The 72,089-nt window shown below is 32.6% G+C and overlaps 5 protein-coding genes and 1 pseudogene across 9 annotated transcripts; 3 read left to right on the top strand and 3 right to left on the bottom strand.

Annotated features, from left to right (window-relative positions):
- Positions 1-10,015: 10,015 nt before the first annotated feature.
- Positions 10,016-11,806, bottom strand: LOC125814814 (5-OH-xanthotoxin synthase-like; annotated as a pseudogene).
- A 7,323-nt stretch (positions 11,807-19,129) lies between these two features.
- On the top strand, positions 19,130-32,364 carry LOC125814787 (protein PHOSPHATE STARVATION RESPONSE 1-like). 5 transcript variants are annotated; one of them, XM_049494230.1, is made up of 8 exons: positions 19,130-19,234; positions 23,470-24,171; positions 24,533-24,743; positions 24,859-24,935; positions 25,032-25,071; positions 28,403-28,463; positions 30,850-30,919; positions 31,661-32,364. In XM_049494230.1, exons 2-8 carry the CDS (start codon positions 23,560-23,562, stop codon positions 31,940-31,942), a joined length of 1,353 nt encoding a protein of 450 aa, XP_049350187.1. In that variant the 5' UTR covers positions 19,130-19,234; positions 23,470-23,559; the 3' UTR covers positions 31,943-32,364. The 5 variants fall into 5 exon arrangements, with proteins under 5 accessions (XP_049350187.1, XP_049350189.1, XP_049350185.1 ...); XM_049494232.1 differs by having other exon boundaries at positions 19,155-19,346; positions 24,545-24,743; XM_049494228.1 differs by having other exon boundaries at positions 19,156-19,346.
- A 914-nt stretch (positions 32,365-33,278) lies between these two features.
- On the top strand, positions 33,279-39,930 carry LOC125814785 (cellulose synthase A catalytic subunit 4 [UDP-forming]). Its single transcript, XM_049494223.1, has 11 exons — positions 33,279-33,351; positions 33,505-33,721; positions 34,110-34,213; positions 35,425-35,491; positions 35,608-35,758; positions 36,573-37,185; positions 37,444-37,707; positions 37,804-38,016; positions 38,101-38,619; positions 38,713-39,063; positions 39,147-39,930. Exons 1-11 carry the CDS (start codon positions 33,292-33,294, stop codon positions 39,726-39,728), a joined length of 3,141 nt encoding a protein of 1,046 aa, XP_049350180.1. The 5' UTR covers positions 33,279-33,291; the 3' UTR covers positions 39,729-39,930.
- LOC125814784 (MDIS1-interacting receptor like kinase 2-like) lies at positions 39,864-43,835 on the bottom strand. Its single transcript, XM_049494222.1, has 2 exons — positions 40,532-43,835; positions 39,864-40,427 (listed from the first exon to the last, which is right to left on the bottom strand). The coding sequence occupies exons 1-2, from the start codon at positions 43,824-43,826 to the stop codon at positions 40,063-40,065; spliced, it is 3,660 nt and encodes a 1,219-aa protein (XP_049350179.1). The 5' UTR covers positions 43,827-43,835; the 3' UTR covers positions 39,864-40,062.
- Positions 43,836-54,314: 10,479 nt separating this feature from the next.
- LOC125814788 (protein JASON-like) lies at positions 54,315-57,531 on the bottom strand. Its single transcript, XM_049494233.1, has 4 exons — positions 57,289-57,531; positions 55,824-55,915; positions 54,694-55,744; positions 54,315-54,607 (listed from the first exon to the last, which is right to left on the bottom strand). The coding sequence occupies exons 1-4, from the start codon at positions 57,370-57,372 to the stop codon at positions 54,518-54,520; spliced, it is 1,317 nt and encodes a 438-aa protein (XP_049350190.1). The 5' UTR covers positions 57,373-57,531; the 3' UTR covers positions 54,315-54,517.
- Positions 57,532-63,239: 5,708 nt separating this feature from the next.
- LOC125814789 (heterogeneous nuclear ribonucleoprotein 1-like) lies at positions 63,240-66,669 on the top strand. Its single transcript, XM_049494234.1, has 2 exons — positions 63,240-63,698; positions 65,303-66,669. Exons 1-2 carry the CDS (start codon positions 63,477-63,479, stop codon positions 66,272-66,274), a joined length of 1,194 nt encoding a protein of 397 aa, XP_049350191.1. The 5' UTR covers positions 63,240-63,476; the 3' UTR covers positions 66,275-66,669.
- The last annotated feature ends 5,420 nt before the right edge of the window (positions 66,670-72,089 follow it).

Here is a 72,089-nt window from a genome sequence, read left to right as displayed (position 1 = left end):
ACAAATGAGAATGCTTAAATAATGCACAAATATAAAATCCAAGAAAAAAGTTGAGTTATCAACCTCAAACTTACTTTTACAAATGTGTGAATTTAAAATGATAGATAGCCCATCTAAAGTAATCTGAAGTATTTTCGCCTCTTGTCTTCTTCTTCAAATATGGCCAACAAAATTTGATACTTCATCATTGCTTTTTAAATGTATTGGATCTTGTTGAAGCTATTGACACTGTCATATGATTTTGCTTTGCCAGTCGCATCGGCAGTTGCCTTGGAACAAACTCTCCTGTCACTTTACCATCCCAACTGTGTTGTCTTCCATGTGTCTTCTTTTTTGTTTTTGTTGCTTCCACTTCTTTGATGCCTAGGTGAGATATCCCCATCTCTAGCCACTTTATCAAAGCATATGTCCAACATATCCTCATCCTCATCCTCGTTCTCACCCTCGTCAAAAGAATCATTGCCCAAATCACTAGCATAAGCATTAATTGGACTAAATCCTGATGCTAAGGCCTCTTGTTCATTCTTCTTGCAATTGTACTTTTAGGTACAAATTCTAGAGCTTGTGGACTCAATTTTCTATTCAAAAGAGGAAGTGGAACATTCTCTTCTTCATCAACCAAATCAGCCCACCTAGGAGTACTCATCTCCCCTTGTTGTTTTTCTTTCGAAATTAACAAATCATTTGTAAAATTAGCTTGAGAGAGTGGTGACATACCTTTCACCAAAATTTTATCATTCCCTATGGATGATAAGAGCTGTCCAAATTCACCTTGATGTTCATCAGGTGAATCCAAATTTTGGGAAGTGACCTCATGAGATAAGATGCTCAATGTGACCATGGGTGGCCTGATCGCTGAATTGGGTTTGAGTAACATGGCAGCCTGACTTTCTTGAATAGCCTTAGCTACTGTAGGACTCATAACATTACCATATTTGTCGGTCCACATGATACATACTCCAATTGATGTGCTAACTGATTGTATATTATTATCAGGATCAGCTCGAACCAAAGTTTTCTCCTTCGAGGGATTAGAATCAATTAACTCTAATTCCTTCTCCACCCCGAGTGCTTCAAACAGATTTGTACAAACAATGTCCTTTGATCCATTAGATTGCACTACTAGATTAGTAGTTACCTGTTGCTTATTTTCAAGACATGGAGATTTACTTCGACTTGCCGAGGAACCAATACACATAGAAATTGATTTTTTTTGTGCAATTGTGTTCCAATTCCCAATTGCATTCTCATCACAACTAGAAATTTCAACTTGCAAATCGATAGCTTCCAAAGGTTTCAAATTACCACGCTCAGATTCTGCAATTTTTTCCTTTCCATCAATTGCCAAATTCTCAAGTGGCACATCAGATTTTATCGCCTGTGAAACGACCCCAAAAAATGCCCGAAAATGTGCTTCGGAAACACCTATAATTGTAATTTCCATATATCTCAAAATCCGTTTCGTTTTTCGAAAATCCGACTTCATATTCTTGTTTAGGGGGTCAAATTGAGTGGGAAATGGGTCTAACCCAAATTTTAGAGCAACTGTATCAAAATCCAAAATTTCCAAGTGAAGCCTTTTTCGAGGGTCTACTTTGGAGGGTCATATCTCCTAGCACACAAATTATTTGGTGGCCAATAATATATCCATGGAAAGCCCTTTGAGTTAGCTATCTAACGCACTTCGTTTCACCTTATTCGGAGTTCGGACGAAGAAGTTATGCCCATTTTCGTAAAGTCTGTCCGGCAGAAAATCCAAATTCCAGTAGCTGATTTTACTGTTCATCTACTGTTCACCCGCCTGTTTTTTTCTCTAAGTGTTGGACCCTTTTTTTCAAAGGACTTATATTAATTCCTAGATACCATAATCCAATTCCCATCCCAAAAAAAAACATTTCCCTCTCTACAATCCTCCATTTAAGAAGAAGAAGAAGTGGGAGCTAGGGCTTTGGATTCAAGGCTTTCTTCATCAATTTTCGTGGGAGATCATAGCAAAGGTATGGGGGTCTTGATCCTTGTCTAATTTTCCATACAAGGAGCCAAATCCAAAGTTACTTCAAAATATGAAAAATCTAGGTTTTCACTCAATCTCATGGGTTCTTCCATCAAATGGTTTTAAAAGGTTTCTAATGGCACTTTATGGTTATATTGTTGTTGTATTGACGATTTAAGATGAAAATACTCCATGAACCCATGATTTCTCTCTATTCCTAGTTTATGCCTTTATGAAGTGGTTGCTAGATAATGAATGTATATGAATCAAACTTGTTTAAAGGTCTTTAGATTGTTGAAGTATGTCATTACCCATGCTTATTTTATGGTGTATTGTTGGTGTATTGGTATGTGAGGCTTATGGCCTTAAAGGCATAGTATGAGAAATTGGAGTGTTATCATGACATTATATGAATGAGAATCCAATGAAGATAATGTGATCATGTTATGAATGTAAAGGTGTTGTTGTAGGTTGTTCACTGTTTTGGTTGCATAATTACTACCCTAATTTCCATGCTCTTTGATTTCATTACATGCCTTCAAGGTGTTTGACAAAATGTCCAACTATGGAGAATTGATAAATTGATGTTTTAAAGCTTGAGTTATGAGATGTATGGAACTTCAAAGATGTGTTGATGACAAACTAAGCTTGTGTATATGTTCATTCCATACGTGAGATTGCATTAGAGCCTAATGAGAATTTCCTATATAAAGTGTTGCATGACCATGCCCGGTCCGGGGGAAAAGAACCGGACAACCATGTGAGAGGTTTATATCTCACCACCTAGGATGTTTGGGGTGTGACCAACATCAACCATGTGAGAGGTTTATATCTCACCACCTAGGATGCTTGGGGTGTGACCAACATCAACCATGTGAGGGGTTTATACCTTGCCACCAGGGTGTCCGGGTGTGAACGGCATCCCCCATCCTAAGTTGGGGTTATAGATTGGTTGGATCATGCATACACATATGATATCTACTATTAGTATAGATTTACTTAAACATGTTTTGACTTCACTTTGATCATGCATCCTCATATTGTTATTCATAATGCCTATGAAACTATTTCTTGTATTTCGATTGTGTCCTTGTTTATTGTTGTGTTGCACCCCGCATACTTAGTACATTCCAAGTACTAACGCATATTTTGCCTACATGATGTCACCATGTAGGGACCGGAGCTACTCTTGATCCTTCTCTCCATTCACGTGGCTAGTACGACGCTTATCCGAGTTTGTTGGTGAGTCCTCAATAATTCGAGGGCTATGTTATGTTTCTTACTCCTATGTTTTGAGACTTTAGCTTGCAATTGTATTTTAACTATGAGGGGAGCCGGTAATATGTCATGGCCCCCGTCCTATCTATGTATGTAGAGGTGTGAGTTGGACAAGTATTTTGTAAACGAGCTTGACTCTTATTCTATGATGTCATTTTGAAATGGTTTGCCTTAGTCCCTATTTCCCGTTAATTAATGTTGAATGTACTTCCGCGATCGATGAAGTGTGATGACAAGTTTGAGAGGCTTGTTTGGGGTTCCTTCGGGTTCCTCATTCGCCATGTCACGTCTAGGCCCTAGGCTTGGGTCGTGACAGCCTGTATAGCATCATGAAGTTCCCCAGGAGTGTGCTTATCACTTTGCCTAATACTTGAATTTTCAGCAACAATTTCACTATCTTTTACCTCATTAATTTTTGTGCAAATTGTGTATCTTTGGATTTGTTATTTTGCTGATTTGAATGCACAACGAGTTGCTCTTCAACTCCAACAGGATCAACTGAATTACAACTTTGCCGTGAAGACTCACCAGTTTGAAGAATTAAGGATAACATTTGATTCCCTGAAGAATAGTCGTCCAACATTGCTTTGCTTAGGTGCTGGCCAGAATTTTGGCGCATCAAATTTTGATCTTGAACACCACTCTTTTCAGCCCCTATATCTAAATCTTTAACAGTTTCATCCGTTTCACCAATTTCCAGCCTATTTAAATCAGTTTTTTAGCATTGAGATGATCACGAAGATCTCCTTGAAATTTTTCTCCTTCAATATGATTTTCACTGACCATGACATCAACTTGACCATCGGTGAGAGTTCGACCATCAGCTTCTCTATGCCCCTGATGCTTACATCTCTTACAATAATATGGTACATAATCATACCTGATTTTTTGCCATACGTTTGTAATTTCACCAGTGACTAAATCATTGAATTGAACTCTAATTCTTTTTGGAAGAATCCTTAAAAGATTCACCTCGACTTTTACCCTTGCAGTACTAGGTCGTGTTTTATCATAGGTCGCTCGATCCACATCAAGAGGTTGTCCAACTGCCGAAGCCATTGAAAACAGAGCATTACGAGCAAAATATTGACAGGGTAAACTTGGGAAATAAATCCATGCCATTGCAATGGAGGTTTCTTCCCTAGGACTAAAAGAGGGAGTCCACTTTTGGATTCTGAATGGTATAATTGCCCTATAACTAGATTAATTTTCAATCTACAATTAGATTAATTCTTTTCATTTTCGAAGAGTAGGAATTGTCGATTTTAAAATTACTCTACCTACATCCTGTAACGCGGATCTAGTAGTCCAATTGTATGCAGGTTCAATCGAGCTTAATAGATTTGCTCAAATTAACAGATATGTACAAATATTAAATTTAAAACTCAGTTATTATCACTTAAAATCGTCATTATAAAATTCAAAACTCATAAAATTGAAATCATAATTTCGTCTCTGCCTATAATGATATGCTTTCCTAACCAAACAAAAAATAATTTCATTTTCAACTTAAGTTATAACTAATATATATAGATAATGTAAATATTCTTTATATTATTAGTATAACTTAAACTATTATAACATTTTCGTTACCATCTCAATCATATGGTAATGTTAATTATAAAGATTTACCTATAATATAATTACCATGAAAATCGAGCCAAAGATATGGAAGAGGAACAAAAGGAAACAAATATATATATTTTCTTATTCTAAAGCCACAATATATGGAAAAAATTTCTTAGTAGACGAAAATAATATAATTAAGATCTTCTATTAATTAGAGCCGCCTTATTAGGCTTTTATAACACTTTGCTCAAACAAAATAATTAATCTCAGTTAGAAGGTAATTATTCTCTAAATCTATGATCTCGTTTTAGTCAATGTTAATTTGCTTACATCTTTACATTTCTACAAGTTAGTGTTCTACAAAATTATTTCTTCTGAGTTAGACTATCTATCTCAAAGGTAGGGATATATGATCTGCGTACATTTTGTCCTTTTCAAATCTCACTTATGAGATTTCATCGAGTATGTTATTGTTGTTCTATATAATATAGTGCAAAAATATGCTATTTTCGTCGATTTATATTCTTCTTTATTGTTATTGTTTCTAATTGGTAAATTCTTCATTTGATGATATTCAATCAAATATTATGGTGTTTTTAGCTTGGGCAGATCTCTTAAAAACTTATATTACTTTATATTACTTTCTAGGAATGAACCTTTTCTTTGAGAAGTGTGTGCAACTTAAATAAAACCACTTACTTTGAAATGGAGGAATACTAGTTATTATAGGTAGCTTCATATGTAACTTTATTTAAATATTAAAATTTTATTTCTACAAAATTGAAAAATCTACCTTTTCGATTTCATTTGCTTGAATGATTGTTACCTATCATTTTATAACGTACTGTTGTATTGTATTGTATTATATTATTTTATCGAATGAAGATTGAAAAACGCATACAAACTTTGCAGCTTCAACAATTGAATATGGAAGAGTACCCTTCATTCATGGTAAACTTTGTACCTTAATTTTCTCATAAATATCGTATTATATTGTGTTATATGAAATTCACATATGATTGATTTATCTCTTTTGCGCAGACATGTATTTTAAGGATTAATATTAACGCTGATAGATGGCAAAGGACTATTGCCAAGGTGTTAAAAAACGTCGACGGTATTTCTTTAGTCCTTTTTGAGTATTTTTTCTTAATCGTCGTTGTATATAAGTTAAACTAGTCTAAATTGCGTTTTTTTTTTCAACAGTGACAAATTTTAGAATGAACACAGATGGGACAATGGAGTTATCGGGAACTGTGTATCCAAATAAATTCTTGAAAATACTAAAAAAAGCAAGGAATAAAGCAGAGTTATGCCATTTGCAATTTGGAGAGTGTTCAACTAACTTGTTTTTTACCTTCAAGGCCAATTGATTATAGCATTGGTAATAAATTTGGAGTACCAAATAACATGTTGATTTCTAGTTTTGTTGGACAAATGGAAGATAATCAGCCAGGTTATTATGGAGGAAGAGATGGTAGATTTTTGCATTATGGTGATAAGCCTTCACAACCAAAAAAGTCAAAAAGTGAAAAGTCTGACCACGATCATGACCATGACCACAAACACAATCATAATCACATCCACGGACGTGATCATAATCATAACCATAACCACGTTCACGGACATGACCACAACCACAACCACAACCATAACCACGGGAAATTAGAGCATGGTGCAGGATGTATCAATGCTACAACTCCAAGGCCAAAAGTGCAACTTGATTATGAGAAAGGGAAAGCAGAGACACTAAAGAGTCAAGTACTCAATTGTTGCTGTTTGATGTGATGTGCATATATGGATATGCATTTAGGCAATTTAATTATTTACTATAAGTTCTAGGTTTAGTATTTTTGCGGTACTCATTTAGGATTTCATTTTGGAACAAGTCAAACATATGTTGGAGTTACAATTATTAATTAATTCTACCTTTATTTAAAGTACTACAAATTAATAATGACTTCATGTTTTGCTCTTAAACTTTTGATGAAACATTTCTCTATTAGTACCCTTGTTGGTGTTCTTATTATTACATCTAGAGTTTATATAGGAGTTGCGTAATATATAGCAAGCTGATTTATTTGAGTTAGAAATGGTAGACTTCGATGTAATCATGGGAAATAGACTGGCTTTCCGCTTGCTATGCAACCGAGGATTGTTAATTCAAGTTAGTCAGGTTCCAATATATCTTAAGGATTCAATTTCCTTATCTTAAGGCTATCAAGATGAATTCAATGGGGATGTATATGTCTAAATATCAACTTAGTATATTATTCTCTTGCCACAATTGCAAGTCCATATAAAATTTCAACTTCAAATCAGCCTCTATCCAAATCAACAATTTCAAATTCAAGTCCAAAATGACTACTTATTTGATCAAAAAAAAAAGAGAGAGAAGAAGCTAGAGAGAAACAACTGAAATAGTACATATTTTTTTACTATCCCTCCCTAGGATTTTCCACCTTTTTGCTATACGACTCAAACTCACAATCAAGGATCGGAGGTATAAGGAGTGCTTACTGCGTACCATCCAAGCAACTCCCTCTCGTTAAACTCAACTTGATTGTTGAAAGAAATCAGCCAACCATTTCATCAATGCCTTAGCTTAATTTCTCACAAGTTGGCTTATTCAAATGAAAAACATGCTCTTCCCCTTCTGCTTCCTTAATTTCAACTTCACCTTTCCATCCACCGGTTAAATTAAATCCATTAATTCATTTGCAGTAACCACGAAAATGGCGGGTATTTAAAGGGGACAAAAATGGATGGTATTAAGGGTGTCGAGTCCGGAGCCACAAGGGCTCGAAAATTTCAAAAGGGCAACAAAATTCAGTTAAGAACCAAAGGGTAACATTTTAACGCTCAAATTAACACCGTTGAAATTAGGTGAAATTGGGTAAGGCTCAAAATTCCATGAGTCGGCGTCATCTCTTGTAAGATGCGGCAGCGGCTGCGCCTTACAAGGCGCAGGGAATTTGAGCCTTCTCTTAAATTAAATTTTTTTTTTTTTCATTTTTTCATTTTTTGTCTTCCCTTAAATTAAAAAGTTTTTTCAGTTTTTCATATTTTACAAGTTTGCAAGTGACTTATTTTTTTTATTACTCTTGATTTTAGTCAAGTATTAAAATTATACTTGACAAAAACATTTCATCTTTTGTTTGAGATTCACTCCCATCACAAGATATATATATTGGTTATTCTATATTTTTAACTATAAAAAATTGTTTTATTTAGTGTACATCACAAATGCAGATGAACATTGTGGTCCTATACTATGTTCATTTCTTAAACGAATTTAAAAAAATCAAATAAATTAAAACGGAGAAAATATAATTAATTAGGGGGCGTGCCAATTTAGCAAGGTAAGTGATAAGTGACCATTAATAAATTTCTAATTCATTGAATACTTAGTATAAATATAACCCAATGTTGCTTCAATTTCTTCAGCCTTAGTTAATTAATATAACTAAGCTTTGAAGAAGAAAAAAAACATGATGGGTGCCAATTGAAGATTGTGCTCCTATTCATTCGTATAAGTTGCATATATGGCTAAAGAATGCCATTAAAATTACTTAAATTGCTAAACAAAAATTTGTATGTCTTTGCATGCAAGTTTGAAACAAATTTATTATTTATTTAATTTGTAAGCGATTTAATATTAAAAATATAAAATATTTTTAATTGTTTCAAGAGAAAAATTGATTTTTTATTTAAATTTAAGGGGAGGCAAAAAATGAAAACTGAAAAAAACTTTTTTTAATTCAAGGGAAGGCAAAAAAATGAAAAACTGAATTTTTTTTTTTTTATTAATTTAAGGAAAGCCAAAACGTGAAAAATTGAAAAAAGTTTTTTTTTTTTTTTAAATTTAAAGGGAAGGCTTAAATTCCTTGCGCCTTGTAAGGCGCAGCCGCCGCTGTGCCTTGCATGGCGCATGGAATTTTGAGCCTTATCCAATTTTACCTAATTTCAACGACGTTAATTTGGGCGTTGACATATTGCCCTTTTGGTTCTTAATTGAATTTTGTTGCCCTTTTGGAATTTTCAACAAATTTTCTTGCTCTTTTGGCTCTGGATTCTAAGGGTGTCTGCGGTAGAAAGGAAAATGATGTGTGAGTTTTTATTTTATTTTTCCTCTTTTGGGTGTTTGATAAGTAAGCAAAATATTATGAGAGGCGAGAGTGGGAGCAGATAGGAGGATACGGAGGGTGGAGTGAAAATGAGTGTGCGGACACAACCGATGTGGAATAAGAAATACGATAAATTTAATAATAAAATAAATTTTAAGTAACAATTAAAATAAATATGACATTTAAACTAAAAGGCGTTGCAATACTATAGAATAGGCAACACCATCAGAAGAAGCTGTATTAATCATCAAAAAGGTAATAAAGGCAATTGTAGCCTTTTGTTAGTTAACCTAACCCTAGTGGTAGCTTTAGGCAAAAAGAGAAATCTTAAAACTAGAATGGTTTGGCAGCCAAAGTTTACTTGTTCAAAATCACAATTTTTATCCTAAACTAGAATGGTTTGGCTGTGCCAAAGTTTACTTAATTTTACATGTATCAAAATCACAATTATTACCATGAATCACAATAAGTGCTCCTTACAAAAGAAAAGGGATTACTTTTAATTTGAATCTAAAGTCAAAGATAAGGGAAATTTTATTGAAACAACTACTACATTATACAAGTTTTATATATAATAAATATATATGTACTCATACTTCTTGTGCTCTTTTTTTGCTTGCTAATTTACATGGCAGGGGTCTATGTCAAATTTTCCATATATATGGATAGTGTAAAAAAAATTGAATTCCTCACTATATTATTAAGAACAAGAACATGATTACATTTGCAATTGTAATACTCAAGCTATTGAATAACAATGAAAATACTGAAAATTACAAGTAACTAGAAGATATAGATAAGAATGAAGATGGGAATTAGCTTTAGACTCGATAAAGAAGATGAGAGAAACATACCGTTTCACCACAACATGCATAATTCACTATCCCTTTTGATAGAATCGTTCTCACACCCACTATTCAACACAGATCCCAAATTAATTTGACTCTGTTGCTTGTTCACAGTCCAATAACACGTTGTGTGACATTAGTAATTACATTGGACTGAACTTGATTCATAACAGATAATAAACGAAAACATACATATTTAATTAATTTAAACATTGAAGGTTGGTTTTGTTTAAATTTCTAGGAACAAGACACAGGTTTTTTCTTATGCATAGTAAGCCCAGGCAAAACATCAGTATCAATGTCTTCTTTGTTCATTCCACGAGGCAACTCCCAATCAAAAGCGTAAAGAAGATTGGAAAGTACAAGTTCCACAGTAGCCACACCGAGTGCGATAGCCGGACACCCTCTTCTGCCTGCTCCAAATGGAAGCAATTCAAAATTTTGGCCCTTAAAATCAATACTACTATTCAAAAACCTTTCAGGTATAAATTCTTCTGGTTTTCCCCATATTTCAGGATCTCTTGCAATAGCCCAAACATTAACATAAATTATAGTTTTTGGTTTAATTTCATATCCTTCTAGTATGGAATTTCTCATAGTCTCTCTTGGTAGTAACAATGTAGTTGTGGGATACAATCTAAATGTCTCTTTTATCACTGATTTAAAATATGGAAGATTTTGGATATCTTCCTCATTCACTATGGACTTTTTCCCAACGAATTCTCGAATTTCAGCTTGAACTTTCTTCATTGCATTCGGTTTGGCTATCAAGGCTGTCATTGCCAAATTATTGTAGCTGCGCTAGTGTTCACTCCACCAACTAGCATATTCTACCAGAGAAAGTGGGAGGATAAAATTAAATGCAACATTTCATATCATAATATGATTTCGCATCCCAAATATGACCACATAAAAACCTTAGTTGTATGATATGCAAGAATATTAATATATCAAGTCAATATATATAACAATACACAAGACTTGCTTATTATGTAATAATTTTTGACATCTAGCCATGATTAACTGATATGTATTTTCACTTCAATTTGTTAATTCATTCGTAAGGTTATTTTAAAAAAAATAGACACAAATAGAGTAGTTCATTACCATGATAATAGCCTTTATGTTGTCTATAGTAAGATCGATTGAAGTTGATTTCTCTTTCTTCAATTGAAGCAAAACATCAATAATATCTCCTTCCATGGATTTTGGCCTTTTGGGATTGAGATGTTGCTCAATGAGTCCTTCATAAAATTCATCGAAATCCTTAAAATTCTTCTCAAGTCTATTTATTTTTCCCGAGAGTTTATCCATCCATCCTAAGAGAGGAAAATAATCAGAGACAAAAAAACATGCCAACATTTCTTCGGTCACTTTTAAAAGTTCATCCAATTTCCTCCTTTCATGTGTTTCTTCATCATACCTTACACCAAAAGCAATTCTACAAATAATTGTAGTTGTTAGTGAAATCACTATACTACTCAAATATGTAATTTGTGAAGTGGTTGCTTGTTGAGATATTTTTTTTTATCATTCTTGATACTTCATCTTTACGAATTGGACTAAAATATTGCACTTTCTTGAGACTAAATAAATTAATGAACACATATTTTTCGAAGTTCTCTCCAATAGTCATTGTAAGGTGACATGCCAATATCTTGACCATTGTAAGACATTTTTTGCTGGCCAAGAATAGAAGGTCTACTACAAAATGTTAAATGTGTTAGCTCTTTTGCTAGATTTGCTGAAGAAACTACAATCATAGTAGTAGAACCATGTTTCAATGAGAAGATTTTTCCATATTTCTTGGAAATTAAAGTTTTCAAAAATATATATGAGGGGTTAAACTATCAAATTGATGCAAATTTCCAATGAATGGCAACCCTAAAAGACCTGGTGGTAGAATGTTTTTTTCCATTCCTTTTGGCTTTAGGAAGAAGGAAACTGAGAATAATGATAATAAGAAGGGCTACAAAAAGTGGAAAGAACATGTATTTTTTGGAAAAGTCACTTGAAATGTCTTCTATATCCTGTATTAAGATTTTCCACAGTTTCTTTCATTTATTGTACTCCCTGGCTCGATGTGGATTACAATAGTCAAACTAATTAATGTTCAATTTGAATTTGAATATAGAGTCTTTAATTATATATAATCTAAATAAATACAGTAAGAGAAGTGTCGGTGAGGGGAGTAGGGCTGTAGGCAGTAGGAATATTGGTGGCTATGAGGTGGGGTGAAGATGATGTGTATAATTGAAGAGTGGTGGAGGACAACAATTAATGCAGATATTTCATTAATTGTTTTTCTTACTTTCACTATAAAAATTATTTTCCTCATTATTAAGGAATTTAATTTCCTAGAGAAAATATTTTTTAAAAATCTTAACTAACTGCGAACATGAAAATATTTAAAAATATTTTATGTTTAAATATAGTATATTGTTTTGCACAAAGTTATTAGTGAAAGACATATGTTTACCACCTATTAATCAAGAATGATCAAACACTTTATGCAAATACTATACTTCTCCTATTTTGTCTTGTTGTATTAATTCATACGAATCATATAACATAGTTATAAATGGGAAGTATGAATAAACTGATCAAGTGGCCAGGACAAATATAAGTGGAATAATGGTAGTAGTTATCGTCATATATATATATATATATATATATATATGTGAATTCAAAATTTAAAATTTATAAATTATTTTTATAATGATCTTAAGCTAAATTCACTTAAACTCATTAACGACACTCTAGCTAACTAGCTAGATCAAATTTTACACAACTTGTTAATTTCTCCACGAAACCTCTGAAAACCACTTTAATGTCTTTCATTTGCAAGTTGCAACAAGAAATATCCAAATAAAAATTAAGGGACTTAATTATCTTGATGTAAACTGATACCTACCTGGCATACAAGTCATGAAAATGAGTTTCGTAGCATGTGTCAGTATAGATCACAAGGATAAAAATATTTTTTAGCGATAATAAATATGTACATTAATAAAAAGTGTTAATTTTTTTATCAGCATTGATTGATTGTCATTGGATCCAAGGTCTCTATAGACTTTAGGAACATTTACAAAGAGTGTTAATTGCCTCTAAAAACATAAAGAGTATTAAAGTTTTCGATCAATTACTCGTTCGTTTATTTGACTCACGTATGAAGATTCAATTATTGATTGATAATATATATATACACATCATTTTGCATGTCATTTTCTGTCGATATCATGATTAATTATCAAGGTCGTTTGGTAGGTATATAAGAATAATGTTAAATAGAGTGTATTAATAATGTTTGTATTAATAATGTTTGCATTAGTAATGCTTGTATTAGTTATGTTTGCATTGATTATGCATAGATAAAATGTATAACTTATACTGGTATTAGTTATATATAGATTGAAAATTGCACCAAATAAGGTAACTAATACATCAAAGGTAATGCATATATTATTTCTTCTGATACATTCTATCAAATGACCCCTAAATTACTTAATCATTATAAGTTGAAATGTTTGTCAAAGGTGGTGGAGTCAGCCGGTCAAGATCAAGGCCTTAACATTTAGTGGTAGAGTCAAAAATTTTGTCAGAAGTGTTGAAATTTTAAAGGTGCATAATTTTTTTCAACTCACAATTCTTTTGAACAAAAAACAAGCAATAAAAAGTAAAAAAAAAAAAAAGAATCTAGGTGTGTTTGGTATGGAGAAATTTTTTTTGCTATTTTCATGTTAGTTGGTCAATATATTTTAGAAAATATTTTTTCTAGAAAAACAAGCTCCTTAAAAATGAGAAAAATTATTTTCCTAACGAAAGTAAAAAAAAAAACAAGCTCCAAAGTAATTAAATTATATTAACATATATAATTATAAAAATAATAATCTATCATGTAAATCACTATTGACATAAAAAAAAAAGTCAACAAAATTAACTTTAGCTAATAATTGAATTATATATAAATAATAACACATATATCAAAATAAATGTGATAAAATAATAATAATATCTTTTTTTAATCATGAAACATTAAAAAAGTTATTGATAATCTCAAAAAGAATAATAGTTGAAAGGAAAAAAAAGTGTTTTTTTCATTTTTATTGACCGAGGTAAAACTTAGAAATAAGGAGAACAATATAGACGTATTTAGTTGATGCGCATGTAGTTAACATAAGAAAATAAAAATAGAAAGATAGTAAAAGAATATGTTAATGTGTCTAAAGTTATTTAAAAGAGTAATTTGTAGTGTCTAATAAAAAACCCAAAAATAAATACTTATATAGTATGAGTAAAATATGGGGCCAACAATAAAGTGAAAAAAACAAAAGATAAGAAAATAGATGGTATTAGCCTAGCAGGGATTGAATAGCAAACCTCCAAGTTTCAACTAAACACCCTTACCACTGGACTACCACCCTCAATTTGTTAACGTGTGTTCAATTATTTAAATAACAAAAAAATACATAACATTTTATTTGTATACAAATTTTTTGACGAAAGGTGTTCAATTGATCACTCTTTGTTGGTTCCCTGTTACCATCATGTCAAAAGCTATAGCTGATAGCAAAGACACAACTTTATTTCTTAACTAAGAGCATGTTTGACATTGTTATTGGAATGCCATTAACACTTATTTTGAGAAAAAAAACAATTTTTTAAAAAAGGCATTTGGCAAATCACTAAAATTGCGTTTAAATGGAAGCAAAAACAGTTTTCCTACTGTTGAGAAGAAGCTAAAATTTTCTGTTTCTTAAAAAAAGCAGAAGTTGAAAATTACTTTTTTCAAGACCAAAATATCCCTTCCGTATTTACATATTTACCACTATATGCATTATTAATTAATTAGCATATCTCATAAGTTTGGTTAAGTTTCATTTAGAATTTTATTTTTATATAATAATTTTTTAATTTTATTTTACATTCATCACTATTATTTATATTTGATATTTTTAATTATATTTAAATCATCATGTTATTATTATATCAATATTTGATTTTTTTATATTTATCTATGCATAATATTGATTAAAAAAATTAATATGTACTTTTTAATTTAATAAAAATAAAAATTTAATTTAATTTTTTTATAATAACTATTTAAAATATTTTCTCTGTATAAAATTAAGAATATATTGATACTTGTCTTTTTTTTGAAATTTGACTCTTAAAGGCATTTTTTTAAAAAAGATTAGTCATGAGATGTCCAACGGGTTCCTGGGCCTTGACGAACATAATTTGCTTATCATAAATATTTTTCAAATGAATTAACCAAACACAATTTGCTTTTTTTCAAAAGCATTTTTTTGAAAAACTATTTTTAAAAAGTGCTTCTAGAAATAAGCAGTCTTTAGCAGCAACGTCAAACATGCTCTAAGTCCGCCCAAGCAAATGACATGTTTGATCATGACGCCGACCCGGACCACCCAACCCCTTGTGGGTCTTGCCATAGACAAGATGCTGACATTACCCAACAATCTTCATCCCCCAACATATGCCTCATGCAAAATGTTGCTCTTGTAAATTGAACTCACGATGTTGATGACTCTGATACCACTTGTTAGGATCAAGCGCTTACAGCCTTGATAGCAAAATCATAATTTTATTTCTTAACTAAGTCCATCAAGCAAGTGTCATGTTCGATCATGACTCCAACTAGGACCATCCAACCCCTCGTGGGCCTTTCCATAGACATGATTCGATGTTGGCATTATCCAACAACTTGGGAACCATGATAGGTGAAGGTCTCTCTTTGATTATTCCCAACAATATAATGTTATTAATAAGGCCAACATCGTTAAGTTACATGAAAATAACACTAACATTTGGTCTCTCCTATCTAATGGCGTGTTCTTTACCAAATCAGTGTGTCACCTTCTCGAAATTAACTAATAATGTTTCGGCATATGCCTTCCAATGGATTTGGTCTCTTAATACGCTTTAGGGATGATCACTCATGTCCTCTCTATCGTAGTGCTATAGATCAGAAACCATGCATTGAACATACCTTCCTGAAATGCTATATGGTTAGGAAATTTTGGTTTGATATGATCGAGGCTGGATATGCATCACATCAACCCATTGGCTCCAAAACATTCATGACCTTGATGTTTCCATACGTGACACAACTTTGCATTTGAAAAGATTTTTATATGACATAGATCTGGCCGCAACGAAATTAACAAAATTTTCGTAATAATACAAACTCCCCTCACAACATCTCCTCCTCTCTAATCCTTATGAGATCTAGCTACTGAATTCAAATACATGATTGATTCCCTTTCAAAAGCCTCTAGCAAAAGAGATATAAAACTATGTTGGTTCCCCCCAACTTATGTTAAATATTGATGGAACTTTCATTCAAAATAACCAGATGGATGAAATTGGTGGTGTTATCAGAGACTCACACATTGGAGCCAGGAATTTAAAGAAGTGAATAATTTTTTTTTCAGCAGACTAGGTGGACAAACCATTTTTTGCTCATGAGTACTGAGTGCACCCATATTTAAAATTAAATTACATTTCATTTATCTAAATCATATGAAAACTTAAAATTATAAAACTATAAATTGTATAAATCTAAACTAACAGAGAAAGGTCAACAAAAATAATTTTAGCTACTAGTTAAATTATACTCTCTCTATGTCATTTTATGTGAATTGTTGAAAAAAAAAATTCCTTCATATTTACCATTCCGTTAATGAGATTCTTAATTATTTTACATTTTATAGGAGAATAGTTTAAAAATAATTAAACGTATAATAATGAAAAGTAACCTTCATTTTTTGTTCTTAAATGTAATTCTCAAAGAGTGTGTCATATCATAACAGTCCACTTGATATGAACTAGAAGTATAAAGAAATAATAATTTTTCTCAAAGCATTTAATGAGTTTGGAGCATTTGAATAACTTGAATAAAGAGGTGTGAATCTTAATTATCAAGTTAATAAATACATTAATTAAATGAACTATAATCAAAAGTGTATGGCTAGAAACAGAAAAATACTGAGGGGGGGGGGGGGACTTTCTGTTTATTTCCTTTATTTTTGAAAAAAAAGTTACAAAAGATTGTGTTATTAATGGAAGCATTGAGGATCAAACTCCAGACCCCAAAGACTTAACTGAGAAAGCGTACCGCTGGTGTGTGAACACCTGTTGTGACTAAATGTGTACATTTATTAATATATGCAAATAGCAGTGAATATTTTATCTATATAAACAATCTAATTTTCCAATGAAGGGTGTTCAGCTGATTACACTTGCTTGGCTATAGCTCCACCTCGGACTCACAAGGTAATTGTTCTTAGCAGAAAAATTTATGCCTTTAGTCACGTGATGACAAAATTGCAGGCTCTTGAAACTGGACTGAAACTTGCTCTCGAAAAGCATATGATGTCAATTGAAATGGAAACTGACTCCACTGAGGTAATTGAAATCTGCCATCATACACATCCTAATTATCAGTTTAACGAGGAATCTTACATGTTACTATTGAAGAGGTTGGGGAATCCAATGGTAAACCATAACTCTCAACATGGGAATAAGTTAGCTAACTTTTTGGCAAATGAAGGAAGCAAATTAGGTACAACTAATGAAACCTCTATCCTGATAGCAACTTTAGTAGGTGTCAGACCTACTTTGCAAGCAGACAAAGACATAGTAATAATTAATAAACAAATTTCAGTATCTAAGTGTACTAAACTAGTAATGTTTGAGAATCTAAATGTTAGGAGTATTACTAATGAACTAGTAGCTATGTTAATATTATACTCCCTCCGTCCCATTTTATATGATGTACTTTGATTTGACACAAATTTTAAGAAAAATGGAAAGACTCTACAATGTTCCAAAAATACCCTTATTAATAAATTTAAATTGTTAAATAAAAAACAATACTATAACTCACTTTGAATAGAAAAGTTTATGACTTCTCTCTCATAAGTTAATGTCACATCAGTCATTAATATAAATCCAAAAAAGTCCAATATATTTATTTCTCTCTTTTCTTTCTTCTCCACTCTCCATTCTCCATTATCTCTTCCTTAATCTTTCAATGAAGAAGAAAGACTCCAAAATAATTGAGTTTTTGCCATTGCAGGTAAAAGTAGTTTTTTTTTTCATGATTTTAATTATAGTTTCAAAAAATTGAAAACATAAAAAAAATTGTGGGAAAAGATTAAAATTTTCAGTTTCTAGCGCCAATTTTTTTGTCAAATTTTAAAATATTAGCTAATGGACTCCATATAAGTAGAGATACTTCATCTTTAATTTTTCAATTCTTCCTTTTACAGTTTTTCCAATCAGTGATTTTAAAATGTGTGTTGAATTTTTAGAAGTGGTGAAAAGAAAGAATAGGTTATGACAAAGTATTGAAAAAAGTGTTAAAGTACCGTTGACTATCAGCAAAAAAAGAAAAATAGTTGTACTTTACTGGATTTCAATAACTTTTTCTTTAAATTAAAAGAGTGCAACTATTGAAATAATGAGACTCAAGAAGGGTAAAATAGGGATAATGTCATTAAATATTTACCAAATAAGAAAATGTGTCATTCTTTTTGAGACTGACCAAAAAGAAAAGTGAGTCACATAAATTGGGACAGAGGAGTAGCTAACAAAAGACACTAATATTGTAACTACTGCTTAGTTGTAATGCTCTAAGATATATAAAAATATCTCTGTTTATCAAAAAGAAAAACATTGAATTTGACTCTAATACGTTAAAGACGTCTTTGATTTTTTTTGTTGAAGAAATATAAGTCTTCAACTCACAATTATTTTATGACTCATAAACTAAAAGTTAAAAGTCATAAGTTGCTGATATTCAATTTTTAGGTTTGAACTTATTTTTGTATTTTATTTTTTTTTGCCTAAAAGCAGGAAAGGAACCAATTTGTAGTCATGGGTCACCTAAACCCTATTTAGTAGAAAATTATATTATTTATATATGACTAAAATTATTATTTTTATGTATATATAGTAGATGTCAAACTCTCTTCGTCTAGTTAATATGTTTATTTCTTTAGATTTTAAACTCTCTTTGTGAAAATCCTGTTCCCTCGAAATAAAAAGAATTCGATTATTAAAATCCAAAAAATATTTAAAAAACCACACGTGCAGCGCACGAGACACTCACCTTACAAACCAATAACATTGCTTTCTTGGTCAAATGGGACCCACCACATGATAGTCACCAACTTCTCCTCATATTCTCTCAAATCTCCTCACGCGCTCTCCATAAGCGCTAAGCGCGTGTAGTCAACCTCCATCTCTGCAAGTAGGCACTGTACTACTAGAATACAAAATTCTCAGCCAACCAAAAAAATCAACGTTCATCGTTCAAATTCTTTCGATTTCGCCGGTGATGATATGAAATCCCCCAAAATCTGCAAAAACGATTTATCTGTTTATACATACAGGTGATTTTATATATTGAAGTTTATGTGCTCTATGATTGGCCGGTTTTTCGGGTTCTAATGGAGCTGTTTTGATTCTCAACTCAAACTTTTTCTTATGTGGGTGTGTTTTTAGGTAATAGTTTCGTATACCCTTTTCGTTTCTTTCAATAATTTTGATGTTTTTGGATGAAAATGGATAATCTTTTCCCAAAAGAAGTGATTTTTGATGTTATCTTTTCTTTTTGCTGAGTTTGATTGTAGCTCTAATTGGATATCTCTTGTGTGGGATAGGGTGGGGTGGGGTGGAGTGGGGTAAGTTGTCTTAGAAGACCTGTACTTTCTCTTATTAAACCTGTTCTTAGAGTCTTAGACAAGGGTAAACAGACAAAAAGCAAAGATTTCTTATAGGCATGCATACCAACTAGTTGGTATCAACTTAGGGGGGTTCCTTTGGTAGTGCTAGTAATGAGTTAACTTATTCAAGTGTTGATTTTGTGTATGTTATACAACTTTTGGTAGCTGGTTAGGAAGTAAGTTATTCATGTATATTGATAAGATGTTTGGTTTGCAATTTAAAACCCGAATAAATAATGCGTTTATAAGTTATGAGGGAATTGGTGTATTATCTTATGTAGGGTAGAAGATGGAATAACTTATACCTGCACTACCAAATGACTCCTTAGTTGATATAAAACTTGCCCAAGGACAGGATTTTGCTCGGAGCATTGCTAATCTAGTTAGTGACTAGGACTAAGTGTGAGATTTTAGAGATCCTCTACTTTTAGAATTTAGAGAATCCCTAATTTGCCTTAAAAAGACAAATTATTCACCAATATTAGGATGGAATAAGTTCGTGATGAGCAAAATGAATATTAGAGGATTCAGAGAGCCCATTCAGATTAATTTGGGCTTGAGACATAGTTAATTGGTTACTTTTGCCGGGTTTTATTTTGATTAAGTTGGTTGAGATTGAAAATTTCAACATTGACTCTGTGTGTGGACTTCTTGCAACTTTATATTCAGTTTATCTGGTTGGGGTACTGAGATAAAAGCGGAAGCTTTAGGTTATAGCTGATGTCAGTGCTAAATTAACTTGACATGATCAATTCTATTCTGAGCAAAAGGAAAAGATGAATGTAAGAGGTTAGCCTTGTATAAACATGGTTTAACAGCAGGTGGGTTCTTCTTGCATTCTGAAATTTATTAATCTCTTATCCCGGTTTGATAGTACTACTCAACTTTTAGCCCTATCCAGTTCAGAGCTACATTAGCTTGGTAGTGTCATTCAAGTCCTATTCTCTTTTGTCATTACCAAAGTTGTTATTTAAGCTTTTTTTTGGCCAACACAAGCTATGCTCACTCTTTGTGCAAAAATTGCTCCGTTTTGGCATGTAATCTCCACTCTAATAACTTTGCTCTTGTATAGTTGAATCCTTGCTATACATGTAAGACTATGAAAGCCTTGATGTCAACCTAATACCTTTCCTTCTGAATTCACAGAAGAAGTCATTAATCTTTCTTGTTTTTTCAAATAGCCTTGGTGTCTAGACAACTTTCTTGCACCTCCACTAATTCAATGGGTCACCTGCTACCTCCACAGACACAGGTACCGGGTACTTAGAAAGAAATCACCCAGTGTTTTTGCCTTCACTAGGATTTGAACCTGAGTAATGAAATCATAAATCTTCTGGTTTGACTTCTCAAAGAAATAATCTGTTGGGATTTCTAGATAAAGCTAAAAAAATGGAAGCTTGGTGCATGAAGCATCCCCGTTCTTGTGGGGTCTTGGAAAGAGTCGCACCACAAGGGGATGTGATGTTGCCATGTAGGCAGCCACACTGACACACACATAAATGGCTAATTCTGTTGGGATTTCTAATGTGGATGTATCTGAAAAATGCATAGTATTTCCATGTGTACTACAATTGTGAGAAATATTGAAAAAGAATATTATTGAATTGTTGTTGTTGTTTACATTATTACATTGAGACCCTATTTATAGACTCTAGAATACAATCCTATACCAAGTAGGATACTATTTAGTATTCCTATTTCTATTTCTATTTCTATTCCTATTCCTATTCTAATACGATTGTATAAACCTATTCCTATTCTAATAGGATTGTATAAAGCTATTCCTATTCTAACACTCCCCCTCAAGCTAGTGCATACAATTCATGTACCTAGCTTGTTACAAATGTAATTAATACGAGGACCGATGAGAGGGGCTTGGTGAGATATCTGCAAGTTGATCACTCGACTTCACAAAATTGACAATCAATCTCAATGTGCTTGGTCTTCTCATGAAATACTGAATTTGATGCATAATGCCGATAAAACACAGAGTGATAAAATTATAGTGTTGAACTTCCCAAACCAAACTTGCAAAGACTGTTTCAGACCATAGAGTGACTCACATAATCGACATACAAAGCTACTAAACTCCACCTGAGCAACAAAGTGCTCAAAATCTAGTATAAAGTATATGGATCATGTTGGAATTAATAGATGAGTCAATATTAAACAAGAAAGTCACCGCAAAATTGGCCGGAACATGCTCATACGCTGGAGTATTAGATTTGATGGCTGAAAATGGTCACAATCTAAGAAATAAAATTATATGGGTAGGGTCAAAATGATGGACGACCCAACTAGAAAATAGAAATTATATAGGAAAGGTTGGATTGATGGCACAACCCTATTGAAAAAGAGAAATAATATGGGTAGGGTCGGAATGATGGCACGATCCTACTGAAAAAAAGAAAGTATATGGGTAGGGTCGGAATGATGGCACAACCCTACACAAATCAAATTTGAGGAGTCATCGGAAAGACGAATGAAACTATGCAAATCAAATCTGAGGAGTCACTGAAAGACACATGATGCTATGCAACTCAGATATGAGAAAGTAGTTCGGAAAAAATCCACAGTACTACACAAATTAAATATGAAAAGTAGTCCGGAGAGATGCACGGTGCTACGCAAATCAGATATACAAAAAAATAAAAATCACCGGAAGGATGGCACGGTGCTACACAAATTAAATATGAAAAAGTAGTCACCGGAAAGATGGCATGGTGCTACACAAATCAAATATGAAAAAGTAGTCACCGGAAAGATCACACGGTGCTACACAAATTGGATATGAGAAAGTAGTCACCGAAAAGATGGCACGATACTACATAAATTAAATATGAAAAAGTAGTCACCGGAAAGATGGCACGGTGCTACACAAATACCGACGGATATGGAGTTGACACAAAACAGCCCTAGAAAGTCACCGGAAATTGATGCACGGTGACCTGTTTGTCTAAGTTTCTTCCCTTGAATATGGGGATCATGCATGTATCATTAGTCTTACTTTTGTTAACATAATCATTGGCCAGACGGGCAACATATATGGGTAATAGCCACCCGCCGGCAATGGAAGCTCTTTGATTCTCTACCAAGATCGTAGGCTCTGATACCATGTGAGAAATATTGAAAAAGAATATTATTGAATTGTTGTTGTTGTTTACATTATTACATTGAGACCCTATTTATAGACTCTAGAATACAATCCTATACCAAGTAGGATACTATTTAGTATTCCTATTCTAATACGATTGTATAAACCTATTCCCATTCTAATAGGATTGTATAAACCTATTCCTATTCTAACAACAATGATGTGATTCATTTTTATTTTATTCAACATTTCTTCAACTTAAAATTGTGAATATGATGTGTATCTTTGGTTGGCAAGGTTGCAATATTAGTGATAATTTACATCGAATTACTGTGGTTACAAAAATGATTCCAGTTGTACAATGTGTTCTACTTGGCAGTGCCGGGGTCTTGCATCATCTTACTGGCAAGTCATGCTTGATTTCTTTGCTTGGTTGTAAGTTAGCTGTCACAATGACATATAACTTTCATTTGTGGGGTTTAGCATGTATCTATCATGCAGTTTCTGTGTTTGCTGAATTTCACCATTGACAGAACTATGCTTAACCATCTAAATTTTCCTATAATAAGGCAAGAAATATCTCGTATACTCCTTTTTAGTTGTAGTACGCTTGTTGTTTCTGTTCATAATAATCCATGTTGCTAAGCACTTAATTTTTAAAATGGTTATTTTTTCTTTTATATTTTTCCTTGGAATTGTGTCCAGTCATGAGTACCATGTGTGTTTAATAATCCTACATGCAAGGTATGTTATGTTTTGTCTTTGAGGTTCTTGGTGTTTTGATTTTGATGTCCTGCTGATGATGCAGGAATCAATCTTGGACACTGGTTACTAAGAAATTAGAAGATACTAATTGAGGAGAATATAGTAGTGTGCTGTACTCATCCACAAAGTTCAAATGGAAGCACGCCCTGCTGTGTCTGTTCAAAGTGTGGTTGCAAGTCAACTCAGTAATTGTGGTGCATCAGGGGGACTTTCTTCTTCCTTCTCTATGTTTCCAACAGCCCTAGGAGAAAAGTACCCTAAGTTTCCAGACTTGCAGCAGGCTTCGATGGAGAAGGAGCTCAAGCAACATCCTGGAACTGTTGTCTCTTCTTTGCCTTCCAACAGTGGGGCTGTTGGTCTTATGTTCTCATCATCATCAGGATTTTCCGCAGATCTTCAGTTCTCATCTGTTTCACCCCAGGAAAAGCATTCAGGACCTGCACCTTTCATTTCTCAGTCAACATATAGTGAGACATCGATCCAATTACCTCATTCGGGAGTTCTTCAGTCCACAGCATCAAGCCAATATTTGAATGAAAACCATGAACCCTGGTGTATAGATCCATTGCCTAATTTCCTTGATTATTCGATGAATAACCCTGTCCAGAATAGTCAGGTAGCTTGTAGCAATAAACAAAGTGATTGGCAGGAGTGGGCCGACCTTGTACTCAATGATGAAGATGCTCTGCCTTCTAATTGGAACGACATCATTGCTGATACAAGTATTGGTGACTCGGAGCTGAAGGTCAGTTTTATTCTGCACTGACTGCTGAATTTCTATTCCTCATTCATTTACTTCTTCTTCATACGCAATAGCTCAGCTGGTAAAGGCCTGGGACAAAGTCCTTCAGGTCGCCGGTTCGAGCCCCAGCAGGGCCACTGGAGGCATTACAAACCGGCCGCGTCTCCAGGGCCCCGTGGAACTAACCGTGGTGGACCCGCCTTGAAACAGCGGGACCCGGTGGGTACAGCTAGTCGGGTTCGCAAAGCGACGCCCGGAAACCACGGTAAAAAAAAAAAATAAAATAAAATAAAATAAAATACGCATCTTATTGGTGTTAAAAGAACAAAAGGAGACCCATTCTTATCTTGTTGTGTGTTCAAAGATGCAATTTCAGGAGGAAAAACAACATTTGAATTTCCCAATGCAGCAAGTCCAAGCATCACAGCAAATCCCAGCTGTGCCTGTAGAAACTTCGGCTATTGCTCCTGTATCATCCCCTGCAAGTAGTGCTGCAACAAGGCAACGCATGCGTTGGACTCCAGAACTTCATGAAGCCTTTGTTGAAGCAGTCAACAAGCTTGGTGGAAGTGAAAGTGATTACTCTCCTTGCTGTGCATCACTTTTTATAAAGCTCTCCTTGTTGTGCATCATAAACCAAGTTTTAGTATTAGACTGTTGTCTGACTCAGTGATTTTACATGAGCTGCAGGAGCTACTCCCAAAGGGGTGCTAAAAATGATGAAAGTTGAGAGTTTGACCATCTATCACGTTAAAAGCCATTTGCAGGTTTGTGCTATCTCATGTCCTCAAGTTGATTCCCTTTGGAGATGGACCTGTTGTATTTCTTTATTGATCTTTTTGAACCATTTTTCTGAAATGCAGAAATATCGAACAGCTAGATATAAACCAGAAGCATCAGAAGGTATGTAGACATTTCTCACTCTTATGTGTTTGTTTACGTGTCTATCTTTTCATTCATTTTGTTTTTTTCTCTTTTCTCAAGCAATTTTAAAGAAGTGTTTTGTTCTTATTCTTGAATTAACTTTGATTGTTGTAAAGCTGTGAAAATCTTTTGAGCCAGTAGATGTCTAATTTTTGTTAAGTACTTGAGATCTGAAAGGTTCTTCTTCACAACCGCGTGCATGCACATGTATGTGTGTTTGCATGTTTTAATTATTTATTCACCTGTCAACTTATTGTTTTTGTATTTAATCTCATGTGAATTCCTCAATCCTTATATGCATGGTAGCAGATGATGAAATTATTCTTCGACAGCTATTCATATGGTAGCTTTTTAGTGCATAATAGATGAGCTTTCTCTAATGCCCAAGAAGAAATTCTATGTTGGATCTGAAAGATATGGACAGATGAGTTATCAACTAGGTTTTGAAGCAATGAGTCTCGGATCAGATCTTTGTTGGTACTGTCTGTCTCAGGAACATGAACTTGTGCTCTGTTTGAGAACTTCATGTGATGTGGTATTCTTTTCCATGTTAGGGACATAATTGAATGAGATAATACTGTGCGGAAGCTATATAGCGTAGGAAACTTAAAAAGTTTGGGACTACTTAAGGAAAACTGTAAATTTTGTACACAATTTCCAACATCTTGTACTTTGTTTTGTAACATCACTTCTCATAGCCTAGATCACTACCTTAAGGTACTTCTTTTGTATGTTTCTCTTATTTTCTCTTATTTAAACCTCCCTTCTCTCTCTCTCCCTCCTTAGCTGAATGTGTTTGCTTAACTTACACTGCATGCAGTATTTACTTCTTAACTCCTATTTTTGTTTGATAAGACATAATTTTATTAATATAACCCCAAGATGGTACTGCACTAGTAAAAAACAGTTTGCTGGGTATGAGTCTCTTAAAACTGCAGGGATTCCAAAAACTCCAACATTACATCAATGTCATTAGCAAAAGAAGCATTACACTGAAAATTTTAAATTCCAGATACATCTATTTTAGGTTCTTACATTTCTTTTTCAAAATAACTTCTCATACCAGAAAGTGGCAGAAACTGCTCCTCCATCTCTTCTTTTCCTGCATCCAGTTGCGGATTCAGGATTTCTGTGAAGGGGGTTCGAAATATAAAGAAGTAAACATGTGAAAATTACAAGATGAAAAACTGAGCGACATAGGAGGAAACTAGTAATCTGAATCCAATAAGTTTAACTTGCCTTGTCATGCTGCGTTTGGTTTTTTTTACTTTTATCCTATTTCATCGAGCTTTTTTAAAAAATATTTCTTGTGTTTTTTTCTCTCTTTTATATTGCAGTGTTCTACTCTATTTTTTGAATTTTTTTTAAATTCAACCACTAAGATATTATAATATATATATTCATAAGATAAATAGTTGACATTGTAGATTTTTTAGTTCATTTAATTCAATTTACTAGATTCGTCATTCATGAAAAAAACAAATGATGAATAGAACAAATAAGTTTAGTTTAGTTTTCATCTTTTTAAAATCAAACTGAAAAAAATAAGAAAGAAATACTATAAAATTAGAGGGGGGGGGGGGGAATCAATTAATTATATTTTATTAAAAGATTATTCACGACTTTTAAATTTCTTCATTCGATTAACTTTAATTCAATTTATTTTATATAATATTTTTTGTAAATCAATTTCAAATTTAATAATAATTCATCGTTAGTACATGGAAAGAGACTTATGTAGAAATAAAATGAGAAGTATAAATAAGAAGAATAAAAGACAAAAGTATCTAAAATATGTCTAATAAATTTAAACAAAGATAAATTGAGAAAAGGAAAAAGCATAGAGAGAAAAATAATGATAACAAAATAATAAAGCTTTACATTGAACCAAAAACAATGAGGCATTTCATTGAGTTGGGATTTGAGCCCGAAACCAGAGCCCATTTAGCCTTCCAAAAACAATGAAATGAAGTTGGATTTGAGCCCAAAACAAGAGCCCATTCGGCCTTTTTTTTTTTTTTTTTTTGAAAAGGTAACTTGTATTATAAACACAGGAATACCCAGGACGTACTCCAGTAATACTTACAATCAGAAATACAAAAGTGTTGCTGTTTTCCTATGAACTCATTAAGGACTCTAACATACTAGGTATATCCTCATCTTCATGAGGATATTCATGTTTACACCAAAAAGAGAAAAGAGCTAAACATTTCAGCTTCATCTTCTCCATAGAGCAGCTCTTGTTCTCAAAACATCTCTGATTCCTTTCCAGCCAAATAGTCCACCAAATGCAGGCTGGGACAATCTTCCATCTCTCCCTGTGCCCCGAATGATTTCCATCCCGATTCCAACATGCCAAAGCTTCCTTTATGTTTCCTGGCATAGACCAACTGATGCCCCTTTTATTGATGAAAATATGCCCAAGTTTCACTGTCTCCTTACAGTGTAAAAAGAGATGATTTATTGTCTCTGTCTCACATTCACAAAAAAAACATCTGGAGCACAAATCGAGGCCCTTCATACGGTTATCCTGCGTGAAAACAACCTGTTTTGCTAAGAGCCAAGTAAAACAGGCCACCTTGAAGGGCACCTTAACTTTCCAGATCATTTTCCATGGCCAGTAGCTTGATTGAGTGTGTGTCCTCTGTGAGCCCATTCGGCCTTTCAAAGCTGAAAAAAAAAACAAGTGGAAAAATGTTGCAAGCGGGAATCGAACCCCAACTATCTCGGTCAACGTTGAACCCCTTTGCCGCTAAGCCATGCTTCTCTTTAGTTTTGAGGGGGTTCATTTTAATATATGTACTCATAACATCAGAAATAGACCTTATATATACAGTGTAATTTTTCGACGAGGGGGTTCGGGTGAACCCCCTGACCTCCACGTGGTACGCCCCTGCCTGCATCTGTTGCTTTTTCACTCAGTGTAAATACTAAAATAGTTTCCACGGCCCCTCCCCCCTCAATTATTCCCACTTCAATTGAAAATCTGTACATATTTTGTCTAAGGCTAATTTTGGGGATGAGAAAATCTTATCTGGAAGGGCATCTGTATGTTGAACATCCCTGACAGGAAATAGTGACAACTATTTTAGGATAGAAGAGTATTATGAACTTTATATTGTCTTGTAAAAAAATTCGAGCCTATCTTTTTCTGACCTGAATCAGATACTCTTCAACTTAATGGTTAATCAGCATAAAATATTTGATTGCTAAATATCCTGTGTTTCCAGGTTGTGACTAATTAATTTCTCCATCCATTCTTATCTTCTGATGATTTTGGTTGCTGACATTCGTTTCTTTTATCTCATAGCTGGGTGTTCAGAGAAGAAACAATCTTCACTAGATGATTTGGCATCTCTGGACTTAAAGACGTAAGTTGCTATTCCATGTCCACACCTCTATTGATATAATTATTACAAGTCACTTTATTATTCTATGCATAAGAGAACTTCCACATTATATCTTTTATGAAGTTATAACGTAAGTGTTCCCCTTCTCTCCTCCGTTTCACCTTCTATCCTGACCCTAACCCCCACCCCAAATGGAACAAAAGAATATCTCTGGTTGGCACAGTATATAGGAAGAGTGACTTCTTCTTTCCTCTCGCCAGAATTCTATCTTTACCAGAAGACCCTGGCACTGAATCTTAACTGCTTCTTTGTTTTCTAGCATAAAATTTTCTTCCACAGGCAGCATTTTCTCTCTATCCTCTAGCTACTATTGAAAAATTACCAGTTTTCTCTTCCTCACCTAAAATAACAGATTATCAAATTTGGTGCAAGGGCCAACTTGAGTTTCCAGTAATCAGGGGTTGGCCCATCGTCATTCCAGAATCTCCTCTTCATTGTCATCTTTTATTTTCTGGCTCTGCTGGATTCTTCCTTCTCAAAATTCATCTTTGAATATGTTATCCACAACCTCTGAAGAACAGAGGCTGGCATCCATGGCAGCTTTAGTGATGTCGCTGTCTTTTTTTGATGAAGTGATGTCTCTGTCTTCTGCGATGAGCCAATTCTTTGACATGCAGAATTGTTTTCTCTTGGGCTTGGGATTGGGCTATTGATTATGTAATTTGAGTCTTGGAGATATCTGTTTCTTGGTCTTGGGATATGGGCTAGTTTTGGTGATAGAAGTTTCAGTTTCTGGTTTTGTGGTCTGGGGCATTGGTTCAGATAAGGATTTTGGGATTTTAATCTTTTTTGTTTTGTGTTTGACCCCTGTCTGTATTAATGTTTTTAGATTGTGGGAGTGGCTTAACCTGTTAGATTTTGGGTGTAGGCATTGTAGGTTTTGATGTTTTTAGAGGGATGGGTGTTGTCTTTTTCTTTTTCCTGTGGTATTGTACTTTGTTATTAAACAATTCCTGGGCCAACAAAACGCTCACATAATTATCATGCACATACTTGATTTTGCCATCTTTTGGAAATATCCTTTGCCTTGTTAATTTGGATTTGCTTGTTTGTCCTCAAATTTACAAGAGAATTAACCGACTATTACCAGCTTTATCTTTCATCATTTGCAATCACAACATAAGTTTTTAGAAACAGTTTCTACTGAATTATTTAGAACAACAATAATGTGGAATGTTTGTCCACAACCCCCCCCCCCCCCCCCCTCTTTCCCCCTATCCTATCCTGCTTCGTCCTCAATGAGGCTGTTCGTGATGTGGATACCAGAAAGCAGTGTCCCGGAAATGCATTTACATAACCATAGCATGTGGTCTGTCCCCTTTTCGTTTTGCATTACATGATGCTTAGGTTCTGTTTAATTAACTTTCTGGTTTAGCTTTCATGTAGGAATGTGATTTGCAGGTAACCTATTGATATCATATACATGTTCAGTCCCAATTTAGTCTTTTTTTGTTTCACCTTTTGTAGATGAAGTTAGCAATTTTTTAAGTAAAGGGACTTGAATAAATCACTATCTATAATTAAAGTTACCTGTTTCAAAAATAAAAATCACTATCTATAACGCTAAATTTAGAGATTAGGAAACTGAAAATTCTACAAGTTTGAAAACTCTTTATTTGAAGATATTCAAATAATTACAACAGAAATAAAATAGTTAATATTGACTGTTAAAGCCAAAATCGACCATTTTTCTGGAGGGTAATACTGAGCTAATTCTCTTGCACATAAACTAATGAGAGGAATTCCTACTTCTACATTAATTGGGAGTATAATCTAATTATTACAAGTTACTGTATAATGGACTTCGTTAAGAGTACTATTTATTTACGCATATGCTTGGAGACCAAGATCATATAATAAAAGAGAACCTGAACAAAATATGGTGGGCTCAAATTATTTTCTTGGATTTCTACGCCATAAACCCTTAACTTATTTACACCTGTTATTAGGAAACATGGAATGTACTTGGTATGACATATGTTTAAGCTTCCCTCAAAAAGAATGACAAATAATAGTAAGTAGTAGTGAATGATGTTTAGCTGAAGGATCTATTTGTTCCCAATAGGAGAAAGTTGGGGGAGGGGGCAGAGAGAGAGAGAGAGAGAGAGAGGGAGAGAAAGAGGAAGAGGAGGGTGGGGTGCATGAAGGTTCTGCAATTGAGGCCAGATAGCTGGAGAATTTTGTGCATGTATTAGCTAACACAGGTCACTACTGGTGCTCCGATACAATGACTGGGTGGTAGCTTCAGGGGCTCTATTTATGTAATTTTGAGTTACCTGCTATATCTTATTGTCGTGTATACTTACACACTTGCTTCATTCAAATCTGGTGTGTTGGGCTGACACAGGGGAATTGAGATCACTGAAGCATTACGATTGCAGATGGAAGTTCAGAAGCGTCTCCATGAACAGCTTGAGGTATGGCTTCTTTCTGTTGAGCTAAAAAGTACTAACACTTTGATTGGTGATCATTGCTGGCGTCTTCAACAAAGAACTGTCTGTTATATGAGAATGTCTGCTTGTCATGTTTTAATTTTCTTATGGATAGCTTTTGGCTGCTTATGGCCTTTTAGAGTCTTCCAATCGTAACTGATAATTCTGAAGATAATGAAAAGTGCACGTTAGATTTTCTTGTTGTACATTTTCTGTTTAATTTATAATGTAAGCAATTTCTGTAGTTTTCTCTTCCTTGTCAATCTTTTTGATAAGTCAATTTTGAGTTAATCATAGTTCAGTCTTGGGGATAAAAATCTTCTCTATCATGGGTAATCAGTGGCGAATTTACAGCCAAAAAATAGGGCATCCGCATCTGTGGTCTCTTCGTAAAATTAGATATTTTATATGTATATTTTTTAAGATTTTGTATAATATTACATTCTTGCACCCGTACTACAAGAAGTCTAAATGACCCACATGGTTAAATGTTAAGCTTTTCACCTTGAGGATTAAGGATCAATTCTCACTTCAATACATTTTACTTGATGCACTCATGTTCGAAAAATCCTAGATTCGCCTCTGTGGGTAATAGAATAGCTTTCTTATGCTCATTGATATAATGAATAGCCAGCTCATCCAATCTCGTAGTTGATTGTCTCGTGGTAATCTAACTTGCAGCACTTGTGATGTTATGTGCACTTATATTGTCATGTACATGTCCAGATTCAAAGAAATCTGCAGCTTCGTATAGAAGAACAAGGGCGATACCTCCAGATGATGTTTGAGAAGCAGTGCAAGTCAATGCCTGGCGCAGACTTGGCTAAAGGCTCATCATCTTCCACAGCAGATGATGCCTTTGCACAGTTGTCACAGGTTGACACTGCTAAAGAAGTTGATCAAGAGAAACAGAAAGAGCGGGAAAGGGAAGTTCTTGGAGATCCCGAGACAAATATAACCAGCACTTCTGATTCACCACCTTTGAAGCGCTCTAAATTGGATGAATAAGCATTTGTAGGTTCAAAACACCATTGATAGACTGTAGAATAGTAATATATTGACGCTTGGAACATCAAATCCTTGAGTAGAACGGAGTTGGCTCGTGAAGGAGCTAAAAATATCATGATATTCTTTTCATAGACAATATCTCGAGGGGCCATGGCGTGTCCTCTCATTTGACATAGATCATAAAGAAATATCAAACCTTTGATGTTAGATTTGTGACATTTCAGAGTCATCTTGGAAGGAAAACGAGGAACTATTGGTCGTCCTCGTCGTGTCAAATTCCATCATCTGAAAATGTAGCTTGTCTGAACATGAATTGTTCTGTTATAGTCTTATGTATCAGGAAGGAAAATAGTTCTTATTGCTTGAATTCTCATCAGTCACATTATGTAAATATAATCTTTGGATAAGGATGCTGTTTTTTTCTTTTTATAATCATGTTCAAGTAGGCTTAGGAATTCCAGAGAAGTGATTAGTCTTCCTTGTTATCTCCCTTCATCATGTAAGTGGAAAAAGAAAAAAAAAAACATAGAAGAAAGAAAAAAAGATCAGTACAACAACAATATACCCCATATTCAACGGGTAATCTCACAAGTGGGTCTGGAGAAAAAAAATCCAGAAAAAATTATCTTACCACATTTTGGTGCGTCAAGATATATGTATCTCAGGATACATGAGGTTAAAATTAGGTGTGATTTGTTCTAAATACATGGATCTAGTGTGATTCACATGTATACATAACAAATCTCGCTTGCCTCTCTACCTATTTTAGTATATCTGATAGCAAAAATACATGTATCTTCCTCAATATATAGGATAAGAAACTCTTACTTAGTGGTAAGATACGTAATGTTTTAAAAGTATAAGTAATAATAATATATATGATAGTGAAAGTTTCTCAATAAAAATACTATACCAGATAATGTACAAACTTACTTTTTTCACAGTCAAAGAATATAATTTTAATTAGAATGAATAATCTATAATGAGTTATCATTGGCCAACCTATAAGTATGTTAGGATTCTGAGTTTGGATACCTTTGTGTCAAAGCTATCTATATACTACCTAATCACACATGATAAATGATCATACACAATATCATCTTAGTATTAAAAAATATTAGAGAACAATATAAGATTTTTTTATTTTTTTTAGTGTGTCAAGAGAATTAAATAGGTTGTGGAAGAAGCAATGTGTTCCTACCTGTCCAAGTAACGTGTCTTCTAATCAAACCAATGACATTTCAACTATCAATTAGGTGAAAAATCTCAAACTCCCACCAAAAACTACATATTCTCTTCTTAATATTAATACACTCATTTTGCCTTTGTGCCAATATCCATCTAACACCATGGCTGTTGCTGGTTCACATTCTCGGAGTGAACTTCATGTTTTTCATACAGGAGACGATGTACGTCTCTCTTATTTTACATGACACTTTCTACACGTTCTGAAGTCTTTCATTTTCTATTAAATTTCATGTTCAGTCAAACACAAACGGTATAATTTTTGCTTCTCTTAGGCTTTCTTGCTTGCTAACGATTATTTTTTTGTGTATATATAGCAACGACCTCCAACAGAAACGTCAAAAGAGTTTGTCGTTTCGTTGAAGAAGATATGCAAGATTTGTAGAGATGAGATTGAAGTTAAGGAAAATGGAGAGGTATTTGCTGCTTGTGGGGAGTGTGGATTTCCAGTTTGCAGGCCATGTTATGAGTATGAAAGGAGTGAAGGGAATCAGGCTTGTCCTCAGTGTCATACTCGATATAAACGTCATAAAGGTACATTGCCCCCTCTCACTTATAGTAATCTATCTACTCGAGAAAAAATAGAATAATAACTCGCTATAACAAGTTAAATTGTACGATAAATTGTTTATATGTTGTGTGTATGTACAATCATTTCTCCTTTGAAATACATGCTAGCTTATGTATTTCGAGATATGTTTGTAAGATGATAGATGATACGAGGAAATAAGATCTTTTTTCCTCTTACGATTTGAATAGAAGAAAATGACCTTTTCAGACTGTTAAAAATGAATCACTCTTATTAAAAAGTCATAATGTGAAGGGCTAAAAAATCATTTCTGCCGTGGTAAATATATATATATATATACATTGTTGAATTTCTTGAACTTAAAAGTGCTTGTTAATTGTGGAATATTGGCAGGGTGTCCTAGAGTTGTAGGTGATGATGAAGATGATATTCATGATGATTTTGAACAAGAATTTCAGATCAAGAATCATCATGCTTCTCCCAACCACCACCAATCGGTTAGTAATTCATTTCTATTTCCAACAACCTACTAAAAGTATTAATACTATACCAATTACCAAAAATAATCTTTAACAACAATTTTTATCGGCTATTAGCACTCTTTGTAAATGTCTCTAAAGCCTATAGCAAGATTGGATCTAGTTTCAATTAGCTAATGTCGATAAAGGCTTTAGCACTCTTTGTTAATATGTATATTCAACCGCTAAAAACTATTTTTGTTGTAGTAATGTAATTAGCTACAACATGGTGCTATCTCATAGAACTAGAGATAATTAACTTGCCTTGAATTATCACGTCTATCAAATTCTCAGAAGAAAATAAAAAAAATAACTATTATCATGCCGCATAATCTTCATTGGTACTGGCAAAATCAATTTATAAAATTGCAACTAAATCTACTTTTTTATACTAAATATATGTATACTATAATATATATATAATATACATATAATACACATAAATACTTATACACTGCATATTGAATAGAGTTATATTGATTGTGTATACTTTGTTCATGTTGGTAAACTAGACGAACAAAATGTACTTCAGAAATTGAAGATGTTCGCAGCAATTATGTAAATTTGGAATAATAGTAGTAATTATTTAGTAGAACTATCTAATTATACAAACATTACCATATTTACTAATTTTCTCTATAATTATTTAAACTAAGTTACATATTATCTCATTAATTAATAATTTCATAACACATTTCAAGTCAAATACACCTAAATACATGTGTTTTTGTGGAACTATCAAATACATTTAAAATTACAAATACATAGGGAGAGAGGTGAGCAAAATAGGAGGGAGGTGAGCAGAGAGTCGGTGTATCGCATATACATATGAAGCACACTAGATACATGTGAATCACACTATATATATATATATATGTGATACCATATAATGAAATACAGATACACAAGGAAAGAAACGAGCGAGAGAGTTGGTGTATCTTACATACATGTGAATCCGCTTAGATACAGTGTACACTGAAACAAATTTACACCTTATTTTGACCTATAAGAGATACATGTATCTCAACAAGATAGATACATGTATTTGAGGACCAAAATCTGACACGAATGGTAATTTCAAAAATATGACAAGAAATGTAATTAGCCCTAAACTACTGAGATTTGGGTTGTTTGCCGCCCAAATGCTGTCTTTCATTTGAACTGAAAGCAAGTTGTATTATGTTTGACAGGAGAATGGAGAGTATAATCACAACACCAATGGTGGTGGTGCTTTTAATCAATCAGTTGTTGGAAGCGGTACAGCTATATCGATCTCTATTACTTAATTTCCAAATGAGTAATTGTTGCACTTTATATTTATGTGTCACTCAAAGTCATGATTTTGTTTTATTTCAATGGAAAATCACTTACAGTTGCTGGGAAGGAATTGGAGGATGAGCAGAAAGAAAGTTATGGTGATGCAGAATGGAAGGAAAGAGTTGAGAAATGGAAGAATCGTCAAGAAAAGAGAGGTCTTGTTAATAATGGTGGAAATGATCAACCTGATGAAGATGATGACTTTCTGTATGTACTCTTTCTTTTCACTTAACATCTTGTTTACCCTCGGTGTAATCCTACGAGTGATGTTTGGGAGGGTAAGATATACCACACCTTAACACTACCTTTGTGGGCCGGGGTAGATTTACTGTTTCTGATAGACCCTCGGCTTAGAAGTGGAATTTAACAACTCGGTTTAGAAGGGGAATTCAACATGATATATACACCCAGTGTAATCCCACAAGTGAGGTTTTGGGTGGGTAAGATATACCACACCTTACCCCTACTAGATTTGCTTTTTAGATAGACCTTTGACTTAGAAGGGGAATTTAACATGTTATTTGACATATATTCTTAGTAGTGGAAGAAAATATTGATAAGTTTGTTTGATTATTCAAGCTAATCCCCGCCTCTCTTTGATAGTGTTGAAGTTATATCGTCGCTTATATGAGAAGATTTTATGTGAGGAATCATCGAGAAAACAACATAGAAGGAAAAGGAAAACATGCTATAGAAATACTTTAAATTTATAACAAATCAGTCAACCTGGTCTTTGGATTTGTTCATAACGATCAAATTATATCTGGTCTTGTTTCCACCTTCTCCTCATTCTCCTTACAACTTTTAAATATTGGATTTTCGGTTATATATCACTCAGTGACTGACTGGTATAGTTAAATAATTTGAACACTTCTACATATAATATTATTAAAAAAATGAATCAGATACTACAATGTTTCAACATGAAATGAGTGTGTATGAATTGAAACAGATCAAGTTTAAGCATATAAAACTTGCAGTATATTTCAATATTATAACCACTTGACTGATTTCCAAGCAGTTTGGCTGAAGCTCGGCAACCACTCTGGCGAAAAGTTCCACTTCCATCAAGTTTAATCAGTCCATATCGGATAGTCATTATCCTCAGGCTTGTAATTCTTGGATTCTTTTTCCATTTCCGGATCTTAACACCAGCCTATGATGCCTATCCATTATGGATTATCTCTGTTATATGTGAAATATGGTTTGCATTATCATGGATACTCGATCAGTTCCCCAAATGGTCACCAATAAACCGTGAAACTTATTTAGATCGATTGACATTGAGGTTTGAACGTGAAGGCGAGCCTAATCGATTAGCCCCAGTGGATGTGTTTGTGAGTACTGTTGATCCTCTTAAGGAGCCTCCTATTATCACTGCAAACACTGTTCTGTCAATCTTGGCTGTTGATTATCCTGTCGAGAAGGTTAGCTGTTATGTATCAGATGATGGTGCTTCCATGCTGTTGTTCGATTCATTAGCAGAAACAGCAGAATTTGCCAGGAGATGGGTGCCATTTTGTAAGAAATATAGTGTAGAGCCTAGAGCACCTGATTTCTACTTCAACGAAAAGATTGATTACTTGAAAGATAAAGTTCAGCCTACCTTTGTCAAGGATCGCAGGGCCATGAAGGTATGTATCTATTACTTCCTTCGTCTCATTTTATACGACTATATCAGGGGAGATGCAGTGCCTAAAATGTTGACTGAATCATATCAAGGTTTAAAAAGAAGTTGTAGAAGGAATCGTGTCGAACATTTTAGGACGTTCCCAAAGTAAAGAATGTCATATGAGTTGGGATAGAAGGAGTATCATTTATCGGAGGCTTAAGTTTCTTTGGCTTAAAATAAGATTTTTTCTGCAAATTGAAAACTCACTCTCTTGTGGCAGAGAGAATATGAAGAATTCAAAGTAAGAATTAATGCATTAGTAGCAAAAGCTCAGAAAAAACCAGAAGAAGGCTGGGTAATGCAAGATGGAACTCCGTGGCCCGGTAACAACACCAGAGACCATCCTGGTATGATTCAAGTTTATCTTGGTAGTGAAGGTGCACTTGACATTGAAGGTAAGGAGCTACCTCGCCTTGTCTATGTTTCCCGTGAGAAACGACCGGGCTATCAACACCACAAGAAAGCTGGTGCCATGAATGCTTTGGTTAGTAATTAGTATATTAGTTTCTGGTTTGCTTCCTTGACATTCTATTAAGTCCTTTTCTTAATGTTATGTAGTTTGTGCGGTTTTTCTAAATAGGTTCGAGTCGCTGCAGTCCTGACAAATGCACCATTTATGTTGAACTTGGATTGTGATCACTACCTTAACAACAGCAAGGCAGTTAGAGAAGCCATGTGCTTTTTAATGGACCCACAAATTGGAAAGAAGCTATGCTATGTCCAATTTCCCCAGAGATTTGATGGTATTGATCGCCACGATCGATATGCCAATCGTAATGTTGTCTTTTTTGATGTAAGTTGATCTATATATACAGCAATGTGTTGACAAAGGATTTATTCCCGGTATTAATATGCTTTTTTCCCTTCATGGTGGCAGATCAACATGAAAGGCCTGGATGGAATTCAAGGACCAGTTTATGTTGGAACAGGTACTGTCTTTAACAGGCAGGCGTTATACGGCTATGATCCACCTGTTTCAGAGAAGCGTCAAAAGATGACATGTGATTGCTGGCCCAGTTGCTGTTGTGGCGGTTCAAGAAAGTCCAAGTCCAAGTCCAAGAAGAAGAGCATCAAGGCCTTACTTGGACTTGGAGGACTATACAGCAAGAAAAAGAAAACAATGAATGGAAAGAACTACACTAGGAAGCCATCTGGACCTGTCTTTGATCTTGAGGAAATTGAAGAAGGCCTTGAAGGATATGATGAGCTCGAGAAGTCATCTCTCATGTCCCAAAAGAACTTTGAGAAACGATTCGGGCAGTCCCCTGTTTTCATAGCTTCCACACTTAAGGAAGATGGTGGACTTCCTGAAGGGACAAACCCAACAACACTCATAAAAGAAGCTATTCATGTTATTAGCTGTGGGTATGAAGAGAAAACTGACTGGGGCAAAGAGGTTAGCATTATATTTCATGAATAAATTATGAGTTATGGGTGTTCACTTAGCTAACTTCTAATAAATTGGTTTTCATTTTTCTTTTTTTGACAGATTGGATGGATTTATGGTTCTGTCACAGAGGACATTTTGACTGGATTCAAGATGCATTGCAGAGGATGGAGATCGGTTTATTGCTGTCCGAAGAGAGCCGCTTTTAAGGGATCAGCACCAATCAATCTATCAGATAGATTGCACCAAGTCCTGAGATGGGCTCTTGGTTCTGTCGAAATCTTCATGAGTCGTCATTGTCCCCTTTGGTATGCCTGGGGTGGAAAACTCAAGTGGTTGGAAAGGCTAGCATACATTAACACTATTGTTTACCCATTCACTTCCATTGCTCTGCTAGCTTACTGCACCCTTCCAGCTGTATGCCTTCTCACTGGAAAATTTATCGTCCCCACAGTAAGTGAACTGAAGTCATTTGGTTCAGTAATATAAAGATTTGATTTAGATTTTATAAATCAAAATCCATGTTTGTTTTGTAGCTTAACAACTTTGCAAGCATTTGGTTCATGGCTCTCTTTATCTCCATCATAGCCACAAGTGTACTCGAGCTGCGATGGAGTGGAGTAAGCATTGAGGCCTGGTGGCGTAACGAGCAATTTTGGGTCATCGGTGGTGTTTCAGCACATTTGTTTGCAGTTTTCCAAGGCCTTCTTAAAGTTCTTGCTGGTGTAGACACAAACTTCACTGTAACATCAAAAGCGGCTGATGACGCTGAATTTGGGGAGCTTTACCTTTTCAAATGGACCACACTTCTCATCCCACCAACCACTCTGATCATCCTGAATATGGTTGGTGTTGTAGCTGGTGTTTCGGATGCCATCAACAATGGTTATGGTTCATGGGGTCCCCTCTTCGGAAAGTTATTCTTCGCCTTTTGGGTTATTGTGCATCTCTATCCTTTCCTAAAGGGATTGATGGGAAGGCAGAACAGGACTCCCACCATTGTGGTCCTCTGGTCAATTCTTCTTGCTTCAATTTTCTCACTTGTTTGGGTACGAATAGACCCATTCCTACCAAAGCAGAAGGGACCTATACTCAAGCAGTGTGGAGTAGAATGCTAAGTACCATGCCTGGTATCTGTGTGATGTAATCTTTGCCAAATTTTTGTTAGATTGCTATTTTTATTGCAAATGAACACATTGTATCTTTCTGCTAGTGTTTTGCCTAGCAATAAAGTGAAAGCTAGGATAAGGGCATTGTGCAACTTTGTAACATTCATACTTGTCCAAATTAATATACCAACTTTGTAACATTCATGATTAACAGGATGATATTATTTCTTTCTTTCTAGGGAAAAGTGCATCTAAAACATACTAATTTGAATAGATCCATTACAGCACTAAAACTCTACAGCCTGTACATTTCACACCTGTGCATGAGGGCTCTATCTTCTCATTATTTCTGAAAACTTATTAGTTTGCTCATTTCTATTGTCCCCAATGGCTGTGGAAGGTAAGGCAAAGTCTGAACAGACAATTCTTGTGCTACAGAACGCATAGTTGGTCGCGATTCAGGAGTGGTACGTGTACATGCCAAGGCAATCGTGATCACAAAAACCACTGCCTCTGCCAAGTGGCCGGTGGGAGGTGGAAGTCTTTGGTCAAGAACATCCTTCAAAAGTATTTCTGGAGACAATGTTGTTGATGCTGATAATGAAGTTAAAAGCTCCCCTGGATGCCTTCCCATCATAGTCTCCATCGCTATGACTCCAAAACTATAGACATCACACTTTTCTGTAACACGCATGGTAAGTGCAAGCTCTGCACAAGAAGAAAGACACAATTTTATTGAAGTATCCTTCCAATGGATATACTACTTAATCAACAGAAATATGGATGCATTAGGTAATGAGTGTGTAACATACCTGGTGCCATATAGCCATAAGAACCAGCAACTGTGGTCCAATTTGATGAGTCTGAAGCTAACAACTTTGCTGTGCCAAAGTCAGAGAGTCGTGGCTCGAATTCTGATTCAAGCAAAATGTTATTCAATGATACATCACGGTGAACAATGGGCGGAGAGCAGTCATGATGCAAGTAAGCGAGCGCATGAGCTATTCCTTGCACAATTTTCACTCTTGTACCCCATCCAAGTTCCAATCCCATCTCATTGTCATATAGAACTTTCCCCAGGCTACCTCTTTCTATATACTCATAAACCAAGTACATGCACCCATTCTTGGAACAGTAACCAAAGAGCTTAATTATATTCCTGTGTCTCACCTCTGTCAAAGTTCTAATCTCATTCTCAAAGCTTCGACGATTAGTCAATGGAATGTCACTTGAGTCTGACATGTTGAGTCTTTTGACTGCAACAATCTGCCCAGAGGGCAAAACAGCTTTATAGACACTTCCAAAGCCTCCTCTTCCAATGCAGTTCTTTTCACTGAAATCTTCAGTAGCTTTCACTATGTCACCAAATGTAAACTTCCCTTCTCTTTCCCAAATCAGAGATTCTGTATTTTCATGTATCTGGCTAGCTTTGATCTCCTCATCATATTGCTTAGCCTTCCTTCGAGACACAAGACATGCAACAAACAGGATTGCCAAAAGTATGAGGCTGACCACTGGTACAAGTACCCCAATGAGGATCTTTTGATTATTATTTCTGGACTTGTCATTTCGGGTATCCAAATTACATGAGGATAATCCTTCTACATTTCCACACAAACCAGAGTTGCCAAGAAAAGAACTAGCGGATGCTCCTTGAAATACTCCATCGGTTGGGATTGGTCCAGAAAATTCATTGTAGGAAAAATCCATCTCCTGAAGACTGATCATCTGAGCTAATGCTGGAGGAATTCTACCTGAGAGGTTGTTATGTGAGAGGTTGAGATGCATTAATGAGGTGAGCTTGGCAAAGTTTTGTGGAATGGTTCCCGTTAGCGAATTGCTACTTAGGTCCAAAAGAATACTCAACTGCATCAAATTGCCAAGGTCAGATGGAATGCCACCTGATAAGGAATTGTTGCCAAGATTCAAGCTCAACAGGCTCTCACACTTCCCAAGATCTACTGGTATGTTACCACTTAACTTGTTTGTCGACAAATCAAGATACTGGAGCTTAGTTAAATTGCCAACAGACTGAGGGATGCCTCCAGTAAGATTGTTTTTGCTCAAGCTGAGATTGTACAGCAGGTCTAACCTCCCCAGTTCAGAAGGAATTTCACCAGTCAATTCATTTCCTTCCAAAGCTAACACGCGCAACGCTCTCAGGTTCCCTAGCTCAGCTGGGATTACACCAGAAAATTTGTTTCCATCCATTCTTAGACTTGTGAGATTTTCACATTTCCCCCAGTCAGGTGAAAGTTCACCTGAAAGTTGGTTGTCACTAAGAGAAAGGTAAACAAGATTCGGGTGCACTCCAAATGCATCAGCAAGATTACCAGATAAATTGTTGCCTTCAAGCCGTACTCGTCTTAGCAGTGTGCAGTTCTTCAAGCAATCTGGTAACTTCCCTCTGAATTTGTTCCCATTTATCGTCAACTCCTCAAGATTCGGGCTACACAATCCAGCAGGTAGTTCACCAGTGAAGCTGTTATTTGAAAAGCTGACACTTGACAATTGAGGACTGTTCTTTCCAAAGTCCTTAGGGACAATGCCTGAGAAATCATTAGTATATACAGAAAGAATCTTCAGCTCACTGAGGTCAGAAATGCTGTCCGGCAGCTCACCACTTAGTCGGTTGGTGTTGATGTCAACGGTTTCGAGGGATATCAATTTTCCAATATCAGGAGGAATGGTTCCACTGAGATTGTTGCGAAAAAGTTGCAACGTCTTTAGATTGGTCAGATTTCCAATGGTTGGAGGTATTATGCCTGAAAGCTGGTTATCAGAAAAGTCTAAATCCAACAAGTTTTGCAAGTTCCCAATCTGATAGGGAATGGAACCAGTGAAATTGTTATGATAGAGGTAAAGATATACAAGGTTTGTCAATTGACTGGTTTCGGGTGGGATTTTCCCTGTAAACATATTGTTTTGAAGCTGCAAAGATGTCAACTCAGTCCAATTGGTGATGAAATTCGAAGAGATTTCACCAGAAAGACTATTATCAGACAACCCCAAACTAGATAACTTTGTAAGAGAGGAGAATGATGGAGGCAATGACCCTTGCAGGTCATTTTCTGCTAGAGCTAAGAAAGTGAGTTTAGTACAAAAACCAAGCTCAGAAGGAATAGTTGAATTCAAATCGTTCTTTCGAAGATCCAACTGTTGAAGATTTATGAGTCTACCTATAGAAGATGGAATCTTTCCTTCAAATGAATTGTTGAAAAGTACAAGAACTTCAAGACTAGTAATCAAGCCAATTTCATCAGGAATTAAACCAGAAAACATGTTAACACCTAGCTGAAGTTCTTTTAACTTAGACAACTTAGTAAAATTTGGTGACAATGAACCTTGAAATGAATTAGATGAAAGATTAAGTCTTTCAAGGTTGATCAAGTTGGTAAATACTGTTTCAGGAATCGAACCATTGAAATGATTTATCGATAAATCAAGATATGTTAGATTATGACAACGAAGTACGAATTCAGGAAATTCTAACCTCAGTTCATTATAACCAAAGCTTAGATACGTCAACACAGGCATATTTTTCATCTTCAACCAATCAGGAGTTTCTAAGAAATTTGATCCAAGATCCAAGTGCATTACCTTCTGCAGATTGCTAATCTGATACGGAATCACACCTTCGATATTGTTGTTATAAAAACTTAGATACTCAAGTTGATTCAATTTTCCAATCTCTTCAGGTATGACACCTGACAAGATATTGTTACTCAGGTCCAAGAAAGTGAGCAATGAGGCATTGCCAATACTCGAAGGTATCGATCCACTGAAGTTATTTCCATTAAGATTGAAATTCACGAGACTCGGAAATGAAGTGAAATCAAGGTGATCAAGTGAGCCTGAGAGGTCTGCATCAGAAAGATTGATCTCAGAAATTGTTCCACCATCATTACACACAATAAATGTCCAATTGCACAAGTTTTCGAGATTCGAAATGGACCATGAGGCCAAGAAAGAAGTAGAAGGTAAATTTCTCTTCCATTTGACAAGAGATTCAGCTTCTGTTCTTGCTGAAGATGTGATACTTAATGGAAGTGAAAAAAGAAGTAGCACATACAAGATGTAAACTAAGGTAGTATGAAATGTTGTCATGTTGTGTAATATTTGGTTTTCAAGAAGAATTAATAAAACATTTTTGTGCTTTTTTAGATGAAAGGGTTGTCAATATATAAGTGGAGAACAAAAAGGGAGTATATATATTAGTAGTGGAAAAGCAAACATAAAAGTTTTAAAAAACAGAGAAGAAAAAAAGGCAAAGATGTTGTATTATACCACCAAAGGATGTGGTACATTACCCTGAGTTATGGTGTAGTGGTGAGACTGTTTCACCCTTAACTAGAGGTCTTGGGTTCAGACCCTGATTATAGAGAAAATCTTGTTGGAGCGCCACCCCAGCCTTGCAGTGTGCGATTCGGATTTTGTCAGAGCTCCAATGCAGGCTCCGAACATCAGGTAGAAAACAAAAAAAAATGTGGTTCAACGGATGGAGCAGCTCATCGCTTAATCAGAGGTTTGATATGGAAACGTCCTTGTTAGGAAGCATTTTCCCTTTGAACGGGGCCCTACACAGCATGAATTTGAAATAATTAAACTTCAATGCAAATACGGAATACCAGGTGGAAAACTAAGAAAATAAAATAAAATGTTGTAGTTTTTGTAGTTGGAATACAGAGCTTAATAGTCCAATAGGATGTGACAAAAACACGGTTTCAACTCATTAATAATCTTGAAGTTTTTTGTCAAAACTATATGTCAAGTTGACATATAATGAATAAAAGATTGAGTGGTGAACAATTTAGTAGGATAAGTATATTAAAAAAAGAAAAAACTTTGGTTCAAAACCAATATTAAAGAAAAATGAAATCAAGTCAATGATTATTTTTTTGTTTACTTCAACATATGGTAGTGTGAAAACTGACGAAAACGTTTACTGAATATTTTTATTAAATTGTTGATTCCGTGACACCAATAAACAAACCAACAAACAAAAAAAATCTTAAAATAATTGTACATCCAGAATGAGGATTTTCATTTATCAAGAGGGTTTAAAAATACGAAGAATTAAATACATAGAAAAGTCAATCGAATTTCCTCTGTCGAAAAATTGTACTACCAAATAAGTGTAAAAATGAACTTTTTAAATATATATGAACTATTGAATCTCTCTTTTTTTTAACACATAAGTGAAAGATTCTAAATTTTTAATACTAACAAAGAAAGTTAAAAAATTACTTTACATCACAAAATTTTTAAATCCTAAGTGTGAATTTTAATATTTTCTTAATTCCTCTTGCATAAAAATGACGTTACAATAAATGTTTGTTTGGATATGTAGTAGCTGGATGATTGACCTTTTATAGGTCAGTCAACAAGTTAAAATTTGAAAAATCTTTTATTGGAAAATACAGGTTTTCAAAAGGACATACATGAGCTGGTTGGGGGTCAAAATTGATGGCTATATTTAATATATACACTTAAATGTTCAACTACTCTTTATTCCTACCTTGATTTTCTCTGATGAAGTTTTTTATTATTTCAACGAGAATCTATTTTTTATCATATATTTTTTTAGTGTGTTAGTTTAATAGCAAATTATCGAGTGAAAAAATTATGTTCTATAATATCAATTTGTCATTGATTTACAGTGGGAAAACTTTGTTTCTAGTAATGAAACCACAAAGAACTATTAGGAGTCGTTTGACATGTAGAATAGATATAATAATTCTGGAAAAAAAATGGAATTAAATTTTTCTCATTTTTGGGGTAAGATATCAGTTAATTTCAAAACTATTTTATTTCATCATTTATATTATATAATAAAATTATTATTTCATGGGTGAGACAAAACAATTTCATAAAAAATTCTTATTTATCGACCCGTTACGGTCGAAAGAAAGTCACTATTGGCTGATTGATAAGGATATTGACTAACTTTATTTATACTAATTAAAAAATGAAATGGTACTAGTCTTTAACTACGTAATTATTATATGACTTAGTTAAATGGCACGATTTTGCTTTAACTAAATCATGTCTACCTTAATATTTAATACTTAGCTTGTAGAAAATGTACAATAATAAATATAAAATATTAGTTAATGTAAAATGTGTCACTTATAGTGATGTTTCCTATTTTTCTTTGACATAATTCAGTGACACAATGGATTAAAAAATACATAGTAAATATCAAGATCGAGCTTGCTTTTTTAAGAATTTTTTTTCTCACTAGATCTCATAATTAGTGGTGTCATGGAATAAACATAAAAAATAAAATGTCAAATGTTATTGATTGATTGTTGAAATCACTTTTGTGGTTAAACCATTAAAGAAATTAAGTATGAAATAAAATAATTGTTGGTTAGTTTTTGGTGCTCCCAATATCAAATCAGCTGCCATTTTTAGTGGTCAGAGTTACGCCGCGTATAATTAACCTAGATGTTATATTCACGTGAATTTAACAATTTTTTTTATGTAGAACATAAATTTATATGTAAATATTTATTGTAATTATAGTAAATTACTAAATATAAATTTATAAACTTTAAAAATATTTAATATTAAATATTTTAAGTTTGAACTTATCAAATTTAAATCTTGAATCTACCACATCTATTCTTCTTCAACCTGATTTGTTTTCATTGCCTATGATGTGATGCATCCTTTGATACTATATTTCGAACAATTGCATAAAAATGATAAATAATCGAATTGTTAAATGGACAAGTTAGGTTAAATTTGAATAAAATAAAATAGGTTAAATTAATAAGTTAATGATCTACTCAAAAATTACTTTAGCTGAATAAACTAAGAAACTATTTGGATTGACTTGCCAAAATAATTTTAAAGCACTTTTATAGTATTTCAGTAAAATTAAAAGGTGTTTGAACACTTATTTTTAAGCCTAAATAATAAAAATAAACTATAAGTTATAGTCATAAGCTATAGCATCCAATCAGGCTCTAAATAGCAGATCATAATCTAACCAGCTTAATTTTTATTAAGTTTTGATTTATTTATTGTTCTTTTCTAATTGAACTAGCTATTGTTTGCAGGTAATACTGACACCAAAATGATGCTAGCTCAATATTACTAGTAATATTTATTCGTTGCCAAAACTAAGTATTAAATTTGGTTTAGAAAATAAATATTCTTAGTGTAATCTTTTTAACTTTAGAAAAATCTTAATTGACTAGTTGACTAGATCATGAACTTTATGAAAAAAATCACGTGACAATGTATATTTAATCCAAATATTAATTCAATGTATATATATTTATACACACTAAATCAATTCTTTTCAAAACTTAGATGTATACACATACGTCATTTTCAAAAAGTAAAAACAAATTAAGTTTTCAAATCAACACCAAAGAAAATAAGTGATAATAAAGTCAAAGCATTCAAATGGAAAATATGGGCTAATTGAAAAACTAGTTCCCACATTTGAAAAATGTGTCATTGTCTCAACTCTCAATTGACGGCGAATAAAGTTATTTGAATTTAAGTCTTGACTATAAAAAGTTTTTTGGTATAAAGTGTTTTTTCTAAATTTAACCTATGCAATATGAATTTAGAATAATCGAATTTCAATGTAAATATTAGACATCGAGTGAAAAATCAAAAAACTTTTGTAAAAATAAACATATGCACTCAAAGTTGAAACTTGCATATTATTTGTCTTTGAAAGTTTTCAATCTTTAAAACAAAATATTTATCAACCTCAATCATAAAAATATATGTCTAAGCTATCCCTTAAATATTTTTGAATTCATCATTACTTAAAAGGTCAATAAATTATTGAAAATAGGTGAATGGAGTTCTTATTATTATTTTTTTAATCAGAAAAGTCACTTATAATTTTTTCACCGAAAAAATAACTTTTTTTTTCTGTTGTACCGTAAAATCATTTATCTTTCATTATTTCTAAAAAAAATTACTCAAGTCGAAAAGTGATATATTGGGTCATTTTAATGATGTGAAGCTGACGCCTATTCTTTTTTGAGTAAATTCTTGGCAATAGAATGGTATTTGAAATACGTCATAATTTTGTTTAAGTGATTATACCATCAACAATTGTAATCTATTTGTGAATCTATTGCCATTTTTGTGGCGCGTAAATAAGGTTTTCTCATTTTCCTAGTACCTAGTACTCCACTTATATTATTCAAAAAATAAATGATGTAGTGCATTTTCTGTTCCTCTTGATAAGACATCACCATAGTCCCATTTTCACAAACAAATAAATAAATAAATAATTATTCTTAGTGTAATCTTTTTAACTTTAGAAAAATCTTAATTGACTAGTTGACTAGATCATGAACTTTATGAAAAAAATCACGTGACAATGTATACTTAATCCAAATATTAATTCAATGCATATTACTATATTATAGAAGAGTCTAGGAATGACTATCAATGGTCCAATAAGATCACTACTAATGTCCAATATATTTATAAAATATATAAGTGGGCCCCATCACCTTCCACTTAAATACTACATATTATATATTATTAATTACTATACTATAAATCACTACTAATATCCAATATATTTATCAAACTATATAAGTGGGCCCCACCACCTTCCACTTAAATACTACATATTATATATTAATTACTATACTATAAATGACTTAAATACTCCATATTATCTATTACAATAATTAACAATTATTTGACACTTTAAATTCTATCAATGCCATATAAATTAGGATAAAAAACCTAACATATAATATTTAAATATATTTAAAAATAATATAAGTAATACTATACATTACAATAATTAACAACTTAATTATTTAAAACTTATATAAAAAATTTAATTGACTCTCTAAATTCTATTGGTTATTGTTTGAAATTGACGAAAAAGAAACAATATATTACAATATTTAATAAAAAAAATAGTCCACTCCAAAAAATCTATCAATTAACAACATATATTGTTTGAAATTGACGAAAAAGAAACTATAAATTACAATAATTAACAAAATAAATCTCTCGACTCCAACAAATCTATCAATTAATGCCACATAAATTGGGACATGGCAAATAACATATATTATTAAAAAATTATGTTCAAAATGTACTAAAAAATACAATACTTAAAAACTTAATATATTAAAGAGACATATAAAAAAGGGTTAATATTTGAAATTCTGTATCTGCCACATAAATTAGAACAAAGAGAGTAATAAATATTATTTTCAAAATTATGTTAAAAAAAAGTACTACAAATCACAATAGCTAACAATTTAAAATATTTTTAAAATCATATAAAAATTTCAATAACTTCTCAAATTCCATAATATGACATAAATTAAAAAAGTGTTATAAATCATAATAAATAGTACAATATTTAAACTACTTTAAAAGCATTATAAATTGTAATAAATAATACAACAATTTAAATTACTTAAAATTTAACGACTTAAATTTTTTTTTTAAATGTATTAAAATTTTGGTTAATTGTCAAAACTTTACATGTGCCACATAAATTGGGACATGGACAGTCACACATTTTTTTAAAAAAAAATTACATTAAAAGTATTCTATCAATTAACAACATATATTGTTTGAAATTGACGAAAAAGAAACTATAAATTACAATAATTAACAAAATAAATCTCTCGACTCCAACAAATCTATCAATTAATGCCACATAAATTGGGACAAGGAAAATAACATATATTATTAAAAAATTAGGTTCAAAATGTACTATAAAATACAATAATTAAGAACTTAATATATTAAAGAGACATATAAAAAATGGTTAATATTTGAAATTTTGTCTGTGCCAAATAAATTAGAACAAACAGAGTAATAAATATTATTTTCAAAATTATGTAAAAAAAAAGTACTACAAATCACAATAGCTAAAAAATTAAAATATTTTTAAAATCATATAAAAATTTCAATAACTTCTCAAATTCCATAATATAACACTTAAATACTACATATTATATATTAATTACTATACTATAATTGACTTAAATACTCCATATTATCTATTACAATAATTAACAATTATTTGACACTTTAAATTCTATCAATGCCATATAAATTAGGATAAAAAACCTAACATATAATATTTAAATATATTTAAAAATAATATAAGTAATACTATACATTACAATAATTAACAGCTTAATTATTTAAAACTTATATAAAAAATTTAATTGACTCTCTAAATTCTATTGGTACCACATAAAATAGATTATATGATAAACATATATTGTTTGAAATTGACGAAAAAGAAACAATAAATTACAATAATTAATAAAAAAAATAGTCAACGAAATTGACGAAAAACAAATTATAAATTACAATAATTAACAAAATAAATCTCTCGACTCCAACAAATCTATCAATTAATGCCACATAAATTGGGACATGTCAAATAACATATATTATTAAAAAATTAGGTTCAAAATGTACTATAAAATACAATAATTAACAACTTAATATATTAAAGAGACATATAAAAAAGGGTTAATATTTGAAATTCTGCATCTACCACATAAATTAGAACAAATAGAGTAATATATATTATTTTCAAAATTATGTTAAAAAAAAGTACTACAAATCACAATAGCTAACAATTTAAAATAATTTTAAAATCATATAAAAATTTCAATAACTTCTCAAATTCCATAATATGACATAAATTTTTTAAAAAAAGTGTTATAAATCATAATAAATAGTACAATATTTCAACTATTTTAAAAGTATTATAAATTGTAATAAATAATACAACAATTTAAATTACTTAAAATTTAACAACTTAAAAATATTTTTTTAAATGTATTAAAATTTTGGTTAATTGTCAAAACTTTACATGTGCCACATAAATTGGGACATGGAGAGTCACACATATTTTTTTTAAAAAATTACATTAAAAGTACTCTATCAATTAACAACATATATTGTTTGAAATTTACGGGAAAAAAAACTATAAATTACAATAATTAACAAAATAAATCTCTCGACTCCAACAAATCTATCAATTAATGCCACATAAATTGGGACATGGCAAATAACATATATTATTAAAAAATTAGGTTAAAAATGTACTAGAAAATACAATAATTAACAACTTAATATATTAAAGAGACATATAAAAAATGGTTAATATTTGAAATTCTGCGTGTGCCACATAAATTAGAACAAACAGAGTAATAAATATTATTTTCAAAATTATGTTAAAAAAAAGTACTACAAATCACAATAGCTAAAAAATTAAAATATTTTAAAATCATATAAAAATTTCAATAACTTCTCAAATTCCATAATATGACATAAATTAAAATAAAAAAATAAAATATATTGGGCCCCGTGCTAGCACGGGGTCCTATATCTAGTATATATATACACACTAAATCAATTCTTTTCAAAACTTAGATGTATACACATACGTCATTTTCAAAGAGTAAACACAAATTAAATTTTCAAATCAACACCAAAGAAAATACGTCATAATTTTGTTTAAGTGATTATACCATCAACAATTGTAATCTATTTGTGAATCTATTGCCAATTTTGTGGCGCGTAAATAAGGTTTTCTCATTTTCCTAGTACCTAGTACTCCACTTATATTATTCAAAAAATAAATGATGTAGTGCATTTTCTGTTCCTCTTGATAAGGCATCACCATAGTCCCATTTTCACAAATAAATAAATAAATAAATAAATATTCTTAGTGTAATCTTTTTAACTTTAGAAAAATCTTAATTGACTAGTTGACTAGATCATGAACTTTATGAAAAAAATCACGTGACAATGTATATTTAATCCAAATATTAATTCAATGTATATATATATATATATACACACTAAATCAATTCTTTTCAAAACTTAGATGTATACACATACGTCATTTTCAAAAAGTAAACACAAATTAAGTTTTCAAATCAACACCAAAGAAAATAAGTGATAATAAAGTCAAAGCATTCGAATGGAAAATATGGGCTAATTGAAAAACTAGTTCCCACATTTGAAAAATGTGTCATTGTCTCAACTCTCAATTGATGGCGAATGAAGTTATTTAAATTTGAGTCTTGACTATAATTTTTTTTTTGGTATAAAGTGCTTTTTCTAAATTTAACCTATGCAATATGAATTTAGAATAATCGAATTTCAATGTGAATATTAGACATCGAGTGAAAAATCAAAAAACTTTTGTAAAAGTAAACGTATGCAATCAAAGTTGAAACTTGCATATTATTTGTCTTTGAAAGTTTTCACTCTTTAAAACAAAAAATTTATCAACCTCAATCATAAAAATATATGTCTAAGCTATCCCTTAAATATTTTTGAATTCATCATTACTTAAAAGGTCAATAAATTATTGAAAATAGGTGAATGGGGTTCTTATTTTTTTTTTAAAATCAGAAAAGTCACTTATAATTTTTTCACCGAAAAAATAACTTTTTTTTCTGTTGTACCGTAAAATCATTTATCTTTCATTATTTCTAAAAAAAAATTACTCAAAGTCGAAAAGTGATATATTGGGTCATTTTAATGATGTGAAGCTGACGCCTATTCTTTTTTGAGTAAATTCTTGGCAATATAATGGTATTTGAAATACGTCATAATTTTGTTTAAGTGATTTTACCATCAACAATTGTAAAGTATTTGTGAATCTATTGCCATTTTTGTGGCGCATAAATAAGGTTTTCCCATTTTCCTAGTACCTAGTACTCCACTTATATTATTCAAAAAATAAATGATGTAGTGCATTTTCTGTTCCTCTTGATAAGACATCACCATAGTCCCATTTTCACAAATAAATAAATAAATCATATTAGTGAAGAAAATAATGAGTGGGACAAATCAATTGTTAATTTATCATGATTAAGTTACTTAGCTAAAATAAGTTATTCGGACCTAATCTATGCATCAAATAAGATTAATTTATCATGATTAAGTAACAAATTGCATAGCACACATGTCATGCATGTATTATTTTGATGCAGATATCAAGTTTGAATAAATATTTTTATCTTCGAGCATGTGATGTACGTAATGCTAACACTAAAATCAAGATAATGCCAACTTAGTCTTGAAACTTTCCATATTAGTAACCTTACCTAAACAGAAAATCATCATTTTCAAAAACTAATCAAATTCAAAATCAAACGTTAAATAATTACGTGCTTCCTCCTTCTTCTTATATTAGTTGTTTATATATTAAAAATAGCTATCCAAATATTTATCAATCACAAAATTAAGATAAAATCAATTAGGTTAATTTTATTTTATCCTTATAATTAATTAAGAATAAGTAAAACTATCCTTTTTGTTTTATAATTTGAACAACTAATATAAGGATGCCACGCAATAAAAAAAAAATTAAAATAGTTTCCCACTTTGGATATATGTGCCACCATCTCATGATATAAGATTTGAATTATAGACGACTAACCAAATTTGGTCAAAGTAAACGTTGTTATTTAAAAGTTAAAATTTGGTTTTTTGCAAGTTAGAATAAGGCCATGAATAAATTGGAGAAGGGTTAAAAATGTTCTTGAATTATGTGAAATTGAACAAAAATATCATTAGTTAATTGTTTGGTCTAAATATGCCCGCTGTCACTAGTTTGGTTCTAAAATATCCCTAATTAGTCAAAAATATCATTTTCCCAAATAAATATTGTATGTTGTTTGTTTTAAAACATATTTTTATAATATTTTATTAGCAAATGTCTATCCTAATTCAATTCAAAATAGATTAAGAAATACAAATATTTTTAAATTTATTAGTTTTTTAATCGTTATCAAAATGAAATTAATGATGGGGTTACTATGATCTTATATATATAAGATTATATTATCGTTAAAAAGATACATGTAGTTATTCTATTTTAGTTGATAAAATGAAATTAAGAAAAAAAAAAGAATATCTCCTATTTATTTGTTCAAGTGATTTTAAAAGAAAAGAAACAAGAATAGATCTTTTAAAAGTAATAATTTTTATTAGGAATAAAATGAGTTTAGAAAGAAAGAGAAATAATATGTTTATTAAGAAAAATAACATTTTTGATCCATTAAGTTCAACAAATATATTTTTGAACCAAACTATTAGCAGTAGAGACATTTTTTAACCAAACTATTAATGATATGGACATTTTTAGATTAAACTATTAACAATGGTTCACATAGTTCAAAGATATTTTTAAACCTTTTCTGCTGAATAAATAAGGGTTAGTGGGTTAGTATGGACCAAGTACCAACCATAAAAGCTTTGTGGGCTCTGAAAGCATCCCAAAAAAGTGTGTTATCTTAAAACTACTTGTTAGAATCAAACAAAAGCACCAGAATTGTCATCCAGTTCCAAAAGTGTGGCTGTAACAGAATCTCTGTCCTGCCACGTAATCTATGTTGCTCGAACTCTTCAAAAATGTCAACATGTGCGTATCACTATTTTTGGAGAGTTTGACACGGGTGCAGCCTCGAAAGTGAAGAGTCCGCACAACTTAGCACATAAATACAGTCTGGTGATCTCTTCACCAATGATACCTTCATGGTCTAATCTTACTTTCATTCATCATTTTTTAAGGAAGCAAAAGTCAAAACATGGAAATTTGAAGGGGAAAACACAAGCAATAAATAAATTCACTGCATCACCACTTATCATAGTTACAAAGAATTACAACAAACAGTTTTCCCATAATTCATACACACGACAGATCCATGAACTGTATAGAAATGTAAGCACACACAATAGTAACAAGAAGAGTCTCACTCGCTTCACAAACAGCGGTGCCTGTTTAGATATACAATAATCTATCAAGCTATAGAGGCTTCTGTGGCACCTTCTTTCAAGGCTCTGTCTAATCTTGCCTCAAATGGAGTAGAGTGCCAATTAACTCTCTTATCCTGCATTAACATGAGCACCACTTAGTACCTAGTGATTGTGTTATAAGCGAGTTGCAACAGTAATGAGAAAAAAATTCATACTCTACCTCTCTGTACTTGCTCGTCGAGTTTGGTATGCCTTTAAAAGAAGAAACTGACCCAGAGTCTTTAGCAGATCCTAAGGGATTCCAGTAGGTGCCAACAGTTCCTATAATAGGCATCTCATCAGGGCTTCGACAGGGTGATTTCCTCGGGGAGGAAGTTGCTGAATGCTGTTTCAGCTGCTCAACTGTTAAGACACCTAAAATTGGCCTGTCTTCAAAGCTCATCATAGAGTTAGAACCTTGTGACATGCTTTTTTCTGATGTAACAGTCTCAAGCGCGCTGGAGCCAGCCTTCTTGGTGGTGTCAGGTGTAAACAACCAATTTGAAAGACTAGCATCAACCCCAATTTCTTGATCTTTAGGCTTTGTCTTGAAACTAAATGATGATTGCTTAAATGTAGGTTCTAAACTGAACGAAGCACGAGGCCCTTCTACTTCTGCGGTACAATTTTCCTTCTGTGGCAGTAGCTTCATAGGTTCTGCTGCTTTTGATTTAACACTTTTCCACTGACTGAGGTTCTCTACAGGGTTCAACACAGGATGGATGTAAGCACTCCTATCTCTCACATATCCTTTTGTTTCACCCTTTCTCGTTTCCTTCTCAGGGACACCGAACATCAAAGTAGGACTATCCACTTCCTGTTCTTTCACTTGATAAAAGGACTTATCAGCCAACACTGATTCAGACCACACTTGTCCACCTTCACAATCGGAATCCCCGTACTCTTCATCATCATCCAGATCACATTCTTCGTCCACGTCACTGTCACCAAACTCCTCAGCTTCATCATCACTGTCTCGACAGTTCTGATACCTGTGGTTTGTAGGATATGATCCTACACTAGATACGACAGAACCCCCTTCAGAGGAAGAGTTGGACTTGCTTGATTTAGCAAGAGATCCCTCCTCCTCTCTTTCTTCTTCGCCAGATTTTTTGGTTTCAGGTAAAGAATCTGTACTTTCATAGACTGAAACAGGTTCATATGTAGTGATCTTTGAATCAAATGTGACTTTTTTTCTAGCACTCAAGCTAAGTTGCTCCTCAGGCCTATCTCTGCGTGTCACAACAACCCATATCATTTAACTTTGTAAGATAAAGTGGAAAAAGAGAAAAAACAAGTTCAGTAGCTCACCGCGCTTCGGTAACCAAGCTCCCAGAGGGTTCCTCTGTGATGCTTTGTTCTGTAGAGATAATGCTTCTCTGAGCATCCTGACAAACATGTTTCTGCAGCACAATATTGGATTTTTACATTGTTTGTTAATATCCCCAAAAGAAAAGAAATACAAAACCATACCTCTACTAATTTGTCCCCCCCCAAAAAACTCCAGGGACAAATGGTACACTCAACAACAACAACAACAACATACCCGGTGAAATTCCACTAAGTGAGTCTGGTGAGGATAGAGTATATGCAGACCTTAACACTACCTCGTGAAAGTAGAGAGTTCCCAACTAAATTAACCCTAGCCCCTGTTAAACCAACTCCCAACCATGATAAAAGCTGGAATCTTGCTCAAATACAAGACAAGTTCAACAATCCCCCCTTCCCAAGAATTTCAAAAATAGAACTTGGGAACTGGAAAAAATGGTACACTCAACAACAACAACAACAACATATTAGTGAAATCCCACAAATGGTTTTTGGGAGGGTAGAGTGTTAAGCACACCCTATCAATCACTACCTCATGGAGATGGAGAGACTGTTTTTGCAAGACCCTCAGCCAAAATTCTCATCATCACCAACTAATCAAGAAATTCCCGTCATCATCAACTAAATTAACCCTAACCCTGGTTAAACCAACTCCCAATCATGATAAAAGCTGGAATATTGCTCAAATACAAGACAAGTTCAACAATCCCCTTACCAATAATTTCAAAAATAGAACTTGGGAAAAGGGTAACAACTAAGGAGTAACAACTTGGGAACAAGAACAAATGATACACTCAACAACAACAGCATACCCAGTGAAATCCCACAAGTAGGGTCTGGGGAGGATAGAGTATACCCAGACCTTACCACTACCTCACGGAGATAGAGAAACTGTTTCCAAAAGTCCCACAGCCAAAATCCCATCATTATAAACTAATCAAGAAATCCCCATCATAATCAACTAAATTAACCCTAACCACAGTTAAACCAACTCCCAATCATGATAAAAGCTGGAATCTTGCTCAAATGTAAGGCAAATTCAACAGTTCCCTTACCAAGAATTTCAAAAAATAGAATTTGGGAACAGGAATAAATGGTACACTCAACAACTACAAACCCACTGAAATCCCACAAGTGGGGTCTGAGGAGGATAGAGTGTATGAAGACCTTACCACTACCATGTGCAGATGGAGAGTCTACTTTCGAAAGAGCCTCGGTCAAATTCCCATCATCAACTAATCAAGAAATTCCCGTCATATCAACTAAATTAACCCCAACCCCAGTCAAACCAACTCACAACCATGATAAAAGCTGGAATCTTTGCTCAAATACAAGACAAATTCAACAATCCCCTTCCCAAGAATTTCAAAAACAGAACTTGGGAACAGGGTAACAACAACTAAGGAGTAAACATAAAGAGGAAAAGGAGTTATTCAGAAACACTTACTTGGTCTCGAGGGATGACCTTTTTCCTGTTTTTCCGGCATTTCTTGTCCTTATCACCTCCAAAACACCCAAGAAAACAACCCATCTACGCAGAAAAAAAGGATTCAAATCTTGGTTTTCAGAGTGGGGATGGGGGGATTGTGTTTCTCTTCCAGCCAAGAATGGTGGAGAAAGAAATCAACCGAGAACCCTCATGATTACAGAGGAGGAGGAGCGTTTGGATTGAAACGGTCAAGAAAATTGGTAAGGGTGGAGGGGCTTAGGACAAAGGGGGAAACAGAGGTTTATTTACTTTGAAAAAAGAGGCAAATGTGACCGTTACTGATCATAGCTGTTTATTTTGCCTTTTTATTCTTAGTAAATAAATAAAATAATTATTATAATGGTGGGGTTTTTGCTTTTTTTTTTTAGTTTAAATTCTTGATTATATAATTAGGATAGTGAATTTAATAGAACAAAATTCATTATGATAGCCATATTTCATTAAAAATACTCGTCCATTCATTTTTACGTGTTTATTATTCGAAAAATAGATTTTTAGTGTTAGTGGTCGCTTTTAACATATTAAGAAAAATAATTAGCATTTTCATGTTTTATTTTTAATACTAATTATTTAATTTCTGAATCATATTTTAAGATCTAATACTAAATAACAATTAATAGGGGTGATGTGGTAAAATAACAATATCAATCATTATTTTCTTAATGGGCTAGTCAAATTGAAATGTGATAAGTAAAAGTGAACGGAAGGAGTTCTATTATCAATAATGAGATGAGTTAATTTTTTAAAGTGCGTTGTTTGGTCCAATGATAAAAAAAAAACCTTTTCTCTACCTCTAAAAAAATGATAATATCTGCATATACTTTATCTTCTCTAGATTTTACTTTGTAGGATTACATTTAATATATTACGGTTGGTGTTATGATTTATTCTGATATATTTAAGATAAAGTTTTTAGTCTAGGTGGGTCAGCATAATTGAACATAATATTTGCCTGAAATGACAAGAGGGAGCTAGAACTGGAGCCAATCTTTTACAATTTTATGGTTCTTTGACTGATTTTAGGATAATGCTTTAAATGTTAATAATTAAATTCTTACTATCAATATATTATTTGAGCAAAAAATTATTAAATTTGATTAGAGATATTCAAACTTCTAGCTTCACCCCTTAGTTATAAATATCATATAAATTATAATTTTTCTCGTATTAAAATGACAAATAAATACAATCTTAAATATTAGTCAAAACTCTTTTAATTTTTCAAACATTTTAATATAGAGAAAGTAATAGTGCCACCCACTTACTTCCCTTAAAATTAGGCTCCCTTTAAAAGACACACATACTTTTCAATTATATATACTTTTATTCTCCTTCAAATTTTAAAAGGATTTTCAGTATTCTCTTTCAAATCTTTCCAGATTTTGCATTATAAATACATCTTTGAATTTTCCAATATTATTTGTGCAATTAAGAGAGGGCATGTTTTTTAATATACAGTATCAAGTTGCATAAAGGTCAATTAAATTAAATTAATGGATGTTAATAATAGCAAAGAGTACGTCGATTTGGGTGTTATATTAAAATTTTCCAAAAATGACATTACTGATTTTCTATTGAACATGTTTTTAATTTGTATGAATTCCATTGGGGGGAGTTTTCCAATTTAAAATTATTTTTATGCCATTTTCCCGCCCAACAACTAACATATTCATATTCAGTATTATAATTTTACAAGTGAGGTTTGACTTTTGAGAGGATGGTGAATATGCAACTTTACAACACCTTGAAAAGGTAGAGAGATATGTAAATCATATTCTAAATCAAGCATATAACAAATATAGTGGTGAAAAAAACATGCTGAAAACAAATGAAGAAGATAATAGTAGCAATAACAAATAATACGATGACAGAAATCAAGAAGACACTAAAATCAAAGGACAAGATATATAGTAGGAGAGTAATAAAAACAATTCTAATAAAAAAACTATACAATACACGACTACTTACTAACATTCTATCTTAATCATCTACCTTTCTACCTCCAAATATCCCAAGTAAAAGAAATTTCACGTAGTTATGAATTTTTTTTAAAAATACTTTTGACTCTTAGCAATAATAATATTAAGAAAAGTTCTAAATAACATTAAGAACGCTAGACTTTCACATATATTTAGGAAAGAAAAATAATGAAACTAAAAGAATAAAAACCAGTGAAGGTAAATATTTAATACAATTACTTAATTATTCATTCGATGTTACTCTCTCTTTTGCATGACTCTTCTTTAATTTCTTGTATTTTTCTTAATTATGATTATACTACTTCTGTTGTGAATCAAGTTGGATTTGTAAGGGCCTATTGACTAAAATTAGGGAAGGAGATTGATTTAGTTTGGATTATTGAGCCGAGTAAAATATTGAAGAGTTTTGTGTAGAATCAGCCCAATTAGGAACTGATTAAGAAAAAATGTGCGTTAGAAAGAAGAGCTTCATGCCTAATATGAAGAAATTGTGTGTTCCTCTCCTCTTCTTCTAGAATTTAAGCTTCTCATCTTTATTCTTATATCTCTATCCTTCGTAACTTGTTATAATTCAAAAATGTGATTTTTGGCCTAGGTGATGGTTATATTTTCCTCGAGTTTATATCTAATTTTGGCATTTCATCGATGGAACCTTGGAGCTATATAAGGTTTTAACTTAATTATCATAATAATTAGGTTACCTTAGAAATGATATATAATCGTTAATTAGATTATAATACTCTTGATCAGTTGCTAAGTTTTTATAGCTCCCTCCCATTTTCCCTTCTCCTATATTATTTCCTTTTTAAAAAGACTAATATTTGAGATTGGCTAGAGTAATTTCAACAAATTTCATTAAAAAATACAAGGCAAGGTTTTACAAGATTTAATACATAGTCATTCTCTTAAATTTTCTAGCAAATTTCATTTTTAAACTTTAACTATATATTATTTGTTCCAATTGAACATATGTACACATGATAAAGTATTTCAATTAAACACTTTCAATTTATGATTTGAGAAATTCTTGCATGTGTTCTCAAGAGTCTATTAGATTGTTAAATTAAGGAAAAACTACACAAGAAGGTAAACATGTGATATATATTTACTATATACAACTATAATTTAAAAGGATTACGATTCGTTGCTATAGTTAGGACTTTATGACAAATCTCTCTCCCTAATACAATACAATTGGTAACAATCAATGATGCAATTGGTAACAATCAATTATACAAATGGGAACAGTCAATTAACAATCACTTATAAATACAAATGGTAACACAAAATATAATACACAAGGCAACACATGAATACAAATGCACATAAATACAAATACAATTTATTACGAATTACAACAATGACACAACTGTATTTGTTGATACAATTTACTACAATTGTATTCATCGATACAAATTATATTCGTTAATATATGTAATACAATTGATTTGCATTAATGAATTGAATATAATAGTCTTTGATACAATTGTATCCATTGATACATATCAATTGTATTTGTGAAATAATTATTGGACATATATACAATTATCGATGAGATATACAAATCAATTGAATCTCTCTCTCTTCCAAATCTCGCTCGCATCTCTTCTTCCTCTCCTAATCTCGCTCGCCTCTCCTCCTTTCGACCAATAGCTAGTCTTTTTTATACAAATAAATTAATTTGTATCAATTGTATTTGTGATACAATTAATAATTAGATATACAAATCAATTAAATCTCTCTCTCTTCTCTCTTCCGAATCTCGCTCGCCTCCCTTCTTCTTCTCCCAATCTCGTTCGCCTCTCCTCCTTCCAGTAGCTAGTTTTTTTATGCAAATCAATTAATTTGTATCAATTGTATTTGTGATACAATTATCGATTAGATATACAAATCAACTGTGTCTCCATATCTCGCTCACCTCTCTCCCCCCTCTCCCAATCTCGCTCGCCTCTCTCCTCCATCTAACATATAACTTTGATCATAATTAAGCAAACTATAACTAAGAAGCCTGATTAAGTTTCTAGTCTTGGTTGTTTTGAAATGTCTTACTAAAATTAACCACATAAAATTCCATTGCAGTCAAAGCTTGGCTCTAGTCGATAGACTAGCAATAAGCTTGATTACAATGAAGCACGAAAGAAAGGGCCTTCATCTTCTTTATATATATATATATATATCAACCTTAATTAGGAAATACAACTCACAAATTTTTACGACTTACCGAGACAAAACATAACTTAGTTTAACACTTAAACTACATGGGCGTTTAAATACCTTCTTAACATTTTTGAAGTGAATTAAATACAATCCTGAGAATAGAATACCACTCTCACCTGCCACATCAAAGCTATGTAAGCACCACGTCATTAATTTTCATTTTTTTTTTGCTTATTCACCTTTTTTCTTAAACATTTTTTTAAAATTCATTACACTAATCAATTAATTAAAAATGCATTTTTAAATCAAAATTGCCCCATCTTCTTCCACCCTCTACCCCCCCACCCCCCTTTCTTCTTTCTTGATTTTCACCATTTTCAACCTTCACTAGCTTTTTTCCCCTGAATTTCTAGTCTTCAATAGTTGTTTTCTTCTTCAACATTCATCAATTAAAAAAAATAAAAAAATAGCATACTTACTTTTTCTTCTTCGAACTCTCTCTCTCTCCCACAAATTTATCCCACGGAGAATAATATTTTTTAAAAGTTATTTTTTCTTAACAACTCAAATGAAAAATGAAGGTTGTGTAAGAAAGTTGATAGACCCACATTTTTTGCATCACAACTAATGAAATTCAAAATGGGTTACTTAAAATTCAAGAAAGTTTACATTCAATAATATGAATTAGGTGTTGGGTTTTGTGATTAGTGAAGGGCAGGTGAGGTGAGGGATGAAGATGAAGATGAAGGATAATTTTAGTATGGAAGAAGAAAGGTATAAAGAGTGCTTCAATGGGGAAGAAGACATTTGAGGAAGACAACAAAAAGATTAAGTATTTTTTTTAAAAAAATTGAACCCATAAATTTCATTTACTTTTAAACAAGAAATTTCACATTTTTTTAACTTATAATTTTTTTGTAAAAAATTATTAGTTGTATATTGGCCAATAAAAAAATGCCATGTGTATGATTTTACCTTTCAATTTTTTTATTTTTATTATTTCACATGTTTTGAGGAGAGTGAATACACTCACTTTCCCACGTCAGCTCTTAGGGTGATATTTAATCAGTTCAGAATTGTTAAGGGAGTATTTAAACACCCGTATAGTTAAAGTATTAAAGTAAGTTTTGCTGTCAAATTTATGAGTTTTTTTTATGTATGTTCTCTTTATGTAATTAACTCAACTACCTAACAGACTCTTGAGAATAGACATAAATTTATCATGTCTTATTAAAGCACTTCATCACATATTCAGATGCTCAATTGAAACATATCATAATTCAATATCAAAATGAAATTTGATGACAAGTTCAAGACACCCGGACAACCTATGTATTGACCCTTCTACATATTACTCTCTTCGTCCAACAATAATTGTCCACTATATTATTTTGGGATGTCCAATAATATTAGTCCACTTTATGAAATCAATGGACAATTTTACACTTAGTTCCTAATTTACCTTTACAATTAATTATAGTCATTTCTCTATAACAATTTTCAAGACATTATATTTATTATATTCAACGGGTGATATAATAAAATTACTGTTCTATTTATAGTTTCTTAAGAAGTGTGCAAAGTCAATAATTGACAAATATGATTGGTTATCGGAGTAATTATTAATTCCACGGTAAGACGGGACACCATACTATAAAAAAACAAACAAAATATATTCATAAACGAAAAAAATAAAAATAAAATTAGTTAGGTTAGTAACAATAGTAGTATTTATTTAACCATTTAACCCAAAAAAAAAAGTATTTCAGTTTCAGTTGGAATAGGATTTTGAAGCGTGATTCTAAATCTGCCCTAAATCTGGAATTATTTTTGTTCAATTTGATATTTTTGATCTTCCTTTTCCCAAACCCTAGCCATGAATTGCACAAAGGCTTTGTTTACCCACAGAAAATACATACGTAAACTGTAACATTACACAGCAGAGGAGAGCTTTTTTTCTTCTTCTTTTTTGTTGTTGTTGTTGTTGTTGTTTTTCAGAATTTGAAGAAGATGGATTCCGATGAAGGAAAGCTATTTGTTGGTGGATTAGGATGGGATATTAAGGAAGATAAGCTAAGAGACTATTTTACCCATTATGGAGAAGTTACCCATGCCATAATCATGCGTGACAGGGTTACTGGCTTATCGAGAGGATTCGCCTTTGTTGTCTTCTCCGATCCTTCTGTTATTGATGCCATTCTTCAGGAGAAACACACTATTGATGGCCGTCCGGTAAGTAACATTACCAATTTCATGATCATCCATATGAATTTTGATGTTTAGCTACAAAATTTGTCGTCTTGAATCTGCCTGTTGCAAATTTCGTGTGGGTGTTGGTTTATTTTATCAATCTTGTACATGTTGCCTTAAAGACGGTTTTGATTGGCTTATTGGAAGTGGTTTTGGCTTTTAAGCTTTTTTTTAAAATTTTTTTGGTGGTGTTTGAAAAAGACATAAAAAAGAATGACTTTTTGTTTTAGCTTATAAACTACATTTAAAAAGCCAATCCAAACACCCTCTTAGCCCTTACCCTTTTTTACTTTTTAAGATGACATAATACATAAATTTGCCCTTTACCTTGACTTTAGCTGGCATTTATGTCCTCCAATTTTGAGTGTGCACATTTAAACTTGTATAAAATTGAAAAAGTAGACGCACGTGTCCTACGTGGCATGTTACACGTAGGACGCCATGTAAGACATAAAATTGCGATGTAGGATGCCACGTAGGACGAATATGTCTATTTGTTCAATTTTATATAAGTTTATAAGTGCTTGCTTGTGGACACCCAAAGTTAGAGGACATAGATATTCGTTGAGACCAAGTTAAAGAACAGATTTATGTATTATGCCTTTTAAGATTGATCCCAATTGAGTTTTTTTTTCCCCAACTGATAAATGTTTGAATGCTTTCAAAGTTAAGTTGTTTCCTTAAGGCAGTTTGGAATTTTGTCATTAGTTGCATCAGGATGTGTTGTGTCTAGGCGTTTGCAGTGACTTCAATTTCGTCTCCAAGTGTTTATATAAGTGTGTATTATATAGACCACATTGTCTCTAAATTTTGAATCCATTTTTTGGTCAGTTTTCTCAGATGGTGGGTATGATTAATGATGTATTTTTCCTGTTTCGGAACTAGAGGAGTGTGAGTTGTTCTGGAATCCTAAATTGGGATTTAGGTGCTCGTGGTCGTCTTTCCTTTTCCCTTGCTTAGCTTATCTGTCACTCTTTTCACTTGTAATTTATTCTTTAGGTTGTTTGATTAAAAGCTGTGCAATGCTTTTGTGAAAACCATCACATTTGTGAAGGCAAGGGTCAGGGTAGGGTATTGTTTGTTTAGCTTTGCCTTTGCAGGGTGGTGAGGACAAATTTCCTTAGATAATGAAGGATTCTGTTTCTTGTACTTCCCATTTTTTGTAAAATATTCATCCAAAGAAAGGACCCAACTTCTGATGATGTGATGTTCACTCTTTTGGCAAACATTGATTAGATGACTTTTTGTTATTCTGTTTCTTGATGACATCCTACTTGCGCCTAAGTCGTCAACTCTATGCAAAGTTAAAGGAGTAATCTGTTAGATTTTCTTGTTCTTTATCGGATATGTTTATCTGAGCCTGAAATCATTCAAAGACATGATATTCTAGTGGGTATGCTTGAGTCACATGAATCTTTTCCTTGTTCTGAAAGTTCTCAGCAGTGTTTAAAGTTGATGAAAATCCTGCGTGGCAGCTGTGATGTTGTAGCTTGGCTTCAGCTAAACCACATCTGAATTTCTTGCCGACGAAAAGCCTGTTTACTTGTCTGTCTATTTTCACTTTAGACTCAAGTTTTTCCATTCAGGTTGAAGCTAAGAGGGCTTTACCAAGAGCACAACAGCAGAGCTTGAGATCGCGACTTCCTCATGCCAGTGAAGATACAAGACTGGTAATGCGCAATCTCAACAACAGAACAAGAAAAATATTTGTAGGTGGGCTACCTTCATCCCTTACTGAAGAAGAGTTTTGCCAGTACTTCCAAGATTATGGTAATGTGACAGATAAAGTTATTATGTTTGACCCAAACACTGGTCGCCCGCGAGGATTTGGTTTCATCACCTTTGACTCAGAAGATGCTGTTGATAGAGTTCTTCATAAAACCTTTCATGAACTGAAAAATAGGATAGTGGAGGTAAAACGTGCCCTGCCAAAAGAAGCAAATCCTGCTGGCAATGATTATGGTGGAGGTTACCTGGGTTATGGTTCTTCTGATCCCTATAGGTTTCCGCAGCCCGCTTTTTGTGGATACACTCCCTATAACAGCTATGGAGCTCTGAATTATGGTTATGGTTATGGTTATGATCCTTATACTTGCTACAGTGGGGCAGCTGGAGTATATATGAATCCATCTTTGGCCAGCATTGTTTATGGTAACAGCTGGCCTGGTGTCGCAAGAAGCCAGTGGAGCAGCCAGAATCTTGGGCATGGTGATTTCTATAATTTAAATGCAAGTTATGGCGCTTCTAGTTCGTGGGGTGCTTCATCCACTCGTGGTGTTATTTTGTCATCAACTAGTACATCTCAGGGTCATGCTTCTCAAAACAATAATCAGGGGAATGGTTGCAGCATCTACACAGAAAATGAAGGCCCTATCACTGATTCTGATGGTAACGAGACTGGTGATAGGCATACAGGTAGTGCTCCAAACAGCAGCAGTGGTGAGGCAACTACCCAGGCAGGGCAACACGAGGCAAATGGGTGCAACACAACAACAGTCTTTGACAACAGTAATGGTTCTCCAGGCTTTCCTGATGCAGCTTTAGTTTCCGATAAGTAAGAAATTCCGGTTTATTGTGGTTAGACTGAGGGAATACTGACAGCACTAACCATATCATTATATTATCAGCTTCTAAGAATCACTCAGAGAAAAAGTAACCCTGCTAACACCACCAGTTCGGTCACAATAGATCCGATGACTGGTTGAATTACTGCAGTCTACTTATTATCGTGTAACAGTTACATTTACATTCCTACAGCTGACTAGTGTTGGTTTAAACTGGTGTTACAGCATTTTTACATTCGTGCAGACGATTAGTTACATTGACATTCCTACAGGTTGCTTCTACTGTTGAAGGTATTGCTCATACCTGAATGATTATGTTTCTTTCTTTGATCTCATACCTGAAGTAACTATTTATGTGAAATCTACTCCTACAGTTGGTTACTTGAAAATGATTTTAGTTTCTACATATTGGCATATAAATTTTGCTTATGATAATAATATAGAATAGTTTTTATACTTATTTGTTTGGCTGCTGTATGGTGCATGATTTAGACACTAATGGTCAGTTCTACAAATATGTAGACAGTAGGAGAAAATCTTAGTGTTATTACCCTTTGTGTAAGAAGCATAACAAAACTGGATATGCCTGTGGCTATAGTCAATTAAAGAACCCCCTTTATAAAATGTGTTTAATTTCTGTACGATGACGGTGCATGCGTCTCTTACATCATAGTGGTGGAGGCAGGATTTTCAGAAAGGAATCCAAATTTGTCATGATCTAAAAATCGAGACAGCCATGATGTTACCTATCCGAACCCAGTAGGTAAGCAAGTAAAGTGATAATAGAAAATAAGCCATCCATAACAGTGTTTCATAACCAAAGTATGTGAATTGTTCCATCCATCCCTGCAAGTCATAAATAGCAAAATAAAGTTACACAAAGGGTCTTCTAAGGAGAAAAGAGTTCTAAAACACAAAACGACTATGAGTCGTTATTAATATAAAGGAATAAACACAAAAAAATGTTAAGGGGGTTTAACACACGTGCGCACTCACACTCTATATATAATTTTTTTTAATATTATATGTAGTATAATTTTTTGACGAAGAGAATTTTGATGAGCCCCTCTTGCCCCCTTAACTGAGCCCATAACGGTAAATGTAATCATATATGTAACTCTTCATAACAAGCCAAATATAATAGGAAAATTTACACAAATTCCATAGTGAAACGGAAATAATCAAAAGCCGGTAAAGTCCTGTAGTTCAAAGTGACATGTTATTTAGTGTTTAAGGAAATGGTCCATACACCATTCTATATTGATATTTAAGCAAGATATTATATATCAATTTTTTTTTTTTGGGAACAATTTGTTTGTTTCATTGATATCAACATTTATAATACTTAAAGCAAAGTATTATCATAAAATTAATGGGGGTTCTTTCTTAGCAATCTTTATCTTTGTCAATTAATTCGGACTTATATATATCGTATGCATTTTGTAGCTTTCAAAATTCTCCATCCTAACATCATAGGTAAAGACAAGTTTTGAGGCTGGTAAATATCCATGATGTGACTTATTATATTCCAGTATATTAACAATACATAATCATTGATTAAATCAATGAATTCAAAATAAGTGTCATTTTATTATTAATTTGTATAAAATTAAATACATTTCATGCATCCATATATAAATTTCGAGCCAAGCAATGTGTTTGGATGAACACATAATTAGCCCTTAATTTTCTTTTGTATATACAGGATTAGATTGTCATTTCTTTAACAAGATTGTTTGTAGATACAATTTACTGAATTTGTCTGCACTTGTGCGGTCGTCATTTTTTTCTCTAGGTGATGAGTGGAATGAGGAAAAGAAAAAAGATTTGTTCTTCAATTTTTTTTGTTCCAAGCAAAATCCCAAAAGTTCTTTGGTGTAGAAATAAAAAAAGTTTAAAAAATGGTCAAATCTTTTTCAATTCATGTAAACTATGCACACCGGATTCTCCCTTCAATTCATATTAGGTGATTCTTAATCAAAAAATAAGGTTGTGCACCAAAAAACTTCTATTTTCTAGAACCTGATTTCAAGAGTTGTATTAGAATAAAAAATAAACGGCAAAAATAAATAACACATGATTTACCGCAAAAATCTTTCTTACTTCATGAAGTAAAAATCATGATTTACTATGTGTAGTACTTCAATTCAACAGTTGACTCTAACGGTTTTATCTGCTCTCAAGAAGATGAACTTTCTTATTATATAATTTTCAAAACCTCACCAAGTTTGAACAATAATAAGAATAGTTACAACTTCATACCATCCTATTACAGTCGTGGAACTAATAATAAATTAAACATTTGTTAAAGGAAGTTGTTAAGTTTTTCTTCACCTTCGTAAATCCACATGTAGGCAGTCCTAGTCGAATTCAGTGATATTTTTTCTTTTAGAAAGAAAAAATTATTTTATGTGTTAGTCTTTTACTTAATAAAGTTTATTTAGGATTTTTCAAACTACGCAATTTTTTAATTTATGTTTAACATTGTAAGTAGGTAGTTTTTCTTGGATAAATATATATGCATATTCCTTATTGAACAATAAAAAAAAAGAAATTTATTCCTTAGAAAAAAATATATTTTTTACATCATAAGTTACTATCATTTTACAAATGAACTTACTAAGAGATATTATATCAAATAATGATACACAATATCTTTTTTTTTTTTTAAATATCCAAAAATAAAATTCTAATTAGAAAAAATATTGAATATGTTATGCTGATCTAGGTAACCCAATTAATTATGAGATCTGTTCAAACCCTTTTGAGATTAAGTAATTTTTTTTCCTTTTTTGTTATTTGAGTTCATTACCATAAAACAATCTGATGATTTTATCACTATAAATACACCCTTGATATTGAGTTTCAACATCATTTTTTTTTATCTCAAATTAAAGTTTAGCCATGGCTGGAGTTAGGGGTGTACATGGCCGGGTTCGTTCGGGTTTTTCAAATATCAAACCAAACCATTTGTGTCGGATTTTTAAATTTATAAACCAAACCAAACCAATAAAACTCGGGTTTTTCAACCTCGGATTTTTTGGTTTTTCGGGTTGTTTCGGGTTTTTCCGGTAAAGTATTCATACAAACATATACTTTACTTGTATTTCAAATATTTCTTTAGTCCTACCAAAATACAACTATTTAAGATGTTTCTTAAAAATATAACACAATATGATATGATTAATGACACTAAAATATCCAACAAAAATAATAATAATGAAATCGCGTAAAACAAATATTGCAAATTAACAAGTCATAAAGAAAATGATCATAATTTAAAAGTACTAAATCATGCTAAAATTAAGTTTAATAAGTATTAGTTACATGACTAAATATTAAAGGAAATTAAAATTAGATTATGTATTTTAATTGTCTAAATCAATGTAAAACTAAAGAACAAATATTCAATATTATTGTCATTCTTAGTGTTGAGTTGATTTTCTTTTTGCATGAGTATTAATTTGATTTTGATTTAAGCTTTATTATAATTACCAACATATGTGGACTATAATCTTTATTGGCCTATTCATAATTCTAAGTTTCAAACTTGAAATAATATATTAAAAGATAAAAACTATGAAAAAGTATAAGAAATATTTAAAAATTATATCAAAGTAAATATTTTTATGTATAAAATAAAATTTTAAAATTATATATATAATGTCAGGTTGGTTTGGTCTCGGGTTGGTTTTTTTTAGTTAAAACCAAACCAACCCAAATATAGTCGGGTTTTTTTTTTCAAAACCAAACCAAGTCAAACCAAACCACTAGTCGGGTTTTTTTTTCGGGTTGACTCGATTTGCGATTTGGTTTGATTTTCGGTTCGGTTTTGTACACCCCTAGCTGGATTGAATACTCCACCCAATACTGAAGTTCCAAACCTTTGAAGAAAACTTCAAGCAATAAGATTAGAAGATCCAATTGAAGAACTCAACCTTCTTCCACTTCAAGAATGGAAGGAAACCTTGGAAGCCAAGATAAATGAAGCATCGTGTTGCATTCCCCAATCGCATTCTTGGAGGTTTCCTGCCTTCTCTTTGGAACAAGGAAATCTTTTCGCCTGATGTCGATGCTGGGACATCTAAATCTTAACGGTATCTAGCTAACCTATCATCAAAATCAGACAAAGGATTTTGCCTAGTTCAAAAAGGAGACAAGGAACATCCAAGGGAACCATTGGGGAATATGATTCCAACTTTCTTTATCTTTGTTTTTCAGGGTTTCCTTTAGTTCTCGAAGTTCAAGAATGTTGAGTTTTTCAATGGAATCTTCCATTAACATTGCTTGAAACATTCTTCAATGATTAGAAACTTAAGGATCTCTCACCTCTCACCTCTCACCTCATAAACCCCATACACATATCCTATAAAGCACCTTTTGGTTATAATTGTATAAGTAATGTTTCTTTTACGAGAAATAGTATAATAACTCTTGAATAGTATAATAGATACAAATGCATTCGCACAATTAAAATTTTAAATATATATAATATAAAATAATAATTAAGAGTCTTCACTCAAATAAAACAACAACATATTTCTAGATTTTTTTAATTTGGAATATGTATGACAAGAGGGGTTATTTACCTTGATTCTTAAGATTGATTTAGTGTAAGCACGGAATATACAAATATGAGTTTTTCGTCCAATATTAGGACTTACAATTAATTTTCAGCATTTTTTGCAGGGACGATATAAAATTTATTGTATGGGTTTGATAGTAATTCAATAACTTCAACCAAGATTCTGGATTTGTTAACAAGCGACTAACCCAATATCATAAATGCGTTGAGGTTCAAAAAATGGGTTAGATGCTCGGTGGCAAGTGACAAGCCACATGAATATATAAACTTCAAATGTTGAATTCGCTCCTGGGTTTTTATAGTGAATTAATCTTTTCTAGTGAAACTGAAATAATCAAGACGATAAAGCTAGTAGTTCAAAGTGACATATGTTTTTTAGTGCTTAAGGAAATGGTCCTACATCATTCCAAAGATTTAAGTGAGATATTTATATCAATTTGTATTTTTTTTGGTATAATCAATTTGTTTCATTGATATCAACATTTATAATACTTAACAATCTTTATCTTTGTCATTTGTCAATTAATTAGTATTTGTATCGTATGCATTTTGTTGCTTTCAAAATTTTCCAGGCAACATCATATGTAAAGACAAGTTTTGATGCGGGTATGATGTGACTCATTTTTCAACAAGACTGTTTCTGGCTATAATATTATTCAAAAATATATTTAAATTTGTTAACTTTTTTTTCTCTAGGTGATGAGTGGAATGAGGAAAAGAAAAAAAGTTTTGTTCTTCCATTTTTTAAAAAGTTTGTTTAGAATTTTTCAAACTACGCAATTTTCTGATTAATGTTTAACATGGTAAGTAGGTAGTCTTTTGGGTTTAATGATCCTTATTTTTTTAGGAAAATATTCCTTGTTCAAAAATCCGAAAAAGGCTTTTTATTCCTTCTTCAAAAAAAATTGTATTCATTGTTAAAATAAATAAATAAAAAAACTTTTTATTTCAAAAAAGCGTGTGTTTTCACTCTTGTGACTTTTCCAAAGGGTTGTGACTTCTCGGAAAGGTTATAACTTTTCAGATAAGACATAAAAATCATTTGTTCATACTACCCTTTGTTGAATATAAATAGAGCGGCTTCCTCTCATTTTTCAACCACATTTTTTTTGATCTTCTACTCTTCTTCTTCTTGCATTTTAATTTTTTTTGTGTGATTTATTGTCGTTGAGTGAGTTCGAAGTGTAGCGGAATATAAGGTACCACTATTCTGATGAAGTAAGT

The sequence above is a fragment of the Solanum verrucosum genome, unplaced genomic scaffold (genome assembly GCF_900185275.1).
Source record: "Solanum verrucosum unplaced genomic scaffold, falcon-dt-bn FXZP01000351.1, whole genome shotgun sequence".
In the NCBI taxonomy this organism is placed as follows: domain Eukaryota; kingdom Viridiplantae; phylum Streptophyta; class Magnoliopsida; order Solanales; family Solanaceae; genus Solanum; species Solanum verrucosum.
The sequence above is the reverse complement of the archived record's forward strand: the minus strand, read 5'-3'. Positions and strand labels throughout refer to the sequence as shown.

Bases quoted from the DNA above. Each gene is read 5' to 3' on its own strand.
- LOC125814787 (XM_049494230.1), top strand. From the start codon at position 23,560: ATGGAAGCACGCCCTGCTGTGTCTGTTCAAAGTGTGGTTGCAAGTCAA. The intron at 24,744-24,858 runs GTGATTACTCTC...CATGAGCTGCAG, and splicing joins CAAGCTTGGTGGAAGTGAAA to GAGCTACTCCCAAAGGGGTG. The intron at 28,464-30,849 runs GTAAGTTGCTAT...GGGCTGACACAG, and splicing joins GCATCTCTGGACTTAAAGAC to GGGAATTGAGATCACTGAAG.
- LOC125814788 (XM_049494233.1), bottom strand. From the start codon at position 57,372: ATGGGTTGTTTTCTTGGGTGTTTTGGAGGTGATAAGGACAAGAAATGC. The intron at 55,916-57,288 runs GTAAGTGTTTCT...ATTGTGCTGCAG, and splicing joins AGGTCATCCCTCGAGACCAA to AAACATGTTTGTCAGGATGC. The intron at 55,745-55,823 runs GTGAGCTACTGA...TGTGACACGCAG, and splicing joins AGCTTGGTTACCGAAGCGCG to AGATAGGCCTGAGGAGCAAC.
- LOC125814785 (XM_049494223.1), top strand. From the start codon at position 33,292: ATGGCTGTTGCTGGTTCACATTCTCGGAGTGAACTTCATGTTTTTCAT. The intron at 37,186-37,443 runs GTATGTATCTAT...CTCTTGTGGCAG, and splicing joins AGGATCGCAGGGCCATGAAG to AGAGAATATGAAGAATTCAA. The intron at 39,064-39,146 runs GTAAGTGAACTG...TTTGTTTTGTAG, and splicing joins GAAAATTTATCGTCCCCACA to CTTAACAACTTTGCAAGCAT.
- LOC125814789 (XM_049494234.1), top strand. From the start codon at position 63,477: ATGGATTCCGATGAAGGAAAGCTATTTGTTGGTGGATTAGGATGGGAT. The intron at 63,699-65,302 runs GTAAGTAACATT...TTTTCCATTCAG, and splicing joins ACACTATTGATGGCCGTCCG to GTTGAAGCTAAGAGGGCTTT.
- LOC125814784 (XM_049494222.1), bottom strand. From the start codon at position 43,826: ATGACAACATTTCATACTACCTTAGTTTACATCTTGTATGTGCTACTT. The intron at 40,428-40,531 runs GTATGTTACACA...CTTCTTGTGCAG, and splicing joins TTATGGCTATATGGCACCAG to AGCTTGCACTTACCATGCGT.